The following is a 53,166-nucleotide window of genomic DNA, read 5'->3' as shown; positions in this document are numbered from 1 at the left end:
GTCTACCTTCTTGCCCCATGGAGTCTTCAAGCGGTAAGTCCCTCAGGCGTATCGCTTGGAGACTATGTAGGGTCCTTCCCGATTGGGTGACAGCTTCCCGCCTTTCGTGGCTGCGATGCGCTTGCCCTCCGTAGTACTAAATCTCCCTGGTGGAATAGCCTTTCCTTGACCCTGGCGTTATAGTACCTGGCAGTACGTTGCTGGTAGGCGACGTTCCTTAGTAGTGCTCTTTCGCGGACCTCATCTATAAAGTCTAGGTTCGTCCGCAGTCCGTCGACATAAGTGCGTTCATTGAAGTGCAGAATCCTATGGGACATAGCGCAGACCTCTACCGGCGCCAATGCTTCAGTGCCATATGCTAGGTGGAATGGGCTCTCTCCTGTGGGCGTCCGCACTGTAGTTCGGTATGCCCACAGGACGCTTGGTAGCTCTTCTACCCACTTGCCTTTGGCTCCTTCTAGCCTTTTCTTGACTCCTTCCAGTAGCGTTCTGTTGGTGACCTCCACTGACCATTGGCTGTGGGTATGCTACCGACACAGGCCAATAGTCGATGTTGTAGCGTGATGAATGCTTGGAATTTAGGGTTGTTGAATTGTTTCCCATTATGCCGAGACGAGGATCCGTGGTACCCGAACCTATAGATGACGTCGTCAGCGGATGAACTTCTCCATCTCTGTCTCTCGTTATCTTGGCCAAGGGTTTAGCTTCAACCCACTTGGTGAAGTAGTCGATCGCGACGACCGGTACTTTCTTTCCTGGTGCTGCGGTGAAGTTGCCCAAGATGTCTAGTCCCCACATGGCAAAAGGTATGGGGTTGAGGATTGATGTCGGCTTGGTGGCGGGTAGATGGGATCTTGGGCGAACAACGACATTGCTCGCACTTCTTGGCATATTGGATGGCCTCCTCTTGCATTCGTGGCCAGTATAGTCCCCGCGGAGGATTTTGTAGGCTAGGGCTCGTCCCCATGTGGCTTCCACATATCCCCTCATGGACTTCGGCTAGGGCGTACTCGCCCCCTTGGGTCCTAGGCACCGGAGTAGTGGTGTTGTTGCCCCAGGCTTGTACGATCCCGTCTAGGACGGTGTACTTTGCGCTCTCATCTTGATCTTCCTTGCTTCGGCCTTGTCTTCGGTAAGACATCGTTCTAGAGGTAGTTGAGTAGAGGGTCCATCCAGCTAGGTCCCTCCGTGATCTCATTAACTGCTTTTCCTTATACGTTGGCTCATGCAGGATCTCAACATAGACTGCGCTAGCCAAATTTTGGAGTTCCTCATTGGCTAGCCTGGATAGGGCATCAGCGGCGGCGTTCTCCTCCCTGGGAACTCGAACCATCTCAAACTTCTCGAAACCCTCGATCAATGCTTGAGCGCGTGCTAGGTATGATGCCATCCTCTCATCTTTTGCCTCATACTCTCCATTCACCTGGTTCACCACGTAGCAGGAGTCGCTCCGGGTGGATAGGTGTGTGACTTGGATGGCTTTGGCCACCCGGAGTCCAGCTAGTAATGCCTCGTACTCTGCTTCATTATTGGATGCTTGGAAGGTGAACCGCAGAGCATATTGGATACGAAATCCCTCGGGGCTGGTTAATATGAGCCCAGCGCCGCTTCCTGCCGCATTGCTCGACCCGTCCATGAACATGTCCCACGATCCGTGATCCTTCTCTTCGGGCTCCCCTGTTTGTGACTCGATCTCGGATCGGGTACACTCGCAATGAAATCGCAAGAGCCTGGCCTTTGATGGCTGTCCTTGGTTGGAACTTGATGTCATGCTCACTTAACTCCACCGCCCATGCTATCAATCGTCCGGAGGCGTCCGGCTTGTGCAATATCTTCTTCAAGGGTAGGTGCTGTGAGGACTGCGATGGTATGGGCTTGGAAGTATGGTCGTAGCTTCCTGGCTGCCATTACCAATGCATAGGCTACCTTCTCGATCCTAGTGTACCTGGTCTCTGCACGTCGATCGGGACATGGCCGACGTAGTAGATGGGCCTCTGGACTTTGTCTTCTTCCTTCAAGATCTGCGCCGACCGCGACAGGGGTGGCGGCCAGGTATAGCTGCAACTCTTCGTTAGGTTCCGTCGCCCAGCGGTGGGCTCTCTAGGTACTCCTTCAATTCTCCGAACGCTTTTTGGCACTCTTCCGTCCATGTGAAGTCCTTAGGGCTTCGGAGGTTCTTCAATGTTTTGAAGAATGGTAAGCACTTATCACCTGATCGTGACACGAACCTGGAAAGGGCGGCGACCCTCCCATTCAACCTCTGCACTTCCCGACCGTTCGAGGAGGTGCCATCTCTTGGATGGCCTTGATCTTGGATGGGTTAGCTTCTATTCCACTGGTGAGACCATGAACCCCAGGAATTTTCCTGACGTTAACAAGGCGCACTTTGCGGGGTTTAGCTTCATCCGGTTCCTCCTCAGTACTGCGAAGGCTTCCTTTAGGTCGGTCAGGTGTTGGTTGGTGTGGACGCTTTTCACAAGCATGTCATCCACATATACCTCCATGTTGCGCCCAATCTGCTCCTCGAACATCTTGTTGACCATTCTCTGGTAGGTGGCCCCTGCATTCTTTAACCCGAACGGCATGACGTTGTAGCAGTAGTTCTCTTTGTCCGTTCGGAATGCGGTGTAAGACTCGTCATCCTCATACATGAGGATCTGGTTGTATCCGGAGTAGGCGTCCATGAAACTCAGCATCTCATGGCCGGCGGTGGCGTCGATCAGTAGGTCGATCCGGGGCAGTGGGTACTCATCTTTTGGGCATGCCTTGTTCAGGTCGGTGTAGTCGACACACATCCTCCACTTCCCACTCGGCTTTGGTACCATGACCACGTTGGCGAGCCATGTTGGGAACTTCTCCTTTCTGATGAACCCTGATCGGCTTAACTTCTCGACCTCCTCCTTGATTGCTGCTTGTCGGTCAAGGGCGAAGTTACGCCGCTTCTGTTGAATGGGCTTCCTGGTTGGGTCGACATGTAGTCGGTGTTCCACTATGGAACGTGGTATTCCTGGCATGTCGGAGGTCGACCATGCGAAGACATCCATGTTCGCTTGGAGGAGGTGTCCAAGCCCTTCTTTCTGTTCCTTGCTTAGCAGCGAGCCGACCTGAACGACCTTGGAGGGGTCATCCTGGCTGAGGGGCCATGGGATGAGGTCTTCCACTGGCCTTCCCCTTCTCTCTGTCAGTTCATCTCTCACAGTCACTGATCATGCTCTCTAGGCAGAGTGCCATTCCACGGGTGTTGCCATTATTCTTTTTCATGAAGGTGGCGTAGCACTCCCTTGCTTTCTTCTGATCTCCTCGGACTTCGCCTACCCCATTCTCGGTGGGGAACTTCATCTTCAGGTGAAGTGGTGATATGACTCCTCTAAGGGCTGTCAGTGATGGTCGCCCTAAGAGGCCGTTGAAGGACACCACGGACTTGACTACCATGAAATTTACCATGATGGTTACTTGTTGAGGGTGTACCCCGAAGGTGACGGGTAGCTCTATGGTACCTCTGATGGAGGCGGTGGCACCTGAGAATCCATGGAGATAAGTGGGCTCTGGTTTGAGCTGGTCGTCCCCGAACCCGAACTGTCGATAGGAGTCCAAGGACAGTACGTCAACGGACGCCCCTGTGTCTATCAGTACCCTGTGTACAGGTCGATTGGCTACCTCCACCTGTACTACCAGGGCATCTTCATGCGGGAAGTTTAGTCCTTCCAAGTCTTCATCCGAGAAGGAGATCACCGCCTCAGTCTTGGCTATCTTGCTGGGCTTCTCTGCCACTCCCACGAACCTGGCATGAGCTTTAGCTTTTCTGGTGGACTCTTGCCCTGGTCCTCCAAGTATGGTGAGGATAGGAGGTCCCTTGGTGCCACTAGGTTCTGTGGCCTCTCTCCGCTCTTCTGGGCGGTCTCTCTCTCGATCTGTTCTTCTTTCTTCTCGTCTCGGCTCCACTCTGTCTCCGTCGCGACCTCTATCTCCTTGGCCTGAGCGGTTGTCACGTCTCCCCTTCACATACTTGTTCAAGCTTCTTGCTTTTACCAGTTGTTCTATCTCTCTCTTCAATTGATAGCACTCCTCTGTGTCGTGCCCATTCTCTTTGTGGAAGAGACAATATTTGTTAGGGTTTCGCTTCTCTGGCGCTGCTAGCATGGGTCGTGGCCAATGGAGTAGGTCACGGTCCTGGATCTGCATGAGTATCCGGGACTGGTGGTGTTCGATGGTGTGAACTCGGGGTGCTTGCCCTCTCACTTCTCTCTGGGCGGCGGTCTGTCCTCCTGGATGGGCGGTCGCTCTGCTCTTGTCGGCGCTCTGTCCTCGACCTCTTACCCTCTTTGCGGTCATCAGGTGCTGGCCTCTTGTTGTCCTGTGGCTTGGCCTCGATTATTTTTGTTCTAGCTTGTAGTACCTCGGCCATATTTGCAAACTCGTTGCACCGCCTCCAGGAGCTCTTTCATAGTCCTGGTCTCATGACGTGCCAGTCCTTGATCAAGTCCAGGTCCCTAATACCTCCTGCTAGGGCTGCATGTCGTGTCTCGGTCATCCAAGTCTCGAACCTCCAGGGGACTCCTTGGTGAACCTGGTAACGTATTCCCCGAGAGATTCCCAGGGTTCTGTACCACGTTTAGTAGATTGACGGTGGTCTTCTTCTGCTTGACGCTGCTTTGGAAACGGGTGACGAACTGTTCACATAGCTCTGCAAACGAGCATATAGATCTCGGTCGTAGCCTGGAGAACCATGATGTGGCTGCTCCCTTAAGGGACGCAGGGAATGCCCGACAGGATACCACGTCCGACCCCCCATACAGCGTCATCATGCCATTAAAGTAGTTGATGTGTATCAATGGCAATAGTGGGGTTTTTGTAAATTCTGCTCTTCATTGGCTTGGAATTCGCAAGAGGGACGTTAACCTTGACACCTGCTCCACTATTATTGGTTCTTTTGATCTTCCAGATGAAAAGTATGGAGAGGTGCTACTGCCTAAAGTTGTTGACGCTAAGTTGGGCTATAATGTTATATATGTTCTTGAAGGACAACTCTGCCTGTTCCGTCACCTCAATAGGGGTGGTGTCGATAATTGTGTCCCTATTGAGATTTGAGTGACGAAGGATTACGGCGTGAGAGACTCCTGGGAGAAACAATTATCGATCTCTACAGAATGGATAGAGTCTTATTACAGACCTTTAAGTTTTTCAAAGAATAGTGAAGTTATACTCCAAAAGAATTTAAGAACGCAAGTTCGGTGTGATTTCCATAGTCGAAGAGCTAAGATATTTAGGATTAATAGCGTTCGAGATTGTTTTCGAGCAGAGAGTTGCACTGGGAGTCTTGTGATCTGCGTTGGGAGTCTTGTTCCACTCAATGCCAAGAAGCAGAAATAGAAAAAGAAGACGAAGCAGAAAAGGAAAAAAAAAGAGGTGCAATTGGTAGAGGTTACAATATAACTGGAATTTGACATGGTAATATTTTTTTTTTTTATGGATTATTGACATGGTAATTGGTATTGCAGATGTACATTTCAAGCATTATTCATGTGTGAAAGTAATATGATAATTTGAAGTTGAATGCTAAACTGGTAAACAATAACAAGCATTCCAAATTAGATGCAATCTATTGGTTTTGCTATTATGTAATGAATGTTCTTGAAGGTAGTGAACATTATTTAGGAGGGATGAGTACCCCTACAGAGTTTTGTGAGACGAGATGAGAAACCTTATTCTGTATGCCTCTCCTCCTCTCCTCCCCTCCCCCCTCCCCCCTGAATTTTTATCGTATGCGGTTCCCTAATCTGTGCGGTTCCGTAGTGCCTCTCACAAGAGGAGGGTAGATCCCACCTGGGCAGAGTGTTCGGTCAAGTGCCCCGGGTGGGTCCCACTCCCCTCTTGTGAAAGGCACTAAGAAATCGCACTGGTCAGAGAACCATAGACGATAACAATTCCCCCCTCCCCCCCTCTTCTTGAAACTAATTAGTTTATGATTGAAATAAAAAACACTATTGAACTAATTCAACATCTGATCCGAGAGTAATTGAGTCATAACAATAAGTTTGTATTTGTCATTTTTTTTGTGTTGTTAAACCTCTAACCATCACAATTTGAATTCTAAAATATTTTTACTGAAAAGCTTCGAATGACAAAAGGAGACTTGTTTCCGACCAAAATGACAGTCACAAACCTTTGTCATTTTTCTATGTTGTTAAACCTCTAACCTTCGCAATTTAAGTTCACATATTTGATGTCATCTATTGCATTTTATGTTGGGATATGATAGCCTATAATGTGTTTTTGCGATTATATTTCTTTAAAACAACCATTTATTTTAACCTTCGTTTTTCCATTTTCCATTTTCCATTTAATTAGGTTGTTCAAAGGGCTTCTGGAATAATGCCTATTTTCCTTGTTAGATGACACATTGGAGGGGAGAAGCTGCACTCATAATAACTCCTTGGTGAACATAGTAAATTCAACCAGCAATAGTTTTACATGCCAAAGGATGCTGAAGCTATGTGAGATACCCATGTAATTAAATATTAACAGTACACCAGGGGGTGAAGCATGTCAGGCCTCAGGGGTACACTTTTGTAAATTCATCTACCAAAAATATCCTGGAAAATGCTTTTTCCTAGACACTACTGGTATGCTGTACAATCTATATATTGAAGAGGGATTCAAGCTCATGTAGCATGTGCACGATATGAAACCTGCAACCAAATATCCCTCAGCTTGTGTCTAAAGCTGGAAGGAGACATAGATTTCAAATGTAGGTTCACTCAAATTTAAAACTACAAAATTGACTGTCTCATTATTCCAGTTGGAATCCACCCTGGTTTCAATGTCAGAACTTGATACCTGCATAAGAGAATTAAAAGAAAGACCAAAAGCAGATTAGGCCTTGCTGGTCTATTGATAGCTGTATGAACACACATACATATACCATGAGACTTGGATTATTGTGCAGCACCTCTCATTTGAGCTATACCGGGGACCCAACTTGCTGGTCCTCATCATCTGTGCCAAAATATCGGTCCCCAAACTCACCCATGCCAGGGATGACACGGTATTCTTCATTCAAACCAATTTCGATCTCAGATGTCACAATCTTAATTTTTGGAAAGCTTTTGCAGACTACATGCACTCCTTGAGGCGCCTGTCAAGATTAATAAAATTAGTTATGCAAAAATCAAGTCAAGAACAGTATATAACCATAACCAACTCAAGCACTCATGTATACAAATATGGTTTATATGATGGTATAATCAATGTTTTATCATAAAAGGTGAAAACCACCGTCAGGAATAAAAGATAAATAAATGTCACCCACCCTGGCAATGACGATACACAGACTACCTACAATCCTTGTCTTGGACACCAAAAATAAATAAATAAACAATAATAATAGTAGTAGTAGTAGTACTAGTAGTAATAATAATAATAATAATAATATAAAATAGACGGCCCAGATCTCGGCCCATGAAGGTCATAAACATCTTTGAGGGCTTAACCTAGTAGGGGCAACAAAGAGGAAGTCCTCACAAAAAATGACACTTGGTAGCAAAAGTTGTCAAATTCTAAGTAGACTCTGGGAGCGTACTTTGAGCATTTTACTTTCCTTTGAAGCCAAGTCCTAAGCCCCATTACAATCTAAGAAAGTCCTCCTAAACTAGATGCGGTGAGATTTCCTTTGGTAGCTTCGAGCTCACTCAGCAATGGTGGAACTTAACTATCAACATTTTGACACTAGCATATCATCTATGGTAGGAACTACGTCCGACATGATTCATGATTTATTCGGAATACGTAGGTAGCCTGAGAAGTCAATTTCAGGCTCGATCAACCATTGTTTGAGCTTTCCTTCTCAAAAGGGATCAGAATGTCGCTATTTTTATCATCAGAAGATGGTATGCTCAGATTGAGAATTCTCTCTACCGTCCATCATTCCGGCGGATTCCCAAGAATTTTACCTCTTAGTCCTTGTTTTCTATGCTAATCCTTCATTGACGTGAATTCTCTTGTACGTTTGCCATTCTCAAATAATAGCGTTGTTTTCTCTCTAGGCCATTTGTTTTCATGTCGTCCAGAGTTCAAGTCCAAGTATGACCTTTGGTTATTTCCGTCATGATTCTAATACTATCTGTTGTGTTGGGAAACAAAAAAACGAAGAACAAGAAGAAAAAGAATAAGTTGAAACCAAAAAATAAAAAAGAGAAAAAGAAAGCAGAAAGAAAAGAAAATAGGGTTGCAACGGGTAAAAGGGTAAAATATCTAAAACCCTAAAAAAGAATGAGATATTATTTGAGAGGGTAAAATAGAAAAAAGACCTAAACCCTAAAGTGGATGAGGGACATTAAAAAAAAAAGAAGGATGAGTCATTGAAGGGGGGGGGGCGTCATTAAAAAAACCAGGTGAGAGAATTCAAAAAGGAAAGGAGAGAAAACGGATCTTTATCGCCCCGAGATAAAGATCTAATTTTTAATTTTTTTTTAAAGAAAACAGAGGTAAACCTAACCAATCTTGACCGACAGATCGGTCTGCATCGGTTAGGTTACCCAATTTTCTTTAAGGAGATTATTATTTTTTAAATATTTTTACCCTTATCCGTACTAATCCATCGATATGTGATCGGCCAAGAATCGGTATCGGTCTCAATAGATACCGATCTGTGCTGGTCAGGATCGGTTAGGTCTACCCATGTTTTTTTTAAAAAAATTTACATTTTTTATCTTTGTTCATACTGATCCACCAATATAGGAACGGCCAGGAATCGATATCGATCTCTATCTCCATCGATACCAGTCTGGAATGATATGCATCGGATTGCATCGGTTAGGTTACCCTGTTTTCTTAAAAAAAATTTACATATTTTAATATATTTATACCCTTGTTTGTACTGACCCACTGATACGGGGTTGGTCAGGAATTGGTATTGGTCTCAGTCGATACCGATCCAAATCGATCTGCCAATTAGGTTAATACTTTTTTATTTAAAAACTAGATTTTTTTGTACATTTTTACCCTTTTTCGTATTGATCCAATGATACAAGAATGGCCAGAATCAGTATTGATCTGAGCAGATACCGATCTGTATCAATCGGGATGGTTTACCCTTGAGAGAGAGATATTGTTGAGAATAAAGGAGGTTTTTTTTAAATATAACAAAAAAAAAAAAAAAAGAACAGCAAGATACGTTTTGAGATTTTGTGGATTCAACAGTAAGAGGGAGAGAGATATCGTTGAGAATAAAGAAGGATTTTTTGAAATGAAAAAATAAAAAAAGAGCAACGTTTTGAGATTTTGTGGATTCACCAAGCAAGAAAGAAGGTGTAAACAGATCAGATTTAGCTCGGATAGTGCTATATTTGCATCCACATCCGAATAGCTTTTGGACGGATTCGGATAGTGCTAAACAGATACGAATACGGATTTTGATTGGATATTTTATCCGTTTACATGTAAATATAGCTTTTTGGATAATTATAGCCTATCCGTATCAGCATTTGTTTAGATTTCGAATGGATTTGGATAATGTTAAACGGACTTCGGTATGGAAACGGATTTCCACTATTCATTTACACCCGTAATCTAAACTTGTAACCCATTCAACCAGTATTTCAATAAAATTAAAATATTATTAATCCATAATTAAATTAAATCACTTACTTTTTTAATGAATCAATGATCATTAATGCTTGATTCTAATCCGATGAATATGAGATTAGCTGAATAGAATATACACTACCTACAAGACCAAGTAGAGTTTTTTCTCTCATAATAATAATAATAATAATAATAATAATAATAATAGTATTATTATTAATATTATTAATAATGACGGTTTTAGTTTCCTATGATAGAGTCTTTTGATTGGCTTGGATTCCTATATGAGACTGAAAAAACCAACCAAAAAACTAAAAAAAAACTAAAAAAGAAAAAAAAAGAAACGTAAGACTTAGGTTAGGGAGTGAGAGGTTCGAGTTTCACCGCCCCACGCTGCGAGTCTGTAATATATAAAGTAAAAGGATCCAATTGTCTTTCGTCTTTCTTTTCTCTCTGAAGAAAAACCTTCCCTGGCCATGGCGGACGTCAAGAACAAGAATATGAGCGAAGAGAATACCATGCCATCCATGAACCTCCCTGAGGACCTCATCGTGGATATACTTTTAAGGCTTACAGTCAAGTCTCTTTTAAGATTCAGGTGTGTATCCAAACTCTGGTGTGTTCTAATATCCGATCCTGGTTTCATCAAAACTCACCTCAACCGATCCCTTGCAACCAATAACAACCTCAGTCTCATTTTCTCAGACCACAAAAATCTTCATTCTATCGACCAAAATTCTGTCGACCTAAATTCTTGCGAACAACAAAAGACGATAGAACTCGATCATCCACTCAAGTCTCCAATTTACGAAACCCAAATTTTGGGTTCTTGCAACGGCTTACTCTGTATATCCAAGTATATCACAACCTGTTCTCACCAATACTATTTGGACATAATATTCCTCTGGAATCCTTCTACAAGAAAGCAGAAGAAGCTACCTACTACACCTATAGAGATTCCCCTGAAAACCGTGTATCACTTTGGATACGGATTTGGTTACGATCCTGCAACCGACGATTACAAGTTAGTAAGGATTGTACAGGAAGAAGTTGAAATTGATGATACGGAGGTGAAGATCTACACACTGAGCACCAACTCATGGAGAAGGATCGCACACATTCCCGCAAACATGCCCTTTCAGCTCTGCATTAATTATGAATATGGGGTTCTTGCAAATTCTGTTCTTCATTGGGATGTATATCGCGAGACAGGATCCAGGTTTGTCATTTTCTTAGACCTTAAAAATGAGGAGTTTGGAGAGTTGCCAATGCCCAACTTTGAAGAGGACGATTCGTTTTATACGAATATCGATGTTCTTGGAGAACAACTCTGTATAGTCCGTGACTTCTTCCAAGACCATATTGAGATTTGGGTGATGAAGGAATATGGTGTGAGAGACTCTTGGGTGAAACAGTTTTCGTTTAAACAACCATCAAATCTTTTGTACATCATCAGGCCTGTATGCTATACAAAGAAGGGTATAATTATACTCAAGGGATCATGGTTCCTGAATGAACCCCACTTTCTGGTTCTCTATGATACTCGTAGAGGAACGTTTAAGAATCTTAGGATTTGTTTTGAAACAGAGACTATAACAAGTTCTTGGTATAGGATTGAAATAGAGATCTGCATTGGGAGTCTCGTTTCACTCGACGTCAAAGGTGGATCTGAAATAGAAGAAAAGGAAGAATAACAAACAAACAGAGGTAATGATATAATATAATATTAATTATTGACTTGTAATTGGTGGAGAAGATTTACACTTCAAGTTCCTATTTCAATATATATTTACAGTTGTTTCCTCCAATTTCTTTTTTTGTTTTTTGTTTTTTGTTTTTTTTTGGTGTATTTGCACCCTTGCGTCCTGAATAATTGTTGTTTCATCTATAAAACTCCAATGGATGAGTCTTCCATTCTTGCATCAAGTTTTAAGTTGCTTGCCTTCAAATTGAAGGACAAGTAGAGTGAAGACTTGAATTGGCCGCTGCATGTACTTTTGGAATAATGCTTATTTTCCTTGTTAGATGACACATTAGAGGGGAGAAGCTGCACTTATAAGAATTCCTTGCTGAACATAGTGAAATTTGTATATTATTTATATGCTGAATTGGCATTATGTGTGTGGAGAGAGGAAAGCTGGCCACTTATAGGCTAATTGTAGATTTTTCCTTACATACATACATGGGCTGCAGGAATAGAAATCTTGAAGCCAAACCCAAAGTAGTCTAGAGTAGGTATATTTTGAGTTTTATCTATTGTCCTGTATCCCTTTGTATTGAAAGTTTATGAAAGAGAAGCTGACCTTTTTTGTGCTGGGAAGGGGGAAGGGGGGGGGGGATTTTTATCCTCTTAATTTGCCTACCCATACTTGAGGTCAAGTACATCTAATAGAGGGAGGTGGACCCCATGTGGACCCCATCTCGGGCAGTGTGTTTGGGCAGGGGGTAGAATAGTCATTTTCATCCCCTCTGTTAGATGTACTTGACGTCAAGTACGGACAGGCAAATTGAGAGGATAAAGGGCTCAAATACGAGTTGTGTAAGTTGGGTTCAGCTTAGACTTCCACTCCTAAACCTTTAGTTCACAAAAATCAATTGTTGCAAACATTGCAATTCATATCTGTCTCTTTGCATGCATAAAAGAGAGAGAGAGAGAGAGCTTAGCATTCCATCCCATTAAAATTTCAAGTAAATACATGTGGACTGGTCATCTATCTGAGAATGTGCAAGAGAAGTTGCATAGAACTGCTCCAAGGGAGCCTTGTGCACTGGAATGCTCTTTATATTTCGGTTTGAGGAATTCTAGTAAAGCTTTGTCTGTTGCCTTTACTGGTGAGGATTTTTGTTGTTGAAATTTTAAGACTTACAAAACAAATCTTCTTTTTCTGGGTTTGACTTTCCATGGACTATATATAAATATATCTGTTCTGAATGCCATCACCAATGATAGAATCCTCCCATAGTTCCATAGTGGGATCGATTCACCATCAAGCCTTCAACGGGAGACCATGTAATAAGTGAAAACAGACAAGCACTGGCTTTCATCTCTTTTTCTTCAGATCTATACAACTGATAATCGTTTACCATTGGTCTAAGTTTCTTTCCATTTTCCATTTCCTCATCCTTAAAATTTGTCTATTCTTCTTCTTCTTCTTCCAGCATAGTAATCATGACTCTCCGCACCTCTGTTCCATTTTAGCGTCCAATCCTTATTGCCGCTGATGTTCAAGGTAAAAAAAATAAATCCTCTATGTTTTGAACCCCTTCCAAGCCCCATCCCTACTGAAAAAGATTTTATCCAGCACCTTGCCTGGGCTGCATGTGCAGCGTCGGACAGAGTGAGGCGTGAAAAGACTGCCTCACCCCTATTCGGACAAGGCGCTCAGGCAGGGGTGAGGCGGTCTTTTCGAGCCTCACTCTGTCCAGCGCTGCATGTGCAGCCCGGGCAGAGTGTTGCATAGGAGCCAAGTCCCATCCCTACCCCTCCACATCACATATGAGGAAAGTTAATTGAGTGACATGGAAGGGAAAAACCTCCATGGTCTGTTGCCATGGTGGTGGACAAGAAGAAGATTCCTAAATAAGTGGCATTGCCAACCAAGAACCTTCTTGAGATCCCAATGTGGACATACTTTCTAGGCTTCCAGTCAAGTCTCTTCAAAGGTTCAAGTGAGTATGCGTCAAATATTTCAGTGCCTCTAAAATAGTTAGAATAATCAATGCCAATGCAATCCAATATAAATACAATAATTATATTCTTGCAATAGGTGTTGAGATGTTCAGAATCATAGAGATATAATTCCACATCGGTTTGCTCAGGTCCTTGGTGCCTTCATATACTTGAGAGCTCTTTTCCTCTGATATTAGGTTTTGAGTTGGACTCTCCAACATGATATTAGTGCCCATGTCACTTTGTTATCCTCCCTAAATCATTTGTCCTCGTATAGAGTTAAGTATGTCAAAACTATACATGAGAGGGAGTGTTGAGATGTTGAAAGTTATAGATTTATATTTCCACATCCATTTGTTCAGGTCTTCTATTACTTTACGTACTTGAGAAGCATTTTTCACCTAATGCCTTAAGGTTTTGGGTTGAACCTCCAACAATAAGAGTGATATTCTTAGTCTTATTTGAACATTTTTGAACCATTGAAAATACAAGACATATTGTGCAATGCAAAATTGGTCATACAATGGAATATGACTGAAAATAAAAGTGTAGTCGCTATGCTCTCCATTTGCTTTGTCATTCTTGCATCATTTGGCCTAGGGCTGCAACAGGGTCGAGTTGGGCCAGGCTTTATAGAACCGTAACCCAATCCTAAGTCTCCATACCTGGGCTCCGGCCCGACCTTGATTTAGGGCCAAAAAAATCCAACCCTGACCCTGATTGGCCATGATCATGGGGAGGGGAAGGAAATGTATGGGCTGGAATGGACCCGGGAGAAATTATCAATTTATTTTACATAAAGTAACACTGTAATAACATGTATTATCTCCCTTATTGTCTTCATATATAATATATTATATAACAAAAAGTGGGTGACGTTTAAAGTTTATAATAAATATATTATATCAATATATATTTTATAGTATAACTTAAAGCTGGGCCAGACTTAGCCCGAGGTCTCAACCCTAACCCGACCCGACCCTGACTCAAGGCCAGAAATTTCCAGCCCTAACCCGTCCTCAGTGCCAAATATCTTAGCCCAGGCTCTGTTCGAGCTTAGGGTGAGTTTGGGCCAGCAGGGCCAAACTTGCACCCCTAATTTGGCCTTTTATCATATATTTTGGTTTTCTTCTCCAAAATTTCTTTTTCTTTGTTTCTTCATCTAATGGAAGAATAAGAAAATGAGAAAATGAACTCTATCAGGAGCGTGGCACTTGCGTCAATGCCCCGGCCAATGAGAGAGCAAGTATGGGCATCGACCAAAAAAAGCGCGGTGGTCATTTTGCACTCCCCTATGTCTGGGCGGAGGTGCATTCTCCCAGACAAAGAACACTTTCATAAGAAAACTTTATCTTTTGCTTCCTATTTTAATACATTTTTATTTTTATTTTCACTCTTAGTAGACACTAGCCAAAAGAACACAACATATGAGAATCCACTATGATATTAGCAGACATAGCAGCTGATCACCCAATAGAACAACATATAATCTCATCTACTTTCTATTTACCATTAATATATTGATGTAGCATCCGATATGGCAGATCGGGTGGACCGTGATCACAACTACCCCAAAGAGCTTAGGCGCTCCACGCGGATTCGCCAACCTTCCCAACGCCTTCGCTACCTCGCCTAGGCACCACATCAGTCCTTGGAGTGCAAGTCATTGGCGTCCTAGCATATCTTTTAGATTCTTAGATTATTTACTTTCCTATTTCCTAGTTTCCATATGTACATAGGATTATTTGTTTTCCTATTTACTAGTTTCCATATGTGCGTAGGATCTCTTATGTAATGCAACTTGGGTCGCAAGTTTTAATAGTTTAAGAAAGCTTCCATCATTCCTAGTTTCTATTTTTCCTTCTTATTTGTAATCAGTTTATGGGCTTTAAATCCCCATCCATGGAATGAAATTTCAGAAGATTGAAAGCCATTTGATTGTGTAGCCTAGCTCCAACCGATCCTTGAAGAGATCGGCCTCCTCAGGACTTGAAGAGCCTCCCATCGATAGCCTTGAAGAGCTGTCCTCTCCTTGAAGAGAGTGTCCACCCGCGGCCCAAAAGAGCAGCAGCCCCTCTCCATCATCTCACCTCCACCATTCCACCCTCTCCCCCTCTCATTCTCGCCTCTCTCCTTCTCTCTCTCCCATTCACGTTACCCTCCATCTCACCAGCCCTCTCAAGCCCTCCATCGCCACATAAAATATCAACCCCTTCCAACCTTAAATACACGCGATAACGTTTTGCCGCTCTCAATCTCTCTTCTATTGAGCGATCCACACTATTTTAGTATCAAAGCCGGAACGAAGAGAAGATTGTTCTCATAGCACCACACCATGGAGGACGTACAGCCCGTGTTGCAAAAGTTGAGACATGCGATGATGCTGCCCAAGCCGATACAGCTATCCTTTGATGTCAAGCTGCGGATGAAGATTTGCAGATGAAGATTTGCGCCATGCTCGGGGAAGAGGACCGCGAGCCAGAAACCCATGCCCTCCTCAACCTCCACATGAGCAGGACTGGAATCGTAAGCTAAACGGGGATATTCTTGATTTCACAGGTAATGAATCACCTGATGAAGTTGTTGATTGGCTTACTCTAGTCAATGAAGTTTTTGACTAGAGTAGAAATTCCTCCTATCTCTACTTTTGTAGACTTAGATTCTTGCGAAAAACAAGAGGCAGTAGAACTCAATCATTCGATAAAATCTTAATATCAAGAAACCGAAACAGAAGTATTGGGTTCTTGCAATGGCTTACTCTGTATGTCTACAAAATATGGAAATGACATATTCCTGTGGAATCCTTCTACCAGAAGGCATCAGACGCTTGCCATTACACCTATAAAGCTTCTCGTCAGAGTAAAAAATTGCCATCTTGGATACGGATTCGGTTATGATTCCACCACCGAAGATTACAAGCTGGTAAGGGTTTTGCAGTTTTATAGAGATCACAATGAGGACTCTTGGCATTCGGAGGCAAAGGTATACTCTCTTAACAGCAACTCATGGAGAAGGATCGGTGACATGCCTTTCCACCTTGGCACCAACTCACGATTTGGATGGATCAATGACAACTTGTGCTTCCATGTCATCGTTAACAATGGGGTTCTTGCAAATTCTACTCTTCATTGGGTTGCAATTTGCAAGACGGGAAGTCAGGTCACTTTCCTATGACCTTAAAGATGAGGAGTATGGAAAGGTGCCACTGCCTGACATAGTGGACTATAAGATTCCTTGGAATGTTGAGGTTCTTGGAGGATAACTCTGCATGCTCTGTCACTTCTATTTCATCTATGTTGATATTTGGATGATGAAGGATTACGACGTGAGGGATGTTTTTGGTTTTCTTCTCCAAAATTCCTTTTTTTCTGTTTTCTTCATCTAATTGAAGAATAAGAAAATGCGAAAATGAACTCTGGGAGCGTGGCTCCTCCGTTAGTGCCCAAGCCAATGAGAGAGCAAGTATAGGCATCGACCAAAAAGGGTGTGCTGGTCATTTCGCATTCCCTTGTGTCTGGCTCATGTGTACACTCCCGGACAGAACACTTACATTAAGAAAACCTTTTCCTTTGCGTCCTATTTTAATATAATTTTTTTTTCTTCATTTCGATATGATCCAACCGATTGTTGAATTGGAACTAGTGAAGAATTGAAGATTGATCCTGTGCTCTTTTATTAATTTTAATTTTTAAACCTTGATTTGAGCTCTAACCTCTTTCCAATATTCTTGTCCCAGAGTCCCAAGGGAAAAGCATGAAGTTGGATAGACGGTCTTGATTCACATATGATAACACCAATCAATTTTAAAAAAACTAGAGCGAACCATCTGGTCAACAGATATTGACCACAATTCAAGTCAAGGTTTAAATACTTGATATCAGAAATGGGATTGGTGTCCATCAATTCCAATCCAAATAAGATAGAAATTGGCAAGACTGAAAACGTTTTTTCACTCAGATATTGTGAGAGGTGAATATGAGTCAGAGGTCAGTAGTTCTAGGTCTAAATTGGTGATACTCTCTAATCCAATCCGATTTATAAAAACATGCTTTAAGTTTTCTCCACAATGGTTGATTGTGTCCAATCAGGTCAAAATTTAAACTGAAATTGAGGTGATTTCGAGCACCAATCTGATTATAAAAATAAGGGAAAAGCCTCTCTCAGCTGTCAGTCATTGTAGGTGGGGATGTAAACGAATAAGATACGGATCGAATGTGATCGGATCTAGATATTCTTTGTCAAATATAAATTCCCTAAATGGATATGGATGCGAATTGAATTCGGATTTTTTACTATTCGTTTACATGTCTGACTTGTGTAACTCAGACCTTCCTCTCCCTCCCCCCCCCCCCACAAAAAAAAAAAAAAAAAAAAAAAACAAAACAAAACAGATACAATTCATCCTCAATCTATGTTCTAGTCTCATAATTCTCATTTTCTCATTCTTTAGAACCGGCCTATTGAATCTTCAAAAACCCTCTATATCATTACTTCGATATTTATTCCAATTGGATAAATTTTTTTCGGATTATTTGAATAAAAATTTGAATATCCCTAAATGGATACGGATATCCCTAAACGAATACGAATGCAAATCAAATTCAAATTTTCGGGTATCCATTTACATTCCTAATCATGGGTGGGCTAAGACCAACTCCTCTCTCCTCACTATTGACAAACAGTCAAAACAGGCCCCGATTGATGCGTTCCCCTATACAACTAGTTCAATATCATGTCCATCAATTCTAATCCAAATCAGCTCGAAATTAGCCGGAACCATTGTGGGTGGGCTAAGTTAGCAGCTCTTCTCTACTCCTTTTGGTATAAACTGCCAAAACATGCCCTGGTATGTGCGATCCCCTATGCTAATACCACTACCTCAGAGAACCCTCAAACTAAAAATAAAACCTCCAAATCCAATAGCCAAGCTAAACTCCAAAACTAATAGGGCATATGATTGTTAGCCGGCTGGACTTTGGCCTGGGTTGGGTTGTGGTGTGTAATGGGTGTACCCAAACACTACCCAATGACTTTATCCTTTGAGGGAGGGCTACTTCTGTTGGGAGTCTAATGGGGAGAGGAGTTATTCCAACTACGCTATATAAGAGCCTTGTGTCCCGTTACTTAGTTTGTTTATTTTTTTTCTATACATTCCTGGGATCTTATACCTCTCCAGCGAGCACCCCGCCTAGGGTGCGTTCAATTAGCATCCAGCGGGCCAGGGCGGGGCCTGGTGTGTATCCGGTCAGTTCACCGGTTGAATGTCTCATTCGGCGAACCTCTAATTCAGTCTTCCCAAGCAATCTCCTATTCTTTCTAAACTTCTATTTAAGTAAGACATGATATGACATGTCATATATGTACTTGAGAATCCAATCGTCCACCAAACACTTTAGAAGATCAAAAGACGTCGCTACCCATGTTTTCACAGTCAGATTCTAAGTGTGTACCGTACTTGAAAGGATAAAACCCTGTAATATATATGCCTTATATAAATAGAAATCTATAAAGAATGTGATATACATAACTTACATAAATAAAAGTTTACAAAGAATGAGAGACTCTTAAAGGAAATCCGAATTAGAGGTAAGGAAATCTCAATATCCGTGTTTACTCAAAAAAAAAAAAAAAACTCAATATCCGTCAATATTCACTAACGTTTCTCATCTTCCTCAATGTTGGTGAAGTGGGGTAGGGGTGAGGCTTGGAAGGGGTTTAAAACATGGGTGTTGTGTAGATTTCAACTCATATATTTCTCTCTATTCCAGTCCATAGCGATGGTGGATGTCAAAGAGGAGATAAGCGAAGCAGAGGCAATGGAAATTAAGAAGAATCTTCCTGAGGACATCATTGTGGAGATACTTTCTAGGCTTCCAGTCAAGTCTCTTCTAAGATTCAAGTGCGTATGCAAACCCTGGTGTGCTCTTATAATTAATCCTACTTTCATCAAGATGCATCTCAACCGATCCCTTGCAAGAAATAACTACGAGAACAACCTTATTTTCGTTTCTGATAATCTCTACTCTTTTGATTCTCTCCACTCTTTCGACTTAGATGTTGCTTCCGAACAACAACTGTTGGTAACACTCGATCATCATCAGCCTGACTTTCTAGAATGTTCATCTAGAATATGGGGTTCTTGCAACGGCTTACTCTGTATAGCCGATGATATAGACTTTCCCGTATTCTTTTGGAATCCTTCTACTAGAAGGCATCATAAGATACCTAATACTCCAATAGAGATTAGTGATTGTTCCCATGATTTTGAATTTGTTTATGGATTTGGTTACGATCCCATCACCGATGATTACAAGCTTGTAAGAATTGCACTGTCCGAATATGACTATTTTATTTCAGAGGTGCAAGTCTACTCACTTAAAACCAACTTATGGAAAAGAATCGCCGATATGCCCTTCTCTCTCATCATGGGTAATGAGAATTGTGGGGTTCTTGCAAATTCTGCTCTTCATTGGATTGGAATTCGCAAGAGGGATCCTGACACTTGCTCCACTATTATCGGTTCCTTTGATCTTCAAGATGAAGGGTATGGAGAGGTGCTACTGCCTCATCTTGTGGACAGTGAACCGCCAGACTTGGACATCTGTGTTCTTGGAGGACAACTCTGTCTGCTCTGTCACATCTACAGTGGTAAACGAGTTGAGATTTGGGTGATGAAGGATTACGGCGTGAGAGACTCTTGGGAGAAACAGTTCTCAATCCACACAAAAGGGTATTTGGATTACGGCTTAAAACCTATATGTTATTTAAAGAATGGGGAAGTTTTACTCGAAAAGAATTTTACTGCACCGTCCATGTATGATCCTCCTAGTCAAAGCACTAGGAAACTTAGGATTATTAATGTTCCAGATTGTTTTCAAAGAGAGATCTGCAATGGGAATCTCTTGATCTGCGTTGGGAGTCTCGTTCCACTCAATGCCAAGAAGCAGAAACAAAAAGAAGACGAAGTAGAAAAGAGAAAAAACAGATGTGTGTTGGGAGTCTTGAGATCTGCATTGGGACTGGGGTGTCTTGTTCCACTCAATGCCAAGAAACAGAAAAAGAAGACGCCTCTCGTCCACCATCACCTCCCTCTTCTTTTCTCTGTCTACTTTTTTTTCTTGTTACTTTCTCAATTCTGTAAGAAGTTTGTACTTACGGTAGGCTCTAGTCCCCCTAGTCCCCCTCATTAGATTGTAATTGATTTTTTTTTTCTTTTCATAATCATTAAAAGTTGTGGTGGCGCTCTCTACCTTTCTTGATCTAAAATAAAATTTGGGAAAAATGATCTCTGGGTCGCAGTGCAGGCAGAGCCAAGGCACATGGGCTTCCCACTTAGGGGGATAGGATGGTCATTGCGCCGCACTCCCATGTGTCCGGGTGCAGCCTGCGCTGCCGCCCAGAAAACAGCATCCCAAAATTTATTAATTTTTTTTTTTTTTTTTTATTACAATATCAATGGAGTCAGCAGGTGTAGTAAGTGCTGCAAACCAATGGGCTCTTGTTTCATGCTGTTGCTGCAAATTCTGTTGAAGGACTTCTTCAACCAGAATTTTAAAGAACCAAGGGGAAAAAAACCCCTCAAGAAATCAAATTTCAATAGCAGCAGCACCATGAGTTTCATCTATGATTTATCAGTGAAACTCAGGTTTGTTCCTCTAATTTTGAAAAGGGACTACTTGAGATATTAAACATCACTTCATGTACTATTGCAACTAAATTTCCCCTCATCTTGTATGAGTTGAAATATACTCAGCATACTTATCTTTGATGCTAGAACTCACCTAACTCACCATCCCCTTGGAACATACTCATGTTCCAAGTGCTCTACCAATTTGAGCTAAAGACCCATAAAGTAGACACACAAACCGTGTCAAGTCTCTTCAAAGGTTCAGGTGAGTATTCGTCAAATATTTCAGTGTTTCTAAATTAATTAAAATGATCAGTGTCAATGCAATCCAATATAAATACAGCAATTCTATTCTTGCAATAAGTGTTGAGATGTATCATAGATATATAATTCCACATCGGTTTGCTCAGGTCCTTGCTGCCTTCATATACTTGAGGAGTTCTTTTCATCTAATGTGTTAAGGTTTTAAGTTGGACCCTCCAACATGATATCAACATCCATGTCACCTAAATTGTTTTGTCCACGTATAGAGTTAAGTATGCCAACACCATAAATGAAAGAGAGTGTTGAGATGTTGAAAGTTATAGATTTATATTTCCACATCCATCTGTTTAGGTCTTCTATGTCTTCATACACGTACTTGAGAAGCTTTTTGCACCTAATGCCTTAAGGTTGGACCTGTAACAATAAAAGTGACATTCTTAGTGTTATTTGAACATTTCTGAATCATTGAAATTATAAGACATATTGTGCAATGCAAAATGGGTCATGCAATTGAATATGAGAGAACATAGGAGTGTAATGGCTGTGCTCCCCATCTGCTTTGTTCACTCTTGCATCATTTAGCTTTTCATCTTATGTTTGGGTTTTCTTCTCCAAAATTGCTTTTCCTTTGTTTCTTCATCTAATTGAAGAATAAGAAAATGGGGAAATGATCTCTATTTGGGAGCGTTGTACATGCGTCAATGTTCCGACCAATGAGAGAGTACATATGGACATCGACCAGAAAGGGTGTGGTGGTCATTTGTACACTCCTGGATAGAGAACAATTTTATTAAGAAAACTTTTTTTTTTGCTTTCTATTTTAATAAATTTTATTTTTAGAAAATTTTCACGTACCTCTCCTAAGGTATCACATAATTACAAAAACACCCATCAATTTTGGGAAATTTTGCATATCCCCTAGTTTTCTAAAAAGTTAACACGTGCTCCCATTCCGTTAGTGTACGACTAACAACGTTAAAATCAATGGGGTAAAGTGAATAAAAGAGAAAAAAAACTTGCAACTCATCTTCCCCAAATCGTTTAGGGTTTGAAAAAAGGGAAGATGAGTTGCGTTACAGGTATCCTTCCTTTAGGGTTAATTTTCTTCTCTCTCCCCAATCATGGTGCTCCTGGTGCTTCAGAAACACCATTGATTTTAACATTGTTAGTCCTATACTAACGGAATGGGAGCATGTGTTAACTTTTTAGAAAAGTTGGGGAGACAAGAAATTTCCAAAATTGACGGGTGATTTTATAATTACGTGATATCTCAGAAGAGGTACGTGAAAATTTCTCCAAAATAAAATGTATTAAAATAGGAAGCAAGAGAAAAATTTTCTTAATGAAAGTGTTCTATGCCCAGGAGTGTGTACATGCACCTACACATACGGGAGTGTGAAATGATCACCACGCCCTTTATGGTCGATGCCCATATGCACTCTCTCCTTGGTCAGGGCATTGACGCATGTACCATGCTTTAAGATTGAGATTATTTTCCCATTTTCTTATTCTTCAATTAGATGAAGAAATAAAGAAAATTTTTTTTTTGGAGAAGATCGAAAACCCAGACGTAAGATTACATGAAAACCCTGCACATATTATAAATTTTTGTTGGACAGGATAATAAGGGAAAGTGAGTCAATCAAGGGCTAGAAGTAATAAGGGGTGGTGAGACGCATGTCTTGGGTTCCCCAACTTCCTTCCAAAGAGTGTGTAGAGTGAAATTGAAAATATTATTAGAGAGAACGAACTTTACCTGATTGGTCTTGTAGGGAGTGTATATTTCACACAGTTAATCTCATATTCATCAGATTAGAATCATGCATTAATGACCATTGATTCATTTTAGGTATTAAAATTTTTTTTTGACTTAATTTAATAATACGTTAATAATATTTTAATATTATTGAAATCTTGGTTAGATGGGTTACAAGTTTAGATTTATCAAAAGTAAATCGGTTACCAATTATGGAGAGAAAAACTCTCCTATTCTCTCTCATTAAATTAAGGCAATTAAAAAAAAAACCTTAATTAAAAAGGTGGATATTATCATTCTCTACCTATCTCATTTGTTTGTTTTTTTTATGTTTTTTTTCAAAAAATACTTCTTTATTCTCAATGATATCTGCCCTCTAACCCTCTCTCTCTTGCTGAATCTTCAAAATCTCAAAACGTTTCTTGCTTCTTCTTTTTTTCCGAAAAATCTTTCTTTATTCTCAATGATCTCTCTCTCTCTCTCTCTCTTCAATTTCTTAGCAAATACCGATACTGATTCCTGGCTGATCCCGTATCGATGGGTTGGTATGGACAAGAATCAAAATATAAATAAAAAATCTAATTTTGAACGAAAAAAAGGGTAAACCTAACCGATAGAGACCGATACCGATTCCTGGCCGTTCTTCTATCGATGGGTCAGAATAGACAAGGGTAAAAATATATTATAAAAGAAAACTATTTTTTTTTTTAAGAGAATAGGGTAACCTAACCAATGCAGTTTGATAAATACTGTCCTGGATCAGTATCGGTGGAGATGGAGAACGATACCGATTCCTGGCAGATACCGTATCTGTGGATCGATACGGACAATGGTAAAATGTAAAAAAAATCTAATTTTTTTTTTAAAAAGAAAATAGGGGTAAACCTAACCGATCCCTAGCAACATGGATCGGTCTGCATCGGTTAGTTTACCCAATTTTCTTTAAAAGAATTATTATTTTTTTAATATTTTTACCCTTGTTCGCACTAATTCATCGATATATGATTGGCCAAGAATCGGTGTCGGTCTCAGTAGATACCGATTCATGTCGGTCAGGATCGGTTAGGTTTACCCCTGTTTTCTTAAAAAAAAATTACATTTTTTACCCTTATTCGTAGTCCATACTGATCCACCGATATAGGATCGGCTAGAAATTGATATCGATCTCCATCTCCACTGATACCGATCTGAAACGATATGTATCCCATCGCATTGGTTAGGTTACCCTATTTTCTTTAAAAAAAAATTTATTTTTTCTTTAATATATTTTATGTCCTTGTTTGTACTGACCCACTGATATAGGATTGGCCAGGAATTGGTCTTGGTCTCAGTCGATACCGATCCAAATCGATCTGTCGATTAGATTTACACTTTTTTGTTCAAAAATTAGATTGTTTTGTTCATTTTTACCTTTGTCCGTATCGATCCACTAATACAGGATCGGCCATAAATCAGTATTGATCGTAGCAGATACCGATCTGTATCAGTCAGGATCGTTTACCCTTGAGAGAGAAAGAGAGATTGTTAGAATAGAGGAGGTTTTTTTAAAAATTAAAAAAAAAAAAAAAAACAGCAAAAAACGTTTTGAGATTATGTGATTGCAAGCAAGATTGATTAGATCGTTACCCTTGAGAGAAAGAGATTGTTAGAATAGAGGAGGTTTTTTAAAAATTAAAAAAAAAAAAACAGCAAAAACGTTTTGAGATTATGTGGATTCAGCAAACAAGCAAGAGGGGGAGAGATATCATTGAGAATAAACAAAGATTTTTTGAAATAAAAAATAGAAAGAGAGTAATAAACGTTTTGAGATTTTGTGGATTCACCAAGCAAGAGTGAGGGTGTGATTATATCTACCTTATTTAATTAAGGGAGTGTTTTTTGATTGCCGGGAGAGACTGGGAGAGATTTTCTCTCCTACTTGTTAACTAATTTATTTTTGGTAAATCTAAACTTGTAATCCATTCAAGCAGTATTTTAACAAGATTAGATTATTATTAATTCATTATTAAATTAAATCAAATATTTTTTAAATATTTAAATTGAATCAATGGTCATTAATGCATGATTCTAATCTGATGAACATGTGGTTAGCTGAGTGAAATATATACTACCTACAAGATTAAATATAATTTTTTCTCCCATAATATTATTAGTGTTATTTAATAATGATGATTTTAGTTTCCTATTCGATAGTGGAGTTTTTTTAATGGTTGAATTCCGATAAGAGAGTGAACAATGCCCCAAAAAAAAAAAAAAAAAAAAAAAAAAAAAAGTATAATAGAAGTAAAGTAAGAAACGGAAAGAATTAGGTTAGGGAATCAGATGTTCGAGTTTCACCGCCCCACGCTGCGAGTCTGTAATATATAAAGCAAAAGGAACCAATTGTCTTCCGTCTTTCTTTTTTCTCTGAAGAAAAACCTTCCCTAGCCATGGCGGACGTCAAGAACAAGAAGATACGCCAAGAGAATACCATGCCATCCATGAACCTCCCTGAGGACCTCATCGTGGACATACTTTCAAGGCTTACAGTCAAATCTCTTTTAAGGTTCAGGTGTGTATCCAAACTCTGGTGTGTTCTTATAACCGAACCTAATTTCATCAAAATTCATCTCAACCAATCCCTTGCAACCAATAACAATCTCAGCCTCATTTTTTCTGACTCCAATCTTCACTCTATTTGACCTGAATTCTGTCGACCTAAATTCTAGCGAACAACAAAAGGTGATAGAACTCGATCATCCACTCAAGTCTCCAATTTACCAAATTAACCCAATTTTTGGGTTCTTGCAATGGCTTACTTTGTATATCAAAGTTTGCCTTAACCGGTTCTTACCAAAGCTATTTGGAGCACATAATATTCCTCTGGAATCCTTCCACAAGAAAGCAGAAGAAGCTACCTACTACACCTATAGAGTTTCCCAAGCAAACCATATATCACTTTGGATACGGATTTGGTTACGATCCCGTAACCGGCGATTACAAGTTAGTAAGGATTGTACAGGGAGAAGTTGATCTACACACTTGGCGCCAACTCATGGACAAGGATCGCAGACATGCCCGCAAACATGCCCTTTCACCTCAGCAATAATTTCAAATATGGGGTTCTTGTAAATTCTGTTCTTCATTGGGATGTATGTCGCGAGACAGGATCCAGGTTTGTCATTTTCTTAAACCTTAAAACTGAGGAGTTTGGAGAGTTGCCAATGCCCAACTTTGAGGAGGGCAATTCGTTTTGTAGGTATATCCAGGTTCTTGGAGGACAACTCTGTATACTCCCGTGACATCTTCGAGGTCCATGTTGAGATTTGGGTGATGAAGGAATATGGGGTGAGAGACTCTTGGGTGAAACAGTTTTCGTTTAAACATCCATCAAATCTTTTGTTCATCATCAGGCCTGTATGTTATTCAAAGAAGGTTAAAATTATACTACAGGGATCATGGTACCTGAATGAACCCCAATTTCTGGCTCTCTATGATCCTCGTAGACGAAGGGTTAAGAATCTTAGGATTTGTTTTCCTGATCAAACGATTGAAACAGAGACTACAACAAGTGCTAGGGATAGTATGATTGAAACAGAGATCTGCATTGGGAGTCTTGTTTCACTCGATGCCAAAGATGGATCTGAAAAATAAGAAAAACAGAGGTAGTAATAATATAATATAATATTAATTATTGACTTGTAATTATTAGAGAAGGTTTACACTTCCAAGTTCCTATTCCAATATATATTCAAGTTTACTAAAGTTGCTTGCCTTCAAATTGAAAGAAAAGTAGGGTGAAGACTTGAATTGGCCCTTGCATGTTTATTGTAAAGTTCTAGTCGATGATATCTTACCAAAAGTCGATCGCCTTTGCTACGACTCATGCACTTGGGTAATGTGAAAAGGTATATATAATTATAATTTATCTATCCGTTGTAATTACTTGAGAGTTTCCATGTGAATCAAATTTAAGTTACCTGAATAAGAATGAACCATGTTTTTGTATACATTCGTTCCCATTTTTTTTTTTTGTTTTGGTTGAAATTCGTTCCCATTTAATTAGGCTATTGAAAGGGTTTTTGGAATAATGCTTATTTTCCTTGTTAGATGACACATTAGAGGGGAGAAGCTACACATATAAGAACTCCACTCCTTGGTGAACATAAGAAAATTTGTATATTATTTGGGAGAAAAGTCATAAATCTCCACTCATTAATTAATGTCTTGAAACTCACCCTCTCACATATATGCTTTACACGATCGAGTATGAAAACTTTTCCCTATTATTTATAAGCTGAATTGGCATTATGTGTGTGGAGAGAGGAAAGCTGGCTACTTAGGGAAAAATATCACCTTAATTTGCCTACCCGTCAATTTCCTCAATTTCCTCTAATAGAAAGAGGTGAACCCCACCCAGGCAGTGTTCGGGTAGAAGGTAAAGTGATCATTTCAACCACCCTATTAGATGGAATTGAAGAAATTGAGGGGATAAATATCCAGCTACTTATAGGCTAATTGTAGATTTTTCCTTACATACACAGATGGGCTGCAGGAACAGAATTCATGAAGCCAAACCTAAACTAGTCTGGAGTAGGCTTATTTTGAGTTTTATCTGTTGTCTTATATTCGTTTGTATTGAAAGTGTATGAAGGAGAAGCTGACTTTTTTTTTTTTTTTGGGGGGGCGGCCTCAAATACAAGTTGTGTAGTTTGGGTTCAGCTTAGACTTCCACTCCTAGACCTTTATTTCACAAAAATCAATTGTTGCAAACATTGTGATTTGCATCTGTCTCTATGCTTGTACATGAGAGAGAGAGAGAGAGAGAGAGAGCTCGCGCTTAGCATTCCATCCCATTAAAATTTCAAGTAAATACATGTGCATTGGTCATCTATCTAAGAATGAGCAAGAGAAGTTGCATACAATTGCTCCAAGAGAGCCTTGTGCACTGGGATGCTCTTTGTATTTCGGGTTGAGCAATTCTAGTAAAGCTTTGTCTATTGTCTTTACTGGTGAGGATTTTTGTTTGAGAGATTTTAAGACTTATCCACCGCCACCTCCACCAATACCGTCGCCACCACCACCGCTACTGCCTCAACACTACCATACCCCTACCATTTCCATCACCTCCTCTACCACTATCGCCACCACACCACCACCACCATCAGTACTTCCACCACCACCGCCATCAAACCACCACCACCTCCACCATCGCCACTGCACCGTCACCATTTCCACCACCGCTGCCACCACTATCACCACCATCTCCACCGCCACTGCCACCGCCACCACCATTGCTGCCACCCTCTCCTCCACTACCACCTCTACCTCCACCACTGCCACCACCATCACCTCCACCACCACCACTACCTCCATTTTTTCGGGCATAGTTGTCACAGTGTCTAGGCGACCCAAGGCATTGGAAGGGGTCAAAATTCAAGGCGACGCCAACTAGGCGTCGAAGGCACCTGCTTAGGCGTCACCTCAACAACTATGTTTTGGGTATACAATGACATTTTTGATAATTTATCGAAGTTCCAGAAACACAAATTCCTACGCATAACAAACACGTTTTTTTTCTTTTCTAGCCTAGAAATAGAATTTGCTATTTACCAAATATGTTTTTTTTGTCAAGAAATTTGGCTCAGTAACAGAAAAAAAAATTACTTTTAGAATAGAAACAAGGTCCAGAAACAAAAATGTAATCATACAAGTCTTAAAATTTCAACCTTATAATGATATTTTGTCTTATATGCAAAATATTTTTGTCTTTTACGTGCTACGTAAGATGGTGATAGTTTATTGTCACTATCATGGGTACACTAAGAATAACCCTTTTGACCTTTTAAAAAAAATAAATAAAAGAAAAATCTTTTATAATTATTTTTCTCTCTCTAACCCCATTAATGAAACTGTCCTCCACCTGCTCTTTGGCACACCAAACTCATGCAGGGTTTGCAGACGTCTTTGCCCTAAAGAATAAAAATGTCTTTGTCCCTTTAACAATGGGTGGGCTTAGTTTTCCATAAGAACCGTTGAATCTTGTAACAAGTAGCAAATCTTAAACCCAATTTTCTTTTAATCATGGTGAAGGAGGAATTTCATCACCGATGATCATCATGACGCTTAGATGGGTGTCAGGGAACAATGAAGGACATTTGAACCTTCAACATATGGGGGGAGCATTAACCCAAAATAAAACGATTGCATATGGAGAGTGAAGATGACCTTAGATTTATGGGTGAAACCTTCTCCATCGGTGAATGTAACTTCTCTCCAAACCTTACGGTTATCGCAAACTCAATAATTAGTGTTGTGAATTAAACCACACTTCAAGTCAAGGTTTAAAATGGTTTTTCACTCAGATATTGTGAATCAAGGTGAATACGAATCAGGGGTCAGTAGTTCTAGGTCTAAATTGGTCATCGGCGATCGTTACACACCTCATTGTGCCTGCACTGCTATGGCCGCTCGGGCAATTGCATCGTAGAGAATCTGTTTCGCTAAATTGGTGATACTCTCAATTCCAAACCGATTTATATAATCATGCTTTAAGTTGCCTTCACAATGGTTGATTGCGATTAGTCAAATCAAGTGAAAATTAACTGAAATTGATCGAGGTGACTTGGAACACCAACCTGATTATAAAAATAAGGGAAAAACCCCTCTGAGCTGCCATTGTGGTGGGCTAGGCCACCAACTCCTCTCTCCTTGCTATTGACAAACGGTCAAAACGTGCCCTGATTGGTGTGTTCCCTTATACCACTATCTCAGGATCCGTGTCCCTCATTTCAATCCAAATCACCTTGAAAATAGCCGGAACTAGTGTGGGTGGCTTATCCCCAATTTAAGGGTGTCAAATGTAATCGGAACTGAATATTGAATCCAAAACTGAGTCAAATTAATCGAATTGAATCGGACTGAACTAATTTGATTCGGATTCAGATCAACCAAATAAATTTCTATTCGATTTCGATTCGGATACGGTTTTGATGGAGGAACCATCGATTCTAACCAAATAACCGAACCTCAATGGGTAAATCTTAATTTTTTAACGTTTTAAAGTTAATCTTTTATCTTTAGGTTTTAATACTTTATTAATTTATTCCTTTCCTTGGCCGCAATAGAGGTTTAGTCTTTCAAAGTTTATTCAACAACCCAACCTTTTACCAATCTCAATTCTCTACGACTCTATAAAGAGTCTTCATCTCTCACAACTCCCAAGGCATAAACCCCAACTCTCACGATTTGCAGTCTGATTCCTTCAGCTTTCAACACAGTGGAGTAGTGGTTCACAGCCTCTATAGAAGTCTGCTTAATGGGATAAGGCGATATAGATCGCAATGTTGCTAGTTTTGCTAATATGTTTTTGGGTCAAGTGTCACAGTTCCTTTCAACTTTTGTCCTGATAGGCATATTGAGCACCATATCCCTGTGAGGCATACTGCCACTTCTAGTGTTGTTTTATGCTGCCTATCTATATTATCAGGTACACATTACCGTATAGCAAATCGAATAGGAACCGAGCTTTATAGCCGAATTAAAACCGTATCAAGACACGAATTGAAATCGTATTCTATAACTGAAGTTAAATTGAAATCGAATCGAACCGAATAGATTCGGATTTGGATTCACTTTAAGAACCGAATCGATTCTCGGTTCGGACTTGGATTACACTATCACTTCATGGAACCGAACCGAAACCAAAACCGACCCGATTGACACCCTTAATCCTCATCCTGTATCGGTGTATCCCCCCTCTATTAAAGTTCTCCAATTAAAAAAAAAAAAAAAAAAACTTAGAGAACCCTCACCTTAAAAATAAAGTCCCAAATAAGGACCTTTTTCCCTAAGGTTCGTTGACCAGTACGGTTGTGGGGTTCCTCTCGTAGGGGGGCTGAAATGATCATTGCACCCTTAACCGAACACACTGCTCAGGTGGGATCCACCCTCATTTTATTTGAGGCATTAGGGAACTGTACCAAACAGGGAATCGCAGATGATAAAAACCAAGCTAAATTCCAAAACTAATAAAATAACAAGGCATATGATTGTGAATCGTTACCACCAGTTGGATTTGACTAATGGTGTTCAAAATCAGATTGGTGAGCAAATCGGATCTTGACGGTAAAATCGTTTCTTCCATTCTGAACACAAAACAAATAGCAGTTCGGAGAAGATATTCAGCATTCAGCCAAGAACAAATCACAAAGCCAAGCTTGGTGCCTTGGTTGATTCAGTCTCTCATCGGGGAAAATTATCACCTCCAGTTTGCTGACCGGCCCAGTTCCCCAGTTCCTCTAATAGGGGGATGGTGGATCCCACCCGGGCAGGATGTTTGGGCATGGGTAGAGAGGTCATTTCAGCCCCCCTTTGTTAGAGGAACTGAAGAACTGGACCGGTCAGCAAACTGGAGGTGATAAAGATCCCTCTCATCGGAGATACGAAAGAGGGGCTGGGTCGGATTCTCATCCTACCTGATCCAAAAAGGAGAGGTTCTTTATCCACTTATGCGCCATGTGATCCGTTACTTATTTTGCTTTTTTTTTTTTTTTGTTTTTTGGGTAGTAATAAAGGTTGAATTGGAATAGAGAGATTTTAAGCTTTTGGGATTTTAAGAGCGTTGGTTGTTTGGTTGTCGCTCCGTTACTTATTTTGCTTACTTTTGTTTTGTTTCTATATCCATCTCAGCACCCTTATCGGATCCTGATCCTGATCCTCTCCTTTAGGGATTGTTATTGAATAGGAAATTAAAAGTTCCCTTATCGGATCCTGATCCTGATCCTCTCTTTTAGGGATTGTTATTGAATAAGAAATTAAAAGTTCGTCTCAGCAATTAGAATCAGGATAAGAGAGGGGGAGGGGGTTCCTTCTTAAAGAAAATCCCTAGGCCATAGCGATGGCGTTTGTCAAAGAGAAGATGAACAAAGAAGAGGCAATGGCAACTAAGAAGAATCTCCCTGAGGACATCATTGCGGAGTTACTTTCAAGGCTTCCAGTCAAGTCTCTTCTAAGATTCAAGTGCGTATGCAAACCCTGGTGTGCTCTTATAATCAATCCTGCTTTCGTCAAGTTGCATCTCAGCCGATCCCTTGCAAGAAATAGCTACGAGAGCCTCATTTTCGTGACTGGTAGTATGTACTCTTTTGATTCTCTCTACTCTGTTGACTTAGATGCATCCAAACGACAACTGCTGGTAACACTCGATCATCAGCCTGACTTTCTAGACTCCTCATTAAGAATATGGGGTTCTTGCAATGGCTTACTCTGTATATCCAACTGTAGGGTGTCGGTCATATTCCTTTGGAATCCTTCTACTAGAAGGCATCAGAAGCTACCTACTACTCTTATAGAGATTGAGGACCGTTTCGACGATTTTCAAATTGTTTACGGATTGGGTTACGATCCTGTCACCGACGATTACAAGCTGGTAAGAGTTGTGCAGTCCGAGTATAACTGTTTGCTTTCAGAGGTGAAAGTCTATTCACTTAAAACCAACTCGTGGAAAAGACTCACGGACATGCCCTTCTGTCTCATAAACCCTTCTAATTGTGGGGTTCTTGCAAATTCTGCTCTTCATTGGCTTGGAATTCGCAAGAGAGACCTTAAAACCTGCTCAAATATTATTATTGGTTCCTTTGACCTTCAAGATGAAGAGTATGGAGAGGTGCTACTGTCGGAACTCTTGGAGGGTGTGATTGACATCGGTGTTCTTGGAGGACAACTCTGCCTGTTCTGTCACGTCTACTATAGTGGTAATCCTATTGAGATTTGGGTGATGAAAGACTACGGCGTGAGGGACTCTTGGGAGAAACAGTACTCAATCCGTACAAATCCTTGCGGATTCAGACCCATATGTTTTTCAAAGAATGGTGAAGTTATACTTGAAAAGTATTTTAAAAGGCAGGTCCTGTATGATTCCCATAGTCGAAAAGCTCGGAAACTTAGGATTACTAGCGTTCCAGACTGCTTTCAAACAGAGATCTGCGCTGGGAATCTCGTGATCTGCGTTGGGAGTCTCGTTCCACTCAATGTCAAGAAGCACAAACAGAAAAAGAAGACAAAACAGAAAAGAAAAAAGAAAAAAAAGAGGTGCAACTGGTTATAATATAACTGGAATTAGACTTGGTAAGTTTTTTTTATGAATTATTGACATGGTAATTGGTGTAACAGATTTACATTTCAAGCTATTATTCATGTGTGAAATTAATATGATAATTTGGAGTTGAATTATAAGTTCCTCTGTTTCCCATGGCTCACTCAAATATGGGGTACTTATAGATCTCTGAACAAAACCAACTTTGGATTGTAATGCTGTAAAATATTCAATGACAACACCAATGGGGTCAGCAGGTTTAGTAAGTAAACCAAGAAATATAAAAACCCCTCATGAAATCAAATTTCTATACCAGCATCAAGCTGGCAAAAGAAGAACAACAAGATACCTCAACATCAACCAACTTAGGGGAGTCAGATTATTTTCTCTGTTTGGAGAAGAATGCTATCATTCATCCAATACTGATTTTGAAGTCAAAAAAAAAAAAAAAAAAAAAAAAAACTATAAAGTACTAAATTAGATAAGGGAAGCAGTTTTCTATACTGGAGTGTGGCATACACCAGCACTCCCATGTGTCTATCTGTCTCTTCCTTAAAACAAGGGGGTAAAGGTGTCTTTTCACATGAGGAGGAGAGAGAGAGAGAGACTCATGGGAATACTGGCACAGTCACACTCCCGGATAGAGAACTTTTTCCCATTAGACAGAAATAATTGTTTACAAGTTATTAGTTATGTCTAGTTTCTTTTTCTTCAAAGAAATCAATTGTATTAAACATGCTAGTTTTTTAAAAAAAAAAGAAAATGATGAAATTTGGGAAGATGAAAAGTGGCAAGTATTGTAGGTTTTATTCCCTCAACTCATTCTAGTTGAATGGAATCAGAAAAACAAATTCCTCGTCAGATTGATCCTTGTAGAGTAGGATTGCAATCAAACATATCCTTAGTGACTGGTTCATTCCAAATCATGTTAGATCCGATTGTGTGACCAATCCATATCTGAAGTAGCCTCGTTGAAAGCTATAGATCTGGAGAGTTGAATACACTCTTGTAGATGTGCAACGGGCAAAACGTACGCAAGAAAGAAATGAAAAATGCAAGACAAAATTAAAACTCTCTGTGGTTTCAGGTTTATACACCAAGAATGTCTATCAAAGCAAATTATATTTTATTCATTCACTGAGGTTAATACCCAAACAAATTACATATAAATAGAAAAAAATGAGAACCCTAAATCTCAACCTCTACCCCTAATAATCCTAGAGATTAATTACATCAATATAAAAATGAACAAGATAAATAATCTAAGATACCCAAATCGTGAGGAGCGAAGGAGATATTCAATTTGTGTTGGAAGTGGAGCCATTGGATGTTGGTTCGACTATAGAAGATAAGGTTGTTACCAATTAGACTTAGAATGACTATGTCGATGAAAGAATTGTGGGATCTGAGGGTGTTTCTTTAGGTTATGATTCCCCTATAGGATCTGACCATGTCACCAATTCTCCATAGGGAGATCCCAATGGTGATAGGAATATTGGCATTAATGGTAGGGGAGACCTTGGGTCTAAAGGTGTCATTTTGGATAAGGAGAATTCTTCTTTTTCTTCAAAGAATCAAAGCTCGAATTACATGGTCCCTCCCATTCTTTCTTATAATCCTAATGGGAAGAATGTCAACTTTATTTTCAGATGATTGTTGGTTGCTTGGGGCTGATTTATTCTTTTGATCCTTTTTGGTTAGTCTTCCTTCAGCCTGGCTTGGTTATAGGTTAGTTCATGATTTTGTTGTGGAATTTTTTCTTTGTAATTCTGTTCTTTCTTTTTTGACCTTTTTTAGGAGAAAGATTCCTTTTGCTTCATTGATTATAATCTTTGTTCAAGAAAACAAAAAGAAGCTTTATTTTGCAATTAACAAAAATAAAGAAGGAAAGATCGGAAACATAGAAATGATTCCCCTTGTCTCTAGTCAAAGTTGGTCGTGGTGACAGGAATCTTTTCCTTGGTTCTTCTCCTTTTCTCTCTTGAGTCAATACCTTCCAATTTTTTTTAAATAAAAACAAGTATTGTATTTTATTGTTTTTAAAATACTTTTGAAAGTTTTAAAATCAAACACTTTCCCTCTTTCTATTCGAAATTGCATTTGGTTATGTGAGCTAAAAGCAATTTTGTGTGTTTTTTTTAATCCCACATTGGAAGTAGAAGAATCGTTTCTCAAGCTTATAAGTTGGGATTGAAACTAAGAGGATGGGATTGTAGAGAGAGGTATCTCTCATATAAGATAAGAAATTAGGTTTGGTTGCTTTTAAATCACATGCGCGCCGAGCCGGGCTAGGTGTGGGTGTGGACATGGGTATGGTTGCATGTATATATATCCATACATGTATAATAAGGGGACGTTTCGGACAGCATCTCTTTGGTTCGCATATCACTGTTTAGTGACATCACGCGATCTTCCCAAAACCAATATAGACTTCTCTTAAATAAGATGGCAATATTGTAGTTCCCTTTTGACAAAGATTGTAGAATTTCCCGTCATGGATTAATTTCTATGTCAAGAATAGGAAAGAATTGCCACTGAAATCTCCAAAGGAATAAAAAATGGACGAAGAAAATATTGTTTTCTCGATTCAAGCCTTCTACAAAGCTGGCTAATCTTCACCATCTAGGAGTGAGCTGGCCGGCCTTGCTTACTTTGTTGGTCTTGGGCGGCTGATGTGGACCAAGCCCACGCTTGGCTTTGTAGGACCGGGACTTTATGCGGGTTGATCTTCTTTGCTCCTTAGGGTGCAACCCTCGAGCCTCAAAGGGCTTTGGCTATGATGTACGGGCCTGTATCAAAACCCTAATAATTTCTAAAAGATTGGAGCCAACAATGACGACAAAATTGCGTTGGACCACAACTGCTTTAAAAACCAAAAGTAGTTGCTGCTTCTTAATAGTAATAGGGTTGATATGATGTTCTCTGTGAGCAAGCATGGCCCCCGTATGGACACGGGGATCAGTGAGAATGGGTGCATTGGCATCATAGGGGGAGAAATTTCTGGTTTTTTATTGGGGTGGGGCGGTCCTTTTGCCACCCTTTGCACTCCACCTTAAAAGAATTTTTTTGTATAATAATTAGGGTTGCAAGTTTGGCTCTATCGGCCCGAATCCGCCCTGGCCCGCCTTAGCCCGCCTTGAGTTCGAATAGGGCATGGGATAAGATTTCTGACCATGAAGGTGGGTTAGGGTAAAAAATTCATGGCCCTGAGTCCAGGTCGGATCGGGTCAGAGTTGAAACCTCAAGTCAACCCGACCCATGTGTGATGGGGTGGGAGTTTTTTATAATTACCACCCCAAAAGGGCATTTTGATCCTAAAAAATCCGTGATAATAACACGCTCTCACGACTAACCCCCTCTGTTATGGGTCTATAACAGTGAGGGCTAGAGTTACTTATTAGTATGCAACAGGGGAGAGTACAGTTGTTTCAAGGTTTTTGAGAGGGTAATAATAAATATGAAAGATTTTGGGATGATAATTGTAAAAACCCCTTTTATTATTTGTCTTGTTATGCATCGTGTGAGGCTCGCCTTGTGCTCACACCAATATTATATACCTCGGACATGGAATCTAACATGTCAGATACTAACTCAAGGGATGATATCCAGTACTGACGTAGTCAACAAGTTACTCTGGTTAATGACAGAGCATTGTTTTCTTTGTCCTCACAACCTACCAGAAATTTAGAAAAGGTATCTAGGTTAAATTTTACTCGTCCAATCCAATTTTTGGATGTGGTTTGCCTCATGGTGGTTGTGACGAGGAGATTTATCACTCCACATGTCCAGAATCAATCAAATGTTCTAGAATACTCCTAAGGATTGCAAAAATCTATCCCGTTTAGTTTCTTTTCAATGTGATGACCATATGAAAATTGCAATATGTCCTCCGTATGACATTGAAATTATGAACTTCCAATTGGGTTGGAAAGGCGACTCGATACTCTACGTTTCTCATGTAGAATGCTCCAACCAGTTTTGCAACATCTCATTCATCTTGGAAGAACTGGGAGTGGGGTTCTCCATCATGCGAACAAGCAAGAAGCGTCCCATCCTATCAAGCTCTACAACATCTCATTCACCTCATAATCCAACAAGAAACTCTCAATATATTCAAAATGACCATCCTACCCCTACCCTCTCCAATTTCCTTCAATTCCTCACATAAAAGTGGAAATGACCATCCTACCCCACCTTGGGTAGTGTGTTCGGGCAAGGGTTTCCAATCTCCTCAAATCAATGTTTTATATTATAATATGGTCTTATGCTCTTACCTTAGAATAAAAATTGGCTTATCTAAACTGGTTATTTTTTACTCTTTGTTTCCACATAGGATAACCTTTCGAACATCAAATTCAGCATTTCTATTCTTTTGCTAATCCAACAAAATTTTGGGTGTTGAGGTGACTTGATACACATTAAACAATCAAAATTTTTACGCAAAAAACATAAAAATAAAAGTATATATTTTATCCACAAGATTAGTCAGAATAATACAAAATATATGACAAGTAGTTTGACTGAAAAGGTAAAACATATTATGTTGATCTTATTAGGCCGGCAAATTCATTCAAGGAGATAGAAAGTGCAACCATTCAACCCATTGAGATTGAATCGAAATATCGAAACCCATCATCTTTGTATACTATTTCGAGTGTTGAGACATCACTATCTTTCGCCAACTTCTAGCCTCCATTATGTACTATTGACAAACACACAATATAGACATTACGATAACAATACTGTGCAATGGAAAATGTTCTGTTCCTGGCGAATGAGAAGCAAACAACCATATCTTCTTCCCAATAGACTTTTAGACCTTTAAACAGTTCTTGTAAAGATTTTCAAGAAATAAAACTAACATCAAGTGGTGTAACTTCCAAGGCTTGAAATTAGTCATAATTAAGTAGTAAAGTAAATTATGGAGGATCACTCTACATTGTAAGGCTGTATTTGGAAACCAACTATCATTTTGGTTTCCTACAGCCTTATCATCTCATGGTGAAATCATTGTGCAAGTGTTATAAAAAAATGAAAGAAGACAAATTTGAATTCTCCATGTTAGCCATTTAAAAATATAGAAATCTAACAACAGCTGCCTAGCGTAGTTGATGAACTGTGGTGCGCTTCATGCTCATGCTCACAAGGAGGTCCCTACATCCCAGCCGTGGATGTAGTCTTATGTCTCTCTATTGAAAATTCCTTGTTATGCCATTACTTTTCATTTCTCATTGTTTGAGAAGAAATTCTGTAACTTCTAATTTACTGACAAACAGGGACAAGTAAAGGACTGAAGGTTTTTTTTCTTTCACAGGTACTGTTATTACTGTCTTCGAACACGATGTGATGCAGACCCTCAAGACTAAACTTGTGCAAAAGTTCACCTCCTATGCAAAGAATTGAATAATAAGAACACAGGGCAAAGCAAAAGCCTTGATGCTTATTTTTCCATAATGAGAAGTTCTGTAAGGTAGCCCCTGAGGCAAGAGAATATTATGTCAGTAATTTGAAATTAGATGATTTCAATGAGGAAGAATTCAAGTGTTTGATGTTCTTAGATGGTTGCTTTATGATGTATTTCATTCACTGCATTCTGAAGAATGACCACAAAGATGAACAGATAAAGAATGACCACAAAGCAATCATAATAATGGATTTGTTCTTGCTTGAGAATCAAATCCCATATACAGTTCTCCAAGCATTGACAACTGAGTTCATGTCCTCCCAACCAGGTAAAGATGATGATATCAAGAAGTTCATTAAAATGTAGACTCAAGCCCACGACAGTCCAGGCAGGGGGATACCCTTCTATCAATGGGTTCTAGATCCTCTGCTAAAGAGAAAGGAACCACCAACTCCTCATCCTCCTCTGTTTTCTTCTACTATGACAAATAAGGATCATCATCATCATCCCCTTCATCTGCTGGACTTTATCCGGAACGAATTCCTTGGAGAAGAATACTATTATTCATCCAATATTGGTTTTGAAGCAAAAAAACAAACATAAAAACAATAAAATACTAAATTAGATAAAAGGAATTATTTACAAATTATTAGTTATGGTTGATTTCTTTTTCTTCAAAGAAATTAATCGTATTAAACATTCTAGTTTTGTTAGGAAAAATAAAATCTAAGGATGATGACAAGTGATAATTATTGTAGGTTATTATTTTTTTTGTTTTTTTGATAGTACGAAAATTTATTGAATCAAGGAGTCAGTGTGTCATTATTGTAATTAATGTGTGTAGTGCTATAAGTGATATGATGATATCTTGTAATTTTTATGTGGTGCTATAAATGATAATGGCATTTTATAATTTTGGATTTTAAAAGTAAGATGTACCACAAGGACATATATTTATAATTATTGACCCTAAGTTTCTAATCCATTCCAAATCGTAGGAATCACGACAATCAAATTTGAATTCATAGCTAAGGGGGAAGGCTAAGACAAGCCCACAATCTACAACTAGGGGGAGAGGGGAAAGAGGGTTGGCTTTTTGGCACAATATGCAATTCAGGAGAGTCGATCCCTTGACCTCCTGGGGGGCATGCACTCAACTTGCAATGCCTCCAACCAGCCGAACTAGCGACTGTTTGCTTTCTATTAACATTTGCTAGGATTAAGAAATTAAGTTTGATGGTAACAAAACTTTCAGCAACATCTCTCTCTCTCTCTCTCTCTCCCTCTAGATGAGCTGCCCACCTGCATCTTGTACTACAAATAAAATGGCCTTAGAAAGCACCTAATATTATAAATCTGCATATGGTCATGTCTCATATCCAATCCAAGGGAGAAAAAAAGAGAGAAATAGTCTCTGCCACCAACCATCGAAAAAGGCGCGCAAAAACCTAAAAATATGATCACATATATGAATTATGATGAACTTTTTTATGCTTAAAATGTTGATATTTCAGTTGGATTCATGCAATTGACATAAACAAAAAAGGAAGAAAGAACGAAAAATATCAATATGTTTTAGTTGTAGATTCCGAGAAATACAATTCATCTAATTACCTCCGGTCCTAGACATGCAAAAAAACAAAAAGAAATAATATTCAATCATGCAAAGTAGTCCCTAACTTTTTTTTATTTTTAAATCTCAAGATGAATTATATTGATGTTAAGAATAGGGACCAACAAGCTAGCTCATAATTTTCATTTGTTGCTCAAAGCATGCAAGACACATCAAGCAGCATCCTATAGAAAGAACATGCATTAAAGTTCATTACAAGGTTGTATTACCTTATCTCCATTTGTAAAAGATCCTTCATTTATCTTCCTATTACTACTATATGTAATTGTAATAAGTTTGAAAATTATGACAAAGCGAGGTTAAATTAGACAATGATCATAGGAGCTAATAGTACAAAAAATTCAAACATATGATAATATATGCACTACAAGAAACAAGAAGGAGACTAAATCTAATATGAGAAATAAGCATGTGCATGGGCAAGGGTTCCCTCGGACGCCCATTTTTATAATGCGGGCATTTGAGAGTTTCCTCATTCGAATCTTCAAGTAGGGGTGGGGGCTATTTAAGATATTTCACTGTTTTAAATGAACAGTGAAATGTGAGGGGGCATGCAATTTCATTTTTGAACTATCGTTGTAGTAATCTTTTCATCTTAATCTTACTTGAACATTTCTTAATCATTGAAAATACAATGCATAGTGTGCAATATACAAAATGGATCATACAATTGGATTATAGCTCCAAACTGAGACTCTTGACCAATACATAATTAGCATGTTATATGACCCCAAAAAATAAATAAAAATAGGAGTGTAGTAGCTATATTTCTCTTCTACTAACCCTTTTATATATATATATTTTGGTAGAAATTATCCCTTTTATATTGGGATTGAGTTTTTGAATTTCTCGCCATCTATGGTGAAGAGAGAACATCTTAAGCCATGACATCTAACCTTTGAATTCGATTGGATTGAAGGAAAGATGTTTTCAACTTTGTACCATATATAGTGGGATACACATGCTCGAGTCATATCTGATAAACCCTGCCAAGTGTCAAGTGTTAAAAAACTAGAGCTTCAACCAAAAAAAAAAAAAAAACTAGAGCGACTATGTGGTCCAAATTGTGTTGGGCCGAAACTGCTTCTTCTCCCCTCCCTAGTCCTCCACTCCTCCCCCTTCCCCCCAAAAAAATAATAAATAATAATAATAACAAAGAATCCCTGTCTAACCGGGGTCTGTTAAAGTTTCCTATTCGATACCAAAGTCTTCTGAATATGGAATTTTTTTGGTTGAATCAGAATTGAATGCTGACAAGAGAGGGAGAGAAAGATTTAAAAACGAAAAGAAAAACTGGAAGGAGTAAAGGGTTCCTCCGTCTTCCGTCTATCGTTTCAAAAATCTCACTGATCTGGTCCCTAGATAGCCATGGCGGAGGACAAGAAGAAAATAAGCACAGAAGAAGAGGCAATGCCAACCATGGGCCTCCTTAAAGACCTCATCGGAGATATACTTTCACGACTTTCGGTCAAGTTTCTTTTAAGATTAAGGTGCGTATGTGTTATTATCGTAGATAGATGGATTATTGTGTTGGGTTAGCCTATTAGGGATAGATGGGTAATCTGTATTGGGTTAGTCTGTTAGGGGCAATTAGGTAATTAGAGGATAATGGTTGTTATAAATTGATGAATGAGAGTCATGTAAAGGTATCCAAGAATTAATCAAAATCTCTTCTCTTATCTCTGTCTGTTCTAGGAGGTCACCACCCTCGAAGTGATATTTTCCCTTCCCCTGCTCCTTCTGCAACTTAATTTCTTCCCTTCCCTGTTCCCTGTTCGTATCAGTATGCAAACCCTGGTGTGCTCTCATAAGCGATCATAGTTTCGTCAAATTGCACCTCAGCCGATCTCTGGCAACCAATAGCAACCGCAGCCTCATTTTCTCATGCTCCAATATGTACTCTATCGACCTAGATTATGCTCGTGTACAACAAACGATGGTAAAATTCGGTCATCCACCGTTTCTAATTGACCGAACCAAAGTATTGGGTTCTTGCAACGGCTTACTCTGTATAGCCAACTTTGAGAATTACATATTCCTTTGGAATCCTTCTATCAGAAGGCATAAGGAGCTTACCCACCATTAAGTATTCTATTGCCGACATTGGTTACGGATTTGGTTACGACCCCACCACCGACGACTACAAGCTGGTAAAAATTGATAAAGCGATGAAGGTCTACTCACTTAGCACCAACTCATGGAGAAGTATTGGGGACATACCGTTCCACTCCTCCATCCAACACAAATTTGGTGTTTTTGCAAATTCTGCTCTTCATTGGGTCTCAAAGCGCAAGATGGGACCTGACACTACCTCTAGTTTTATCGTTTCTTTTGACCTTAAAGATGAGAAGTTTCGAAAAGTACCAGTGCCTGACTTGGTAAAGGACTTGGTAAACGATAAGTTTCACATCAGTGTTGGGGTTCTTGGAGGACAACTCTGCATGTTCTGCAACTTTTTCATTATGCTTATTGACATTTGGGTGATGAAGGATTATGGGATAAGGGACTCTTGGGTGAAACAGTTCTCGATTGATCAACCATCGCTTATAGGTTCTTTTTTGAACTTTACCATTGGTTATGAAGTTTTATTTCAGAAGAATTAAAAAGAGCTGGTTCTGCATGATCCCCGTGGAGAACGTGTTTGGAATCTTAAGATTTGTGGTGTTTCTCATATGAGGATAAAAGCAACCTACGTTGGGAGTCTCGTTCCACTCAATGCCAAAGATGAGACTGAACAAGATCAGAGGAATAAAAAGAGAAAAAATTCATGATTATATAGAATTTCTCTTCCTTTCATTTCTTTGTAGGTCAGGATCATGATCCCCTCCCTCACCCCCCCCCTCTTTGGGAGGAGTGGAGGAAGGCTGTGATGATAGTACATTCTGAATTAAGGAATAATCACAGTGAGAAAACTTCGTTTCAATATTCTCAATTTATGTTGCTAAATAATTTGATTTTTGCATGGTTTATGTAACTGAACAGATTATGGTATCTTAACCTCTTAGAAGATTTTATAAATTACTTTGAGTCAGTATATGTGTTACAGCTCAAATGTGACATGTTAGTAAAAGGTTCCACTCAAGTATTTTGTTGAAACAAATTTAATGTGAGAAAAGAATTGTTATATTGATTTTTGGGGAAAAGAACTCTGTATGGGAGTATGTGTGGTCTACATCAGCACTCCAATGAGTCTTTCTCTCTTCTCCCCATATTAAAAGACATTCCTGCCCCCTTGTTTTGAGGAGGAGAGAGATAGAGACAGAAAATTACTTCCCTTGATTTATATAGATAAATATAATGGATCATAAATTTCTGTTTGGCATGAATAACAAGCTCAACTTGTTCAATTGTTTTTTTTTTTTTTTTTTTTGAATCAAGGAAGGGCAGCAACAGCTACCCGAACAGCTTTAACTTGTTCAATTGTTCAGCTTTAACTTGTTCAATTGTTCTATTTTAAATTTTGAACAACAAAGAATACTTGAATTTGAGTAAAATACAAACTCCTATATACAAGGTGCTCAAGAGAAAAAATAGGAAAAAGATAACTTGTTAGAGCTTGCAATGGGATAACCCTTGACTCGATCAGCATGCAAACCATTGATAGCTTTCAAATTTGATTTTGAAATTGAAAATTCTTCCTTATCCTTAATACACCCCTTCAAGCGAAGCGGTCGGTCAACGACTGTGAGCTTGGAACGTAGAGCACGATACTAATCTTTGGTCATTACATCTGCAATCTGATCTTGAAGTGGAATAAAACGTACATAGAGATTTTTGGCAGCTACTTGTTCACAAACAAAGTGCTAATCTATCTCTATATGCTTTGTTCTGGCATGGAATAACGGATTTGCCGCAAGATACGTTGCTCTTATGTTTCAGAGTATAAAATTGGAACCGGGCATGAAACACCAAGATCTACCAATAATTGTTGCACCCATATTAGTTCAGTTGAAGCATTAGCCAAGGCTTTGTACTCAGATTCAGTAGACGATTTTGCAACAGTGTATTGTTTCTTGGAACACCAAGAGACTAGGTTATCACCCAACTATATGCAGTAGCCACCTATTAATCAGTGTTCATCAGAACAACAAGCCCAATCCGCATCTGTATACGCATTGAATTGTAATAATGAGGATACACATAGATGAGTTGTAATAATGAGGATACACGTAGATAAATACCAAGAACTAGTGTGTCCTTTATATAATGCAGTATGCGTTTGACTGCAATCCAGTGCTCTGTTGTTGGTGAATGCGTGTATTGACAAACCTTGTTAACCGAATAAGTTATATCTGGTCTAGTCAAGGTTAAATATTGCAAGGCGCCTACAGTGCTTCTGTAAAGTGTTGGATCTAAAAATGTATCCCCACTTGTCTTGGATAGATGTGTGGTAGAACCTGGTGTGGGCATAGGCTTTGCTACCTCCATGTTCATCCGCTTTAGAAAATCTAGGGCATACTTGGTTTGAGAGAGGTAGAGTCCTTGAGAGGATCTTGTGGCCTCAATACCAAGAAAATAATGTAAGGTGCCAAGATCTTTAATAGCAAACTCATTTTCTAGTTGAAGTATGACATTTTGAACATCCTGTGCCATTGTGTCTGTGATGATTATGTCATCGACATAGATCAGAATGTATATGAGCAGTCCATTTTTGTTGCGAACATACAAAGATGTATCTCCTTTAGGAGACTGAAAACCGAGGGTTATCAAAAAAGAATCGAGCCAATGAGCCCATGCCTGTGGTGCCTGTTTGAGACCATACAAGGCACGTTGGGGATGACAGATGTAATCTGGATGGGCTGAGTCGACAAAACCCTGTGGTTGAGTCATATATACTTGTTCTTCTCGAGTTCCATTCAAAAAGGCATTTTGAATGTCCAATTGACGGAGCACCCACACTCTAGATACTGCTATGGAGAGAATACAGGATAGAATATATACCTAGGAGAAGCTTTGGATAAGAATTCATCGCATACCTCATTCACGGTGTTGCTATGTATTTATATCACATGTGAGATACGTTACACTTTTGTATTTTGAATTTTGAACAACAAAGAAGACTTGAGTTTGAATAAAATACACTTGAGTTTGAGTAAACTACAAACTCCGATATACAAGGTGCTCAAGAGAAGAAATAGGAAGAAGATAAGTTGTTAGAGCTTCGCATGGGATTACCCTTGACTCGATCAGTATTCAAACCGTTGATAGCTTTCAAATTTGAATTTGAAATTGAAAATTCTTCCTTATCCTTAATAGTAACATAAGGTTCATCAATCTAATTGTTGGGATACACATTATCAAATTTTGGGTTAGCTATGTTGGGATACTTATCAAAATTTGGGTTAGCTAATATTCATGTAAGACATCATTAAGATGAAATTTTCGGGAAGATGAAGAAAAGAGAGAGCTGCCAGTATGGTTAATGGTCAAACCTGCACCGTTACCAACTTTGACCTGATCAGAACCAGTGTATGGGCTATAAACATGCTCAAATGGTGTGATGCACCTGAGTCAAGATACCAGGCAGCATCATAAGATGTCGTGGATGTTGCAAGGAGAGCCTCTGGTGGTGTGATGCACCTGAGTCAAGATACCAGGCAGCATCATAAGATGCCGTGGATGTTGTAAGGAGAGCCTCTGGTGGTGTGGATGAAGCTGAAACCGCAGGTGTCTAGAAGTTCAGATTATATCGATTATAGCAAGAAAGGGCCGAATGATAGCCACGTTGACAGATCTGGCATAATGCTGCATTATTTTGTCATGGCTGATTTGAGTAATTAGTGCGACCTCTTCCACGACCACGTCGATAGTAGTTGCTCCTCCCCCTGTTAGAATTATTATTTGAGGTAGGCAATGAAGGGGTTGGATTGGTGACAGAAACATTAGCTTCGATAGTTGGTAGATCCAATATCGGAGATCTCTGTTCCTTGAGGATTTCTTGGCTTAGAAGGAGGCCAGTGAAATCGTCAAGACTGAGAGGGTCAATCCGGGTAGTGACTGATGTGGCGAATGACTCATATTCATTGCCTAATCCTTTAAGAATACTAAGGATAATATCTGGATCAGCCGCGGCAACAAGATTTGCGACCAAAACCTTTTGAAGATAATCAGTCATGGAGGTAGTGCCTTTTTTTATCTGCAGCAATTGGTACTTGAGTTGCATCACACGAGCCTGTGAATGAGAGGCATACGTGCGTTCCAGGGTCTTTCAGGCAACATGAGAAGATGTGAGGCCAATGATGTGAGCCATCGAATGCTCAGTCAGTTAAGAGATGATCCAGGAGAGTATGATCTGATCTTGGCGCCTCCAAGATGTGTATGCAGGGTTCACGATTGGGGTGGGCATGGATGATTTGGCAGCATCAATGAGTGGCAGTGTTTGGGGTGGGCATTGAAAGCCCCCCCCCCCATTAACATATCCAAATCGATCGTGGGCATGAAGAAGTGAAAGGAATTGGGACTTCCAGAGGAGATAATTGGATTGTTCAAGCTTGATGGGCAGCAACTGAACTATGTTCGTTGGAGAGATTATCCATGGAATCGACGAGGTGGTGGTGGAGGAGGAATCTGAAGAAGTCATGATAGCTTAGGATGTTAGTCTTAGGCTCTGTATACCATGAAAGGATAAGAATACAAGATAGAAGATAGACCTGGGAGAAGCTTTGGATAAGAATTCACCGCATACCTCATTCACGGTGTTGCTATGTATTTATATCACATGTGAGATACGTTACACTTTTGTATTTTGAATTTTGAACAACAAAGAAAACTTGAGTTTGAGTAAAACACAAACTCCTATATACAAGGTGCTCAAGAGAAGAAATATGAAGAAGATAAGTTGTCAAAGCTTTGCATGGGATAACCCTTGACTCGATCAGCATGCAAACCGTTGATAGCTTTCAAATTTGAATTTGAAATTGAAAATTCTTCCTTATCCTTAATAGTAACATAAGGTTCATCAATCTAATTGTTGGGATACATATTATCAAAATTTTAGTAACATAAGGTTCATCAATCTAATTGTTGGGATACATATTATCAAAATTTGGGTTAGCTAATATTCTCTCTCTCTCTCTCTCTCTCTCTCTCTCTCTCTCTTTCTCTAAGCAGCCATATGGTCTTGTCTCATATCCAATTACAGTTTTGGGGGGGGTGCAAAGAAAAATGGTCCCTACCACAAACCATTGAATAAAGGCAAAGAAATGAAATACATGCACACATATTTTAATATTTTAATACATGACGAGGATGGTAAAGACAAATGATATTTTAATCCCAAAATACTCAATTTTTTAATATTTGATTGTTAAAAACTGATTTTGTGTAAGATCCGAATCCTCTCCAATGAGATATCCAACAGCTGGGTTGACTGATACACATCTTGTCATCGCACCCCTAATCCATACACTCAGCTAGCCCAGCCCGTTGGGTGACGCCCTTATTGGAAAGGATCCCTATCCAAATGTACCCTAACTGCATGCGTATCAAAAGTAGTGAAAAGAGAAATGTGCTTCCTTGCTCTTGCTTTTCTTTACCAGGAATGTATGTTTTCTAATATGTGTCACGTGGTAAGTTAGGAAAAAATAAGCCTCAAAGCAAAGCCTTCTTCTTACCTCTTACCTGATATGAATCATGATCCGTGAATTGTTTAAATGGAGATATTTCAGGTGGATTCCCAGAATTGACTTGAATAAAAAAAGAAAAGAAAGAAACATATCAATACGTTTTGATTTTATATTCCCACAAGTACAATTCATGTAATTATGTCGAGTCCTAGACAAGAGAAAAAAATATATATATATATTAAATCATGCAAAGTAGCCCCTAACTTTTTTTAAGCTTCTTTTAAATTCTCAAGATTAATAATAGTGATGCTCATACCAAAGAGACTGCTCAACTGGAATATTTCCATTCTGGGAGGACGAACAGGAGAACTCACGGCATTCATTCATGAAGATTTGGACTAAGCCACCGGCAATGGCACCTTACAGGATGGACCTACTGGAGCTAGAAGAGCCGAGGAGGTAATTGAGGGAGCGTTTGGATGCTGGATTTTTTCATCCATCAAAGGCCCGGATATACTGCTACTGCATCAACCGACCTCCCACGACTACTATTGAATCGACTAGTTAAGCTACCTATGATGCTATCGTCTCTGCTGCTGGTGCCGGTGCTGGTAATGAAGGTAGTGGTAGATAAGTTGGGACATGAAGGCTATTATTATTATTAAAAAAAGGGTATAGATACCTTTTTTTTTTATTTTTTGTAACGGGTATGGAATTTTTCAAAAAAGAGTATGGATTTTAAGTGCTAAGCTATAAGCCTATAACATCCTTCAAACATTTTCTTATTATCATATGACTAGTAATGACAAAAGGAGGCTAAAGTAGACTATGATCATAGAAGTTGATCGAAGCAATTCATCCAAGTGATGTGGATTCCTCTTATCTTTTATCGCCTTTAAAACAATCAGAATAATCAGTGCCATTGCAATTCATTTTAAGTGCACCAATTCTTTTCCTCAGTAAGAGTGGCATTCTTACAGCTCTAAACTTGACTGCATAGTGTCATCTTATCATTCAATGGCTTGTGTTTATCCAATAGCATGCCACGTGCAAAAAAAAATAGGAGTATAGTAGCTATACTTTTTTTTTTTCTAGAAATAAAATTTATTGACGAAGGAATAAAGTTCCCGAAAGGTTAGCATACAACTTATAATTGATACACTGAGGGGGAGAATCAAGCCAAAATAAATTTTGTTGTTCTTCTGCTCCCAAAGAGGCAAGGCAATCAGCTACTGAGTTGACTTCCCTAAGAGTATGCTTGAAGTGGATTTCTTCAAAGAGAGGAATTACCTAGAAACAGTCAGTTATGATTGGAGCAATCCTCCAAGGGGAGACTTGGGAATTTCTGCAAAGGATTTGTACCACGAGCAGATTGTCGCTTTAGATAATCAGCTTTTTTAAGTTGAAAGTGAGGGTTGTAAGGAGAGCTCGCCACACTGCCAAGGACTTTGCTACAGGAGCATGATTCCATCCAATACCTTCAGAAAAGCTGTAGAAAAATGTAGAGTTGTAGTTGTGACACGCTCCCCCAATGCTTGCATTACCTGGGTTGCCTAGGCTTGCAACATCCACATTGAATTTGAAAAATGGATGGGGTAGAGGACTCCATTTGACCAGCCTCATCATCCTTTGCCTTGTGAATTGGAAGTGAGTAACTTGATCCCTAGCTCTTGAAATTGCTCTTAGAGTGATCTCTCTGGGGTTGAAGCTCCTCTTTTTAAAAATCAGATCCCAGTAGCTTGTCCAGATATTCCAAATAACGCTGCAACATAGCATTGTTATAAGAATATTGTCCCTATTGAAATTATTCTGGTTGTTGATGAGGTTGATGATTGCTAATGAGATTGGCTGATTCCTATATTAAGTGAGCACTCCTGCTTGTTGCCATAGATGTTGCATCAAAACACATCCCAAAAACAAATGGTCTATCGATTGTAGTTGATGATGACTGATGAGCACATTTATGTGTGAAATCTTAGGGCATAAAGCATACATTTTATCACATTGGACAGAGTTACTCGGTGCTTTCTTGTGCTTTCAGGTTTTAGGTGAATTCTTATGAAAATGGAGGAGATGATGCTAAGAAAATGTTTTTAAGCTATTTAGAGGTGTTAATGGCATGGATGCGTAGCCCATCGAGTCAGCTTCTTAACGGTTCAAACGGCACTTGATTCCGAGTTGAAACAAAGAAGTTACGGCCGTTTCCATAACGAAGCGCAAAAATGGTCTATAGGTGTTTATTTGTAATTATTGACAGTCGGCTGGGGATAAACTGAAGCAAAAGTTTGGATTCTAGGGGCTTTTACGTAATAACTAAAAGTTATATTTCCTGTACCCGAAAGATTTCATTTGGAGGGCTCTGGACAGTCCAACTTCAACTTGAGATATCTTGGACTCCCGAACTCCAAATTGGACGAAATTTGGGTCTATTTTGGGTGATTTTTTGCAAGGAACACAATGGTGAGGCCTATATAAGCACCCCATGCTCCACGTTTTCTGAAAGACAGAATGGGTATTTTATTTATTCTTGAAGGAATCCTAGTCATCACCCTTACTCTCTCTCTCTCTCTCCTCCAACTTCTCAAGGGCACTTCTGGAATTCTACTTGGGATAGATTTATTTTGAAAGATATTCTTTCACCTATGGAAGTTGAAAAGTCAAAGATGCTTTGATTTTATTGCTTGGAGAAGATATCTACAAAGAAAAGGAAGCACTTGTTAGAATTGGAACTTTACTTTTTTAGAAATAGAAAGTCTATGTAAACTAAAACTATTACAACCATTAAACTAGACTTATGAAATCAAAACTAAGAACTTGAAATCAAAACTAAAAACTTAAGCCAAAAATAGGAAAAGAAGAGAAAATTTCACTAAGTGAATGAAGTAAAAATTACACTAAAAAACTGAATTAAAATTGAATAAAAACTAAACTAAAAAACTAACTTATTACAAGCCAAAGGGGAAGGGGTATTTATAGGGGGAAGAGAGGGGCAGAGAGAAGAGGGAAGTGTAGGAGAAATATTCCCTAAGAAAAGAGAATATTCTCTTCTCCTTCCTCTTTTACAATGCCTTGAATCCTAAGAAAAAAGGAAAAAAAATAGAAAGAAGAAGAAGAGAAGATTGTTTACATAAACCTTCTATTTTTAGAAAATTAAACTTCCAATTCTAACAAGTGCTTCCTTTTCTTTGTAGATATCTTCTCCAAACAATAAAATCAAAGCATCTTTGACTTTTCAACTTCCATAGGTGAGAGAATGTCTTTCAAAATAAATCTATCCCAAGTAAAATTTCAGAAGTGCCCTTGAGAAGTTGAAGGAGAGAGAGAGTAAGGGTGATGACTAAGATTCCTTTAAGAATAAATAAATACCCATTCTGTCTTTCAGAAAACGTGGAGCATGGGGTGCTTATATAGGCCTCACCACTGTGTTCCTTGCGAAAAATTACCCAAAATAGACCCAAATTTCGTCCAATTTGGAGTTCGGGAGCCCAAGATATCTCAAGTTGAAGTTGGACTGTCCAGAGCCCTCCAAATGGAATCTTTCGGGTACAGGAAATATAACTTTTGATTATTACGTTAAAATCCCTAGAATCCAAACTTTCGCTTCACTTTGTCTCCGGCTGACTGTCAATAATTACAAATAAACCCTTACAGACCATTTTCGCACTGCATTATGGAAACGGCCGTAACTTCTTCGTTTCAACTCGGAATCAAGTGTCGTTTGAACCGTTGCAAAACTGACTCGATGGGCTACGCATCCAAGTCAGTAACACCTCTAAACAGCTTAAAACATTTCCTTAACATCATCTCCTCCATTTTCACAAGAATTCACCTAAAACCTGAAAAGCACAAGAAAGTACCGAGTAACTCTGTCCAATGTGGTAAAATGTATGTTTTATGCCCTAAGATTTCACACATAAATGTGTTTATCAATGACAAAAAGGGTAGTAGGGATTCAAATTGAAGCCCCTTCTATTGAGAAGATCTAGGAGAGGTAGCTTTTGATGTAAGATTTTCCAGATGAGATGTTGTGCCTTGGGAATGGTGGGAAGATGCCAAATTTTGGGACTTGGCTCTTGTGCAGCTGTGGCGGGAGCTGCACTGTGCAGCTCGAAAAACCACCCCAAATACAGGGTGGAGGTGGTCATTTCACATGTGGGGCCCAGGTGGGACCCACATGTGAAATGACTACCTTACCCCTGTTTTTGCTGTCGTTTAGCGGTGCTGCACAGGTGCAGCTCCCGCCATGTGTAGGCGCAACGGATGAAGATCGATCCACGACCTCTTTCTGGCGTGGTGCACCCGAGTGTGGGAGCGGTGCGGGGATTGTTGTTGATGGTGTAGGGAGTCGCCACCTAGATCAGGGTCTAGGACCCACAAATGGTGCCCGTTCTTCAGAGAAGGACGCTAATTAACTCAATGACTCAATGGATGGTCTGCTCCGGATCTCGGGTAGGTGTCAAGTTACGGTCGGGAAGGTGTTAGGCACCCAAGAACCGCTCGGGCGACGGCCTTCCTAGACCAAACTCTATTGTATCTTGTTGTGTTATGCGTATTATGCACCTAATTAAACTATTTTATTTTTGTGTTTTGATTATCTTTGTTGAAATTTATGGACCTAATTAGGCTAATTAAAATTAATGTTTTAATCCTAATTACTACCCCTAAGTTAGGTGATTATGTAGGGCCAAAATGGCCAAAATTATGAAAATACCCCTAGAAGACCAAAATATGTACAAAGGCAAGAAATCACATTTAAATGCTGAAATGATTAAAACATGATTACTGGCATGCATGTGAATCATTAAAATATATACAATGCTATAAAGTGGTAAAATTACCAAAATGCCCCTATTAAGGCAAAAATACAAATATGCATGAAAATGCAAACTTATACTTAAAACATGTTTATGAAAGTTAAAACATACAAATAAAGTGATAGAAACCTTTCTAGGGCCCTAAATATGATTTGGTCGCAAAATGGCCAAAATACCCCTGAGGGCAGAAGTGACTTTTCATGCATGGTTATGATTCATGGTGGGCATATATGCTATGAAAACATTCTAAAACAACTTAAAACAGAATTTAATGCTTAGAAATGTATTTTTTCTGATTTTCTTGGATTTTCACAACAAATAGAAAAATGACATCTACATCCCTAACATGGTAATGAACACCTATGAAAATGATCAAACATTCATGTCAGTGATTAATGAGCCCATAAAATCAATCTTGATGAAATATGTATCCCATAATTTCTTTTTGTGAATTTTTATACATTTACACTATTTTTAATATTTTCTAAAATGCTAAAAAGAAGGGAAAACAAAGAAAAATACAAAATCCCCATCACAGACCCGAATTGGATCAAACCAGAGACCACACCCACTAATCAAAACATGATATTTAACATGGTCATAATGATTTTGTCCAAATCCCCACCCACAGGTTCAGATTTTACATAATCCAAAATCCTTCACAGGGGCAAAAATATCACAAAAACCATGATTTGGAGCTTGAGAAAATTAATGGACATCAAGCACAGTGGGAAACATCTTCCCTAAAATTTTCAGAAATTTACCACTCTTGTGTT

The 53,166-nt window shown here is 39.4% G+C and overlaps 1 protein-coding gene, 1 long non-coding RNA gene and 1 pseudogene across 2 annotated transcripts; 2 read left to right on the top strand and 1 right to left on the bottom strand.

The window, feature by feature from the left end:
- Window positions 1-6,628: 6,628 nt before the first annotated feature.
- LOC122642732 lies at window positions 6,629-7,287 on the bottom strand. The gene is made up of 2 exons (XR_006330089.1): window positions 6,950-7,287; window positions 6,629-6,837 (listed from the first exon to the last, which is right to left on the bottom strand). It is a non-coding gene; the product is annotated as an uncharacterized LOC122642732 (long non-coding RNA).
- Window positions 7,288-19,029: 11,742 nt separating this feature from the next.
- Window positions 19,030-20,442, top strand: LOC122643659 (F-box protein CPR1-like). Its single transcript, XM_043837261.1, has one exon. The coding sequence runs from the start codon at window positions 19,030-19,032 to the stop codon at window positions 20,440-20,442; it is 1,413 nt and encodes a 470-aa protein (XP_043693196.1).
- Window positions 20,443-25,328: 4,886 nt separating this feature from the next.
- LOC122643658 lies at window positions 25,329-26,532 on the top strand (annotated as a pseudogene).
- Window positions 26,533-53,166: the final 26,634 nt, after the last annotated feature.

Source organism: Telopea speciosissima, chromosome 10 (assembly GCF_018873765.1).
Source record: "Telopea speciosissima isolate NSW1024214 ecotype Mountain lineage chromosome 10, Tspe_v1, whole genome shotgun sequence".
Taxonomy (NCBI): domain Eukaryota; kingdom Viridiplantae; phylum Streptophyta; class Magnoliopsida; order Proteales; family Proteaceae; genus Telopea; species Telopea speciosissima.
This window is presented reverse-complemented; position numbering and strand designations above follow the sequence as displayed.

Excerpts from the sequence above, each read along its gene's own strand:
- LOC122643659 (XM_043837261.1), top strand. The coding sequence starts at position 19,030 with ATGGTGGATGTCAAAGAGGAGATAAGCGAAGCAGAGGCAATGGAAATT.